The sequence below is a fragment of the Sycon ciliatum genome, chromosome 2 (genome assembly GCF_964019385.1).
Source record: "Sycon ciliatum chromosome 2, ocSycCili1.1, whole genome shotgun sequence".
Taxonomy (NCBI): Eukaryota; Metazoa; Porifera; class Calcarea; order Leucosolenida; family Sycettidae; genus Sycon; species Sycon ciliatum.
This window is the reverse complement of record NC_088644.1, coordinates 1,715,985-1,788,073: the sequence shown is the minus strand read 5'-3', so window position 1 is coordinate 1,788,073 and position 72,089 is coordinate 1,715,985. Positions and strand designations below refer to the sequence as shown.

At 47.3% G+C, this 72,089-nt stretch overlaps 3 protein-coding genes and 1 long non-coding RNA gene across 4 annotated transcripts; 3 read left to right on the top strand and 1 right to left on the bottom strand.

Annotated features, from left to right (window-relative positions):
• The first annotated feature begins 75 nt into the window (after positions 1 to 75).
• Positions 76 to 9,221, top strand: LOC135808210 (zinc finger protein GLIS1-like). Its single transcript, XM_065321367.1, has 2 exons — positions 76 to 487; positions 6,261 to 9,221. The coding sequence occupies exons 1-2, from the start codon at positions 358 to 360 to the stop codon at positions 8,432 to 8,434; spliced, it is 2,304 nt and encodes a 767-aa protein (XP_065177439.1). The 5' UTR covers positions 76 to 357; the 3' UTR covers positions 8,435 to 9,221.
• A 13,528-nt stretch (positions 9,222 to 22,749) lies between these two features.
• LOC135810698 (uncharacterized) lies at positions 22,750 to 34,709 on the bottom strand. The gene is made up of 4 exons (XR_010552331.1): positions 34,378 to 34,709; positions 32,259 to 32,484; positions 27,669 to 27,828; positions 22,750 to 22,902 (listed from the first exon to the last, which is right to left on the bottom strand). It is a non-coding gene; the product is annotated as an uncharacterized LOC135810698 (long non-coding RNA).
• A 10,669-nt stretch (positions 34,710 to 45,378) lies between these two features.
• Positions 45,379 to 54,249, top strand: LOC135808209 (zinc finger protein squeeze-like). The gene is made up of 2 exons (XM_065321366.1): positions 45,379 to 46,015; positions 51,285 to 54,249. Exons 1-2 carry the CDS (start codon positions 45,886 to 45,888, stop codon positions 53,429 to 53,431), a joined length of 2,277 nt encoding a protein of 758 aa, XP_065177438.1. The 5' UTR covers positions 45,379 to 45,885; the 3' UTR covers positions 53,432 to 54,249.
• Positions 54,250 to 56,724: 2,475 nt separating this feature from the next.
• LOC135808208 (Krueppel homolog 1-like) lies at positions 56,725 to 64,943 on the top strand. The gene is made up of 2 exons (XM_065321365.1): positions 56,725 to 57,306; positions 62,115 to 64,943. Exons 1-2 carry the CDS (start codon positions 57,177 to 57,179, stop codon positions 64,301 to 64,303), a joined length of 2,319 nt encoding a protein of 772 aa, XP_065177437.1. The 5' UTR covers positions 56,725 to 57,176; the 3' UTR covers positions 64,304 to 64,943.
• The last annotated feature ends 7,146 nt before the right edge of the window (positions 64,944 to 72,089 follow it).

Genomic DNA, 72,089 nt, shown 5'->3' with positions numbered 1-72,089 from the left:
CCGGCACTAGCGCATACGCGCTGCATAGGTAGATTCCGCACAACAATATAACCCTCTGACTAGCAGAAACGGCACCATTCGTCGAGTCACAGGCTACGAGTACGCTTCACAACGGGTCATCTCCTATTCTTCTTTACGTTGCGAGACTCCAGCAGTCACTCTCCTGTAATAGTGTGGATCAGGACTATCCCGTCGTTCCGTGGATTCTATCCGTATCTCCCGGACCAGAACTTGCTGCTGTTCTCTGGACAAGCCAGTCACCTCACTTGTTTTGGCTACCATTGTGGTCGAAAAAGTACAGCCAATTTCCAGAGACTCGGTTGGCTGTTTGACACTGCCCTAGTTGTCACGTTCGGAATGTCTTCCTCAAGGAACACGTCAGAAGCAGAAGGCCACCAAGGGATGACGGGAGCTCAACTACCCAGCTACACGATGCAGTATTTTCCGCCGTTGGACTCACAACGTCAAAAGATGCCTACTGTACAGGGTAAGGGACGAAAGTCGAACGTTTTGCAACCTAGTGTACATAATGTCTTGGGATTTTGCACCTGTATGCTCTGTACATAATGTCTTGGAGTTTTATGTGTTTCCAGTATCGGATAAAAACGTGAGAATATTATCCTGCTAGACATGGTTTCTGCCCCGATATATTATTTGCGTTGTAAATTGTCTAGTTTCTGCTCTCTAGCGTGGATGGGACTTCATGTGTGTGTGTGTGTGTGTGTTTGTGTGTGTGTGTGTGTGTGTGTGAAATGGGCTGTGAATCACGGCATGGAATTGTCTAAGTCAGTCAGTAGAAGCTGTCGAAAACAGACACTACATCTAATCCCCGTCTGGCCAAGACAGTGTAAATGGTTATCAAGCCTGTTAGAATGGACTGGGATGGAGAGCCCAATAGGATTGTATAAGGATTTAGTGAGCAATTCACCTCCCCTCCCATCACCTTCCCCTCCTATGTTGTCATAATTATAACTTAGGACCTTCCAATTTGGAAGGCTGTTGGAGTGCGCATCCGAGGCTTGCTAGAGCTGATAGCCAGTTAGTTGCAGAACGTCAGTACCGTCGGTCAGTGTCGTGCAAAGTTATGGCATGAGCTGATTGTTCAGTGACTGGTGGTGTTAGTGGACATAATAGCGTAACTTGTAGCTCCTTGGTAATTTTCCTTTCTAGAAAATTAAAAAAAAATTGTCAGTGAATTTTCTGTGTGTTCATTGCCGTGTATAACCAATCGAAAATTAAGATCTAATTTTCCTCGCAGTATGACTTTGAATTTGGAATTCAACTGATGTATACAGTCGTGCAGTAAGTTTGACTATAGGGTGGAAAGGTGGTAAAATATAGTTTTATACGATGAGAAGTTAGTTTGTCACTCATGGTAGGATTCTTAGGCTAAGCGAATCTTTGATGGAGAGACTGGGCTGGACAACGATATGCATGGTGATAAGTCCCTATCCGCCCTGCACTTTGATCTGATGTAGCAGTTAGCGGAATGTACATGTACATGTACATACTAAGGTGTCAGACCTCAGCAGCTTCGCATGGCCAGCTAATATTATCAGACCTTGACAGCCTAGCACGGCCAACCACTCTACTTGACCTCAGCAACCTGCCATGGATCAGGCTCTTGCACAACCTGCCAGTGGTCGGGAGAGCTAGAGAAGGAGAGCTCTTATTTCAAGCAGTTTATATCGAGGACATGTTTAAAAACATGTCCTCGTTATCACAAGTCAGCGAATCTCCTTTTCCTCACGCAGTTAGAATGTCATTTCCTAATTGCAGATCCGGCAATGTGTAGAAAGTAAGCGCACAACACTGACAGTAAAGGTCAAGCAAAAAACAGTAGCAACGAATCAGCTAACTACCCACAGAGACAGTCAGAATGCTCGGGCGAAATGAGTGCATTTTAGCCACTGGGTTTACTCACTGTCGCTTATCCTTTCTTGACCCAAAATGCACTAGTCAACGAGCCGCTTGAAACGAAAAGCAGACAGTACTAATTGCGTGGGAATTTGCGAAGAACTAGTATGATTGCGTGGCAATCGTGAAACTTCGGATCTACTGGTGCCGACAAGCAAATCATCGCCAATGGTATATTAACTGTGCTGCTATTGCTGGTTGAATGCACTAACTCCGGGATACTGACAAGTGCCGTGCGATCTTTGTAGACCGTTTCACTGCGTTTTGCAACCAATCAAGGCAAAGTCTTCTACTTCGAACTGAGGTTGAGGAAAGGCGGCGCTCAGGAGACATTGCACTGAAACGTTAGGGAGTTAATAGCTGAGCAGAGGATGGCAAATGTACGTTTCTGTGTCACACAACTGGGCCAATCACGTACTTCTTTGGAGGTAGTCAGGAAACTGTGTACTAGTACTTGGCAGATTCAGTGCTGTGGAGTGGTTCGGAGGATGGTTGCTAGAAGTCAAGACGGGAAGCTCGCTGTATGACTTTCATTCCTTCCATAGTGAAGCAGGATCCAGGAGAGAAGCCCCAGCAGAGAGTACGATGAGTGCATCACAGTTTCTACACTGTAGGTCGCTAAACGGCAGGGAGAACGGAGCCTGTTGTGCAGCTGCAGAGGGAGGTCGCTAAGGGTTCGGAAGGTTTACACCTGCTCCGGGTCTCCTGCATGAAATCAGAAACTGCAAAAGACCGTTCCTACTATCTGGGGAATCTCTGCCGCAAGCTGTGTGATAAAATGATGTTCTCTTCGTGTTGAAAATGATGTTCTCTTCGTGTTGAAATCCGGAACTACAATCATGTACATGTAATGAGTAGTCAGGGGGGGGGGGGGGATTGATACTGAAAAACATGTGTAGAGTGTAAAAAGAAGCCATCATGTACAGCTGCAAGTCGGTCATGTTTTGTTCACTATCAAGTAGTTAGTATCAAGGTGTTCAAGTCCAATAGTAGGCAATACATTGTACTGGTACTAGTACTAGTACTAGCTCATGACTGGGTGTAGACCACACTTGATCGAAAGAAGTGTTCAGGTTCAAGCTTATGCCTGTTTCTAGTATTGGGAGCAAAGGGCTTGGAAGGAACCTACTTGCTACTCCAGCGTGATGTCATGCTATTCTCTATGGGTAGATAGTAATGCTTGAAAAGTTGAAGTTCGTCACTACGTGTACTGTACTGTAGGCTAGTGTAGGTGTCACCGTGTCAGCACTAGCCATCATCATCATCATCATTGGAAGCGGCCTCTTGTACGGGTTTGAAACGGTGATAACCGAGATTATGTGCAAAAATCGAGATAGATATTCAGGTAAATATATGACATTTAACAGTTGAATGATTAGTACCAAGTAGATATTCAAATGCTGATTATTTTTTTTCCAGATAGATATTGAATGACAGATGATGTTACTTTACCAAATAGTTATTTAAAAAATGTGATGTTATCCATAGTGATATTGTTGAGAGGCATAGCATAAAAATTCACTATGCGGCCAAACGACACTGGGCCACAAAGGAATTCACCCGCCGTCTGTTATAAGACCCTCGGCAACCACGAAAGCACGTAATGGCCCACCTCAAGAGGCAAAACGACAGGCGGGTACGCAACATACCCATGACAACAGGATATTTGAGATCCTGGCTTCTCTCTACAAAGAGAGAGGCAAGAGACTTTAGGAATTGAGTTGTCTCAGGCCCGCTGAAACCATAAGTCGAGAACACCAGTGGGGTGAACGATCCTCGCTCGACATTCGCAACGCGGCTGACATATTGATTCTTTTTTGCATCATCATCATCATCATCATCATCATCATCATCATCATCATCATCATCATCATCATGTGACCAAGCCGCTTTTACGGGCAACAATATTATGAATATAAAACGCAAGGTATTGTAAGAGCAATTTTCTGAAAATAATGTTAAAACACGAAATAATTTATAGAAGTGCATTATCACACCGTAGCCACTTTCATGGGCAAATTCCAATACAAGGCAATAGGAAAACGAGGATGAAGTTAACCTTTTAACCCAAAGAAAAGACAAAAGATGTCAACAATAGAACTACAAATATAAAAAACAAACATCAGGTCATAAAAACTACTTTAAAACATAACCAAATGACAGCAAAGCGTGGAGAATGAGATTGACTTACAAAACAAAAGTAGTCCTACTATGCTTACAAAACAGAATCTACCTACACCACTAAGGAAGAAACATTAAATGATTGCAGTCTCACAAACACCGGCCTCTATCTAACGACCCATCAAACAATAACTCCTGAAATTCTTGACTGACTTTTTCTGGTAGGAGCTACGGCAGCCGCGAAAACATCATCATCATCATCATCATCATCATCATCATCATCATCATCATCATGGCCCTTCCGGACCTCACGACTCGACCACGGTTTGAGCACCAGGGCTCCAAGCAAGTGTCCGGACCTATGGTGAAGGAGGTTCTGGGCGATTTCGCTCAGGATAGCGATCCAATTTCTCTCGCTGGAGATGTGCCGGCTTCTGCAGATACTGCTGACCGTGGTGGAGCGTCTCCCACTCCCACGATGACGGCAACGGAGGTGCAGCCGCGGGAGGTCGCTGGCAACTCAAACCCTGGACCGGATGTGGCTGCTGATGTTGCTGGTGCTGGTACCCCCTTTCAGAGGATGATCGATGAAATGCGTCACAAAAAGCGTGTCGTCCACACCGAAAACCGGGAGCGCGCAAAGGCAGCCAGGAACAAAATAGTGGACACGAGCGATGAGATGACGAAGCGACGAATAGAAGAACACACGGAGAAAGGATCATCCTCATGGCTGAGCGTGCTGCCCCTGGCGGAGCATGGCTTTCGTCTCACCAAGCGTGACTTCCGGGATGCTCTGGCATTGAGATATGCATGGCCGCTAGCCAATACACCAGCAACCTGTGTGTGTGGTGAGCTGTTCTCAGTTGAGCATCAGCTATGTTGCGCCAGGGGCGGCTTCCCGACACTTCGTCATAACGAGATACGTGACCTGCTGGCGAGGAAATTGACTGAAGTCTGCACTGCCGTTTCGACAGAACCAGCGCTGCAACCTCTTTCTGGTGAGAGGTTTCCTCTTCGGTCAACGAACCGCCGAGAGGATGCGCGCCTGGACATAGCCGCTCGAGGGTTTTGGACCCGTGGGGAGGAAGCTTTTTTTGATGTAAGGGTATTTTGCCCAGATGCTCCTTCCTACGGGTCCAGAACCCTTCCTGCATTGTACCAGCAGCACGAGCGGCGTAAGTGGAACGAATATGGGCCAAGAGTCACAAATGTAGAAAGAGCCGCTTTCACACCTCTCGTGTTCTCTGTGCATGGTGGTTGTGGGAGGCTGTGCAATGTGTTCCTCAAGAGACTGTGCCAGATGCAGGCCGAGTCATCGGGATCTCACTATTCCCAGGTCATTGGTTTACTCCGCTGTCGGCTGTCTTTTGCTTTGCTGCGTGCTGCTGTGTTGTGCATACGTGGGGCTCGGTCACGGTACCACCATCCGGCGAGATGTTTTCATGATGTCTCGATTGCCTTGGCCGAGTCAGGTCTAGTTTGTTAAGTATCGTGCTGTGTCCTGACTGTGCATGCGGGATTGGTATGGCGCTTACCCTTTTGTTGCTGTTTTGTTGCTTTCATGCCTTTAAGCATGTAATTGTGTTCATTTGTTGTATTTCATGGAAAAACGATCTTTGCGTTGGATTCATTTAAACTATTATTTGTGTAGGGTTCCACTCCTTCATCTTGGGAAATTGTGTTTTGTTTGCCCAAAGAAGTGGCTTCATCATCGTAAAAAAAAAAAAAAAAAAAAAAAAAAAAAAAATCATCATCATCATCATCATCATCATCAGCCCTTTCGCGTTGGCATCGGCGTTAGCCTAGCCTTCGCTTGCCAGGCCAGGAGTAAAATACTACTCCCTGGTACTAGCCATGTAGAAAGAGGTCCTTGGCTACTTCTTAGAGAGCAGTGTGTACAGTCATGTACATGACTGCTTCAACGGTACCTGTATGACACGTGTGTGCGTGTATGTGCGGCGTGCATGTTGGTTTGTGCTTGCGTGCATAATTATGTTCATGTGTGTGCGCATGTGTATTTGTGTGCCCGTATGTGTGCATGATCTGTGTGTGTGTGTCTGTGTGCCAGCGCAGGGACCATTGATTTCATTAATGTGTGCTGAGGGACAACTCACTATTGTAAAACTAAGCACACTTCAGTCAGTGTTTTCAAGTATCTAACAATTGCGATCTTTAATATCTTATTTGCACATTGTCAATTTCTGCCTTGTTTTGTAACACAGCATTCGATGGGACACATCAACAGGCACAGACAGGGCTGCAAGCTGCAGGGACTAATGTCGGTCCAGTACAGCCTGATCCCAACAATAGCTTAACTCAGCCTATTGCAAACCAACCGCAGCCTGTTGGTCGGCAGCACAGCCTTATTGGACAACCTATCAACACTGGTGGCTTCAGAGGAGCTAGCAGTAGTATTGTGGGGCTTAGACCATCATTAGTGGAGTCAACACTGGGTCTCCCACCACAGCCTCAACCAACCATTGGTCTTATGTCATCACCAGCACAATTTGCGACTCCCTACAGCCAGCAAATGAGTCACCACTTCCATGCCACTGCTAGCAGCTATCTGCCGAGTAGTGTCCCAGCAATGCACGGCAGTATGGCCAGCTCTAACCATCCTGCGGAAATGCACGCCGGCTTTCCACAGACCCCACTGAACCATCTAGCACAAGGCGTCGAGTATCAACCGGACAACCCCTCTGCCTCTCCACTGTTTGGCGGACATCCCAGAAATCTGTGCGAATGGCGTGTAAACAACGGTCTACAATTGTGTGGGTTGGCTTTCTATAGTGTCACCGAACTAGCGCAGCACATAAGCAACGTTCATCTACAGCAACAGGACACTACCGAACAGGACGATGGCAACGTCCACATCTGCCACTGGGACCAGTGTTCACGCAAGAAAGGATTTAAAGCCAAGTACAAGCTTGTCAACCATATACGAGTTCATACAGGTGAAAAACCCTTTGTCTGCAAGCATCAAGACTGCACACTCAAAGCATTCGCAAGATCCGAAAACCTGAAGATACACTACAGAGTCCACACAAAGGAAAAGCCGTTTCCCTGCACCTTCCCGGACTGTAAGAAAAGATTCGCAAATTCCTCGGATCGAAAAAAGCACATGCACGTGCACACGAATGATAAACCCTACCGATGCAGGGCAGCAGGATGTACGAAGAGCTATACACACCCGAGCTCGCTTAGAAAGCACTCCAAGCAGCATGATGCTCGAAATGCAGCCAATGGCGGTAATGCTCTTTCCTACAGTAGCACGGACACCAGCGCAGAGAACAGTGACTTGCCGTCTGCGGATGGTTCTATTGCTGCGGACGGAGAAAGTGATCATGGCAGTTCGATTTCATCCGATGAGGTACTTGCAGACCAGCACCACCACCATCAACAACAGGAAGAACAGCAGCAGCAGCATCAACACCAACATCAACAACAAGGTTTTGCACTTGTGACTTGCATGGACCAGTGTCAGCCTGCACAGCCACAACACTTACCACTGGGAACGTCCTCAAGCATGCTGACTGTTAATTCAGCATCCACGTCATCTCTGCCTCAGTTACCTTATCATTTGCCCTCTGCCCAGGCTACTGCTGGTAGTGATTTGGTCAACAGTGCACTGCCAACACCACCTGGACAGCCGTCTGATAGCTATGCGGTGTTCAGTGAAGTATGCCATGCCAATGCTGGAAAGGGTGACCTAGTAGTGGCAAGCCTAGGCAGTAGAGCAACAAGAAATGATCCCTTGTCTACATGTTCCATACAGACATTCCCACAGCCGCCGCCACCACAGCCAGAAGCAGCAGCTGTGCCAGCAGCTGTGCCAGAACTGACTCAAAACAGACAGCTTGTTCAGCAGCAACATACTCACTTCCAATACCCGGCAGCACGTCAGCAGTTGCAGCAACAACCTCATCATCAACATCCAGAACAGCAGCTCCAGAAGCAGAATCATCAGCAGCAGCATCAGCAGCACCAGGCATCACATGACCAATGTCAGCAGTCGCAAATCTATCTAACTCACCACCATCAGCTGCCGACGCCCACGCACACACAGCAGCAACAGCTGTCGCTGGTGGCTCACACACCGCAGCACCAGTCATCACCTGTGTCTCAGAAGCACAACCATCAGGCACAGCAGCAGTCTACATCACAACAGGAACGGCCACAGGAACCCTTGCCTCAGCATCAGCAACAGCAGCACTCTCTCCCATCGCCGATGCAGCTGCACCACCAGCAGCTGCCGCTGCAGCAGCATTATGCACAGCATTCAACAACTGCTCAGCCAACACTATTTCATGCAGGACAATTGCTGCACCCCGTACTGCCCTCGCATGTCGCTCACTCTCTGTCAGCACAAAGACACCTCCCAAAAAGGCATTACTAAGCAAACACACCTTACACAGCTTGCAAACACTGTTGTCATGAGCTGAACAACAGCCTTTTCAAAATGGCACTGCAGCCAACTTCGTGAAAGGATATGCTAACAACTGTCAATAAGGTCTTTAAGGCACATCATAATTTTCAACCAAACAATTTTGTAATTATGATCAAAACTCCTTAGTTTTACGGAGTTAACAATTTTTTTATTATAATTATCTAATTCAAAGAAGGGGTATGAAGTGTACAGCTGCAAGTTTAATACTCGTTGTGCATAGCTTTTGTGATATTGAATTATCGTATCAACGCTGTCCAACGCTGAATGTTTTAAGGTTATTTCATTACAGATGGAGCTGGGCTATTGCTTGTTAGGCGGTGGAACTAGTCAATCAGACGACTGACACATTATTATTTTGTAGAAGTTCCTTTTTCAAATGTCTCGTCAATTTTATTTTCCGCATGTTGTCTTCACTAACACTACCCATGATGCTGGCTACATGTATATAGCGTCAGTAGAATTGCAGCTCAACATCCTAATCCGCACTGCCTTCAGTCTTGTTTCTACCCACTCACTGTCAGGATCGGGTATTTCCCCTCCAATTAGTAACCATAGTACCCGTTTCTTTTTAGTTCACTTTTTCGGCTGATCTGCTCATCCCGCAGAAATGTGTCAATACTAATGCTGGCCTAACAGATTCTACAAGGCTGCTGAAGAAAGTCTTGTCTTATTCGCTGAGTCTTCCACACTCATATCGTATCTGTTTTCAAAATAATGAGATGCAGTTTTCCTCTTATTCATATGGGAATTTGTGAGCCAGTACTCGAAGTACAGATATGTGCAAGCACATCATAGAAAACAATACTCGATAGCGAAGTATTCGTGAGCAAAAATCATAAGAAAGTAACTTGAGACGCTTCTTTTAAAGTTTTTGTGGCTAGACTGAGAAAGAACAAGACAGAGTTAGTGGTACTATGCCTTGCATGTTCCAGTACATCATGTATGCATGTTCTAGAGTAGCGAGAAGTTCATGTGAACAACTATCTAAGTAAAGTGCTAGAAATAACATTAGAGACATTACTGGCACATCTGGTGGGTTTTGAGTGGTAGCGAAGTTTGATAATGAACGAGCGGGCGAAACCACATCTCTCTGACTCACAGCTGTTAGCGAGCGTTTTCAAGATGACCTTCCTGTTCACCGTTGACACATTCACTAATTCTGTGGCATTTTCTGACAGTCTCCACTTCAGAACTTTCATACATTTTGTCATTTAAAATGCTAAAATCAGTAAAAACTGTATAGACTATAGGCAAGTGTTGCGTAGGATTGGTGTACATACATGTACATGTATAGTGTGACTACACTACTACTAGTACTAGTAGTAGTACTACTACTAGTACTACTACTAGTACAGTAGTAGTAGCTACGGCTCTTGTAGATCATGACGTGGTGAATGATTGCATGTGCATTCGTAGGTTAGTTATCCACACTCTAGACCACATTATTAAGCGATTATTAATACTAGCAACCATGGCAACCGAACGCAGGTGTCACATTATCTTCCTCAAAATGCACAGAGCACCCGAACGCCAGCACTGTGAGCACCTTTAACACATACATGTACATGTACATGTACATGTACCCGAATGCCAGCACTGTGAGCAGTGTGTGAGCAGTGTGTGAAGGTTGGAAATGAGTCAGTACAGTGTATGGGGGGGGGGGGCTCGAATGAGCTACATATACATGTACATCGCTGCATGTACGTGTATCACATGTACCATCAACACTGTTCCAGTATCCTCTCACTCTAGTCTCAGTATTGTTTCTGCAGAATTCTGTAGCCGTGACCATGGTGACGGTGGTCCATCCGTCTCCCGAACATCTATTGTGGGTTTTGTGGCAGGGAGTAGTATTGCAGTACTCCTTGGTTTGTGGTATGACTGGAGATAGCAATTTACTGGAATAAACTGTGCCATCAAATTGCACTTTATCTATATTTTATCGAGCAATAAAAGTTCTTATTCCACCACTTCGTGTTGTATACACATACTCAAGTACACTCTGTCATACTAATATCATGCTGCAACGTATGGACACACTGCGTACAGACTTGCAACTGTCCCCAGGCAATGGCCAGCTATCATTGCCCCTCATTTGCTACTTTACTTTAGTTTAGGAGGTTTGGAGGCCGATCTGCTTTGGAATGGACACATACATATTCTTGTACATGCACATGTAGCTCCTCGCCGCAAGCGTTGCCATCCAGGACCAGGACCAGGACCAGTACCAGGACCAGGATCAGGGCCAGGACCAGGGCCAGGACCAGGGCCAGGACCAGGGCCAGGACTAGGACCAGGACCAGGACCAGGACCAGGATCAGGACCAGGACCAGGGCCAGGACCAGGGCCAGGACCAGGACCAGGACCAGGGCCAGGACCAGGACCAGGACCAGGGCCAGGACCAGGACCAGGACCAGGACCAGGACCAGGACCAGGACCAGGGCCAGGGCCAGGACCAGGACCAGGACCAGGACCAGAACCAGGACCAGGGCCAGGACCAGGACCAGGACCAGGGCCAGGACCAGGACCAGGGCCAGGGCCAGGGCCAGGACCAGGGCCAGGGCCAGGACCAGGGCCAGGGCCGTGGTGTGGGTACATGCACTATGTACTCTATGGCTAGCACATCATCCATACAGCCGTGGCCCACTTTGCAAGCAACGCAGCATTGGCCAATCTCTCCTGTCAGATCCGTTTAGCTACAATGTAAGCAATAGTTACTAAGTTAGGAACCATTTACTTACACGATGGCTACCCTGAGAGTGAGGACAGGGGAATGAAAGATGCAAATTAGAAAGCGCCCGAGAAATTGGATGAGTACACTTTCATCACGTGATTCACTACGGACATGGGATTGGTAAGGGCTAGTGACTAGTGCCCGAAGAGTAGTACTGTACGCAGATTACAGTTCAAGTGGAGTTGGACTGCAGAAAATCGAATTAACCTTGGACCATCAAACGCATTGCTACCGGCGCAAAGGGAGGAAGTGCGAGAAAACATTGAGGCAGGCCCGAACAGTATTGGGGTGCGAAAACACTGTGCATATTGCTGTCCAGTGCTGGAACTGACAATTAGTCAAACACAGCGCTGCATCTCTGGAATGCATCGGCCATTGGTGCGAGACTTGCGCGAATTGCGGGAACTCATGTGCTAAAGCAGTGGCCGCGGCTCTGATTACTGACGCAGCCACTGACGTGCAAAGTGTTCCATACAATGTCCGAGAGACACTTAAGAGGCTTACCCTATTTGGCGCAAGCTCTCCTTGCCCTTGTCTGTCAGACAACCAGCTGTGCCAGCCACTTAGAACAATTCAATCGTTTCAACAGCTGCCTCTTTCCTCAGTCAAATTCCACGTCACGTGATGAGTACTGTACTAGCTGTACAGTACGTAGTAGTGTCGTTTATTTACTGCACGGTTGGAACCTGTGAACTAAGGGAATCGTTCGGACTTGTATCGTGTGTGTGTACCTTTATCATCCAAGTCGTGGCCAAACAAACGAACGAACTGCTGCTAGTACCACTAGAAATAATTATTATGTTCCTTGTGCCCGTTTGCTGAGAGATAAGAACTTGCTCAAGTCGCCTCTAGCATCATTAGCAGCAGAGCAGTGGTGTAGTAGTATTATGTTAGCAGCAGAGCAGTGGTGTAGTAGTATTATGACTCTGGTTGTGAGTGAATCTGGAAATCTGGAAGTGGAAGATACAGTGTACATGACGATACAGTGTACATGACCATTGCACATATAGCGTACTATGATAGTCAAACAGTGCGGGACAGAAGGGCTCTGCGGTTATAACACAGAGTGACATGCACAGCAAAAAGAACAGTGGACTACGAGGCACGGTTCTGATGATTGCACTGTTGTGCATGAAACTTTGAGTTAGAACCACTGAGCTAGCCTTTCTTTCCGGCACTGTTTCACTGTCCTACGCTCTGCCTCCACGTCATTCTGAACACTCTTTGCAGCCTACATGTAGGTGGTATAGCGTACTACTACTTCACGTATGAATATTGTATGCATGTGCAGCATGAGAGTTTGTTGATGCAAAATCTTCGCTTGTCCACCAAACACCACAGCAGCAATCATCAATTTTACTTTTTACTTTTAGCCAGTACATGTACACATGCATTCTTGGGACGGTGATACAGTCAGTCAGTAACCCTGGTAACCATGGATGCTTTCCAGGGCTAATCATACACAATGTAATACCTGTCAAGGTTACCGGTACGCCAGCGTTTGCATTTGCATGTACCGGTAGTAGCCAACTGAAATCACTCGTGCCAGGATATGCTTATGTACACATGCAGCTGAATTGTGAATTCGTGTCGGCTTTAAACAAGATTGGTTAATTGAGACCTCCGTGCGCCACTTTCCGACATGTAATTGAATTCGATCAGTGATTGATTCCAGAACTACATTCAGTACGTGCATGTACAAGTATGAGCGAAGGGAATCCTGAAGTACGGACCGAGACAATCTACTTGTACAGTCTCTTGAGTTTGTGACGAGTCCTTCCGTGCAGAGTCTTTTCCGAGTCGGTCGTCCCTCTAGCGACTATCTTTGCCAGTAAAGAGCTCGCACGGCTGATACTATTGGCCTTACAAAGTTACAGCTAGTGCTACCTTCCCACGACGAGTAACATGTGCTTACATACCTTGACATGTACATGCATTCACTTGTTTCGTTGGCTGCATGCGACGCTGAATACGGTTGGAGGGCTTATAGTTATAAAGCACGGAAAAGAATTTTGTCACGTGACATCAACAGTGTCGTTCGTTACAGTCAGCCGTTCGAGAATTTGCCATAAACCAAAGTGTGCATGTATACTATAACATCTGCGAACATAATACGACACACAACCTGGTCCCCTTCCTCCCATTGGCTTTGCCTATGCTTTAGATTGCATGCGACACTTACACCGGGCCGCGGGCCGGGTATACGCTCTCTAGAGCACTTGATGCATGATTAAGTGGTGTGGACAATACGCGTACAGAAGCAAAACATGGATCCGGATGTACCCGGTGGATTGAGTATTAGACCCGATAGAACCATGTCTTGTCCATCAAATGAAAATCAACTTAGGCACAATTCTTCACCTAATGTCCCTCACAGCGTGGTTGCTGACGCTTGCCGACTCGCTGCAATTCGATTTCCGACTAAACAGTTCAAGTATGACACCAGTCTAGAGCTATTCACTCAATCAATAGTCAATCTTGCAATGCAGTGCAGCGCATGGGTACGTGCATGCGTGCTTGCGATATGCACGCACGCACCTACCGACGTGAGAACTATCCGCTTCTCGGACAGGTGGTTGGTCTCTTCTGATCTCCCGGAGATCTGCATGACTGTAGTAAAGTCTAGTATTCTGTTCTGTTCCTCCTAATCCATACACTCATAGACCGAGTTCTTTGGAATGTAACATAATCAGCTAATGTGAATCCTCAATGCCAGGCTTATGACAACGGGCGTTCAGGCATCCCTGCTGTACTGTGACTATAACCAAGCGGGGTTATACTCTTGATGTAACTAATGTCCAGTGGTAGCCAGTAAACACGAGGTTAAACCCATAATGTGAGCGAAATCAGCACATGATTGGACTTGCGGCTGAAGTCATTTTCGTAAGTGAATGAATGCCATGATGTGTCTTGGCACTGTCCTGAGAGATAACCACACATTTCAGTGATCCGTGATGGCCTTCCTGGTCTCCTTGTTCTGCTTGTTGTAATTGTCAGCACACTCACCAGAATACATATATGCGTGCTGGCCATCACGAGTAGATATTACCATGGATACATGAACTGTTAGGGTAGATATTACCATGGATACATGAACTGTTAGGGGTAGTAGAATAGTAGAATCTTGTAGGACGCATCAAGCAGCTTCATAAAAAAACTTGTGAGCAACACTGCCTCACACTCAATCACTGTCTTTCGCAGATTCATTTCAGGAAGGAACTGTTAAGGTTAGGGTGCAAGAAAGGAAATAGAAATACCAACAAGATACGAAGGAGCAGACCCATAGCTTGGTCAGTCGCACCAAGTGTCACATGGCATCTAAATCACTGTACTTAGTTTAGTTTGAAGGAAAATACCATATTAACAAAAAAGGAAAATACCATATGAACAAGAAAAGGAAAATACCATATGAACAAGAATCTGGGGAGCAGCTCAGCTTCAGGTCTTGGTTCTTGCCGGAATGCTGTCACAGGCCATCTTCAAACAGCAGGCAGCATAGCTGACCATAGCTGTGTGGAGATTGAATAACGGCTTGATGTACACACAGTATGTGGTACGTACATGTAACTAAAAATCTGTTTGTTGGAGGAAAGTGTTAAAGGAGTCATGTGGTGGCTAACTTATCTTGATTCATACTCCCACCCACAGCGACTAACCGTGTAGAACGATGAACGCGGGATGCATATGAAGCGGGTGAGTTCCTGTCGGTACTAGTAATTGAATGTTTCATGCGTGAGATACATGTTGTGGCTTGGAAGTAGGATGCCTGCGTGTTTGGATTGCACCTGTGAGACGTTTAGTACATGTACATGTCTGTTTTGCCCTGTGCCAATACTCTGCCTTTGGGGTCCGCTGAGGGTGGACCCAATACCAAGCATTGTTGAGATGAAAATTAATCATGTCAGAATACTCTGTATCTTGGAAGGCAAGTTGGCGTCCTAATGAGGAGCTGATTCGATTACGAACAGGCATAGCTGGCACGGAACACGGCATAATAAGCCACTACTTCTGTCGTAGAGATACAATGTTCAAGTATGTCGACTATAGCAAGAGGCTGGCTAGCTAACTAGCCAAGTTACTCTACACGAAGCGATCAATTACACGAATATCTCTGACGCAAACGATGAAACCGATTGCCACGGGTACCTGGGTGGGGCACGATTTTGGAAAATCGTGATTTCATCATGCAGGTTAAAGTTAAGTATGAGATATTAAAAAAATCCAACATATGGAACACACGTTGAACAGGCCTTCAGTGTTGAGTATCTGCTTACATTGGCCTGAGAAAGCCAGGAGGGCTTCAGAAAGCCAGGAAGTAGCAGCTTGTTTGGGATTTCGGCCAATGACCTTGAAGGCTTTAATGAAGGTGACAAGGAGCGGGAAGAACTTCTCTTGCCGACGCACATGATACAGAGAGTGGAGAGTGTCGATCTGATTGGAGAGTTACATGGTACATGGTATGTGCATTCATGTTCACATCATCATGTAGTGTAATGCGTAATTACATGTATGTCCATAACCAACTGTGTCTGCATCATGGTGGGCAACGATGCAGCTTGTGATCGTGTGAATATTACTACATTGGAGAGCAATACAGCACATCAAAGTTGCCTCAAATTTAAGATGCTGGATTGTTGCTACATTTATAACTGGTAATGCCCACGACCTCACAACCTTATTGTAACTTTCTACAGTGGAATATGAATGACCCCATCCCAGCCCAGCCTAGCCTAGCCTAGCCTAGCCTAGCCCAGGGCTAAGGTCTACAATGTGCATGTAAGTGGTCAGTGCGCAAAAGCGCAGAGCTTTCTCACATACGTGTACATGTACATGTATGAAAGAGAGGGTCCACGTGGAATATGTATAACTTAACTTTAGCAACTCATCCCGTTGTGCTAGTTTGTACATGGACGTGAAGTGTGTGGGTGACAGTGAGGGCTTTGTCCTGCACGCCTATGTCGATTCACAGGAAGTGTGAGAAATGAAGTCTGAAGAAAATGTTGAACAGTCTCTGCTGGGATGACGACTACACAATAGCTCAGTGTTTAGAGCATCGCTGACCTCAAGCGAGGGTCCCTGGTTCGAGTCCTGGTGGTGACAGTCAATCGGTTTCCTTCAGACCTTTCCCGTTTGCGTCTTTCCCTCAAACCAGTGAACATCCTATTGTGATTTGTAGTTTTGATCCCATTGGCATTCACACCGGCATTGAACTGTCCATCGGCTCGCAACCGCTTTCCACTGGTTTCTACTTGTTTCCCTCCATTTCCCAATATTGCACCGATTACGTACACCGGCTGAAGCATGCGCATCCACCTTACATAATCCCGGAAAATTGGCTTAGCACGCCGGCAAGCAAAGCAGCCGCACTATACGCCTCCGGTCTGTAGGGACACAGGACATGTATAGAGAGTACAGAGTGCAGACCGTGATGCTAAGTTAGGTCATAGGCGAACGACAAGTGAAAACCTGGAGACAAATAAACTAGGAACCATATGGACCAGATACTGTACCCTTGGACAGAATGATTCTTATTTTAAAACCAGCCGGATTTGTGATGTATGCGTACATGTGCCAGATACACTCACTTCAAGAAGTATACAATCATGTAGTATTGTACATGTACATCGCGTACCAGCATAGTGTCCACATTCATGCACATCCATACAGGAGTCCATACAATACTGAATAGCCATTATAGTTATACATCCATGCTGCGACTTAGGAGTCACGTCGTATGCTGGTCTGTTGCTCAGCTCAGCAACAAAAAAACCTGTACTGGCTGTGAGACATGGCAGCCAAGGTGGTCGTGAGCTGATAAACTGAAACCATTATGCTAATCACAACCTGGTCTCGCGCAGCTCGTGAGTATGCCACGGTCATGATGGAATCCTCCCTTTCTCAAAGAGTAACAATGCATTGGGAATGCAGTTTGATGTACTCATGCAGCAAGCACTACCATTTATAAATTGTATAGCCTTAAGGTAGATCTCAGACGAATGCCCGCAGGCTGGCGGCCCGGAGTAGTATCAAATGCCAGAGGGTGGCAATCTGGGGCTCCTCTACGGACCCGGCAGTACCAGCTTGTCTTCTATCACTGCAGTACTGTAGTGCTCAGTGCTGTAGTGATGTGCAGGTAGACTGAATAGTACAGTTTAATATTGTCTAATCAGTAATCAAGAAAATCAGGTAGGATTATTTTACCTAAAAACAATACAGTGATTCTTGCAGCATGGATGCCAATATGCAATGCAATAATTATATCGAGATCCACCGTTGTGTTTCATGACAGTCATTGAGTGGAATAGCACCTTTGGCAACAATAGGCCAAGCCAAGGACAGTCAGTTTAGTCAATCTAAGATGGATAAAGTGGTAGCTAGTCGAACCTGTCAGCTCCGGAGCTCCAGGCTGATTTGTATTCAACCAGGACTTGAGAAATGTCAAGTGAGGCCCCAGATCTAAGCTGATCTAAACCAAGGGCCAAGGGGGTCAGGGAATAATAATAATAATAATAATAATAATAATAATAATAAGGATGAAGACAGGAGAAGGCTGTGCTCAGAATCCTGGATCAAAATCGCAGTGCCTATCCGTGCGTGTATACGTACATGTGTGTGTATTTGTGTTGATGTGCTTGTCGTTGCTTGTGTGTGTTTGTGAGCCTTGCTTAGCAAATTCATTGATTGCCGAGAAGGGTACTTGAAGTATGGTTTTGTCAATGGCTAAATTCGGCGCCTTGGCACAAGTGCTTGTTATAAGTGCCAGCAGCTGATCATGGACCTGAAGAGATGTGGGGAAGACACATTGTACACCATAGACCTAACATGCAGAGCGGAAAGCATGCAGTATGAGAGAGAGAGAGAGTGAGTGAGAGAGAGAGGGATAGAGAGAGAGGGATAGAGAGAGAGAGAGTTTAATGTTTGTTAAAAACGAACAGAGAGAAAGAAAGGACGTCCGCACATTAGTGACACTACTCAGGATCAATAAAACATTAACCCTACTCGTGCACGTAGAACTCAATCTCATAAAGTATATGCTGAGCCCTACATGTATACGTACGTCGGTACTCAATCTCTTCATTCGAATTAGACCAAAATACTTGCAAGCAATATGATCTGCATGTGCATTGGAAGATGCGGAGATCATTATATTCAATTAGGCCGTTGAGTGCAACTAATGAGGCGACATCTCCATCAGCACCCATTCAGACACTGGGCACGGTGTCGGTAAAAACGTCCATCACAAGTTTGCTATATGCCCTGCAGGCATTTCACCCACATGCAATACATATGTCATGTAGCTAACAAATCAAGCCCTCTCTCTGCAGCTAGCATGCAACGCTACTCGGGATAACCCTATTACCATCATTAGATACCCATAGCAGACCGTCGGCGCACATTTGTAACAATCCACACGGTGGTCGGTGAAGGCACACGCAGTTCTGGCCACAGAGATCCGACAGCATGAATAATAATAATTATTATTATCAAAGACAGTTTAAGGATCTTCAAAATCAGTGAAGTAGAACCAAAGTTATGTTGGAAATTGAGTGCGCATTTTCGTGTCTGCCACAAATTCTGAGCCGGTAGCAAAAAGGTTATGGACTCCAAAGGGTTAAGTAGCGTGGTGGTCTAGAGCACAGTGTGGTGTGGTGTGTGTGCGTGTGTGTGTGTGTGTGGTGCTACTGCTAGGGCCGCGTAGCTCCTTGGTGATAATGCTCCTGAGGTCGGATTTCTCTTGCCAGGACTCTACGTAACACACACCTTTGACCTTTGACGCCCATCGCCGGAGGCGATGATAGCAGTGCTACGGCAGAAGCCATAGCAACTTGTGCTGGGATTGCACCATTCAACAGCTTGCAAGGCGTAACACACACACACACACACGCACACACACACGCACACACACACACCATAACAAACTTGAAGTAGATTCGGTTACTGTCTTGTTGGCTTACAGTGGAACAGACACTGAGAGAGAGATAGAGATAGAGAGAGATAGAGATAGAGAGAGAGAGAGAGAGAGAGAGAGAGAGAGAGAGAGAGAGAGAGAGAGAGAGAGAGAGAGAGAGAGAGAGAGAGAGAGAGAGAGAGAGAGAGAGAGAGAGAGAGAGAGAGAGAGAGAGAGAGAGAGAGAGAGAGAGATAGAGAGAGAGAGAGAGAGAGAGAGAGAGAGAGAGAGAGAGAGAGAGAGAGAGAGACTACAATGTGTTTCTGTAGTCATTGAAAGCATAGTGTCACATGCACTGGCCATTATGACAAGGACTGGATATAATGACATAGAGAGTTTGATCCTTGCCGAATAGGACTGCAAGGCGAGAGATTCAACTGGACTGGTGAAACGCAGGTGCTACGTCTGGGAACCCGAACAACTAGGAATAGTCACAGAGATAAGATACAATGCAGAACATGATGAAGTATTGCACGTCACTTAGTCCTGCAAGCACTTGGACAGTTTTCCGCAATCCAAAGGCTATGGTCAAGTCGACGTTTCAGCTTTCAGGGCAGGCTAAAGTTTTCAAGTGTCACGGATAGTGGTTCTAATTCACAGTAACACCCCAAGGGCATGGACCATGCGGCCAAGTACTAGTGGTTGTGTGCACTCACACACAAATTCACAATCACTGACACTGCACTACAATCTAACATTGCAAATACATGTACATCGGGTTGTATGGGATTACATTGTATTACTGGGCTATCAACGCCATTGCTGCTATTGACGTTAAAAAACAGAGCGAGCTCAAGTATCAGCCTTAGAAGGATCTAGGAGTGCATCAGTTTACGTCAAGTGCAAGTCAACGTAATGATTACAGCAGTGGTTGAAAATCCAGTGCGTGATTAGTTACAATGAGTCCAGTCAGAAGGTCAGACAGTAGCCTACTTTACTTTACTGGTAAGACGGGTCTATTCAAATAATACGACATGGAAAGAAGTAGCCTATTTTACTACTACCAATGGTATTCAGTAGGAAACGCTGACACACACAGCGTCAGTTTCGCAGTGCTTCACAAGTGCTGGCATTGGTACAGTAGGCTCTGCAGTCATTCTGGCTTGAGCAATATCGGCATAATGCCATTCCAGGGTCCAAGATAATCATAACCGTCGAGTGGACCGTGTCACACAGTGTCAACAAAACATAGACTGCATGCCAAAGTGGTTTGAACAGCAGTACTGACTACAGGTCTACACATGTCACTATGGCCTGTATGGGAGTATGGTCATAAACACCTGGACAGTTCAGTACACATGGTACAGGCACTGGTAACGTCAATGTAGCCTAGTATAGTAGTAATAGAAAATTTAATACCAGCTCAAAGATTCATGCATTCTGTAGTAAACAACATTACATGTTACGATGTAGCCTAGCCAGCCAGGATGCAAGAAGCACACCGATAAGACTGTTGTGTGTGTTTGTTGGAATCAGGCGTGACCTTTGTAAAGCACCCTGCATAGCGAAACTACAATGTCATGTACTGGCCTTGTTCACAGTTCAGTAATGCCAGCTGTGCTGTGCATAACCAGGTACCTGAGACTAGTGAGAGGCAGTGACATCACCAAAGCAGGATGTTGTGACAGTTCATGCACTGTACCGGTGAGTCCAACAATTGAAGATATTTTAATTTTCTCAGTCTTTGTGGCCGGACATGCAGTAGCACAATGCAATTAGACTAGCTTTGCAAAAAGAAAGAAAGAAAAAGGGGTGTTTCCTGTACCACCGGCTGATCCCACTTTGGTTGCTAGCTTGCTGGCGAAGCCAGCCAGTGCATGGTGTACAGGGCCTAGGTGGATGTGCGGAATGCCTGTGTAAGACCACTACTAGTGTACTGCACTTGCAAGTCAGTTGCAGTATATCCACACACACATTACCACAGGGCCGGAGGCAGCTTCCGCCGAGCGGCCGAAGGGCAATCTTTAAGGGGGTGTGGGGTCCTCCCCAGAATGGTTTTGGAATTTAGACGGCAAATCCTGCACCCTGGGCGACTCCCTGTACAAAATCATACATCGAAACTTTTTCTCCTGGGTTTTGGACGTTCCACGTGGACCGACTTTTTGGGAAGTTGGTACGGCCATGCCGTACCGGCCACACCAGTGGCGCCGGCCCTGTACCACCTTGCACGAGCAGGGAAGCAACAGTGACAACAACGTTGGAACGTTCTATTAGCACTGGTTACAGCTTCACACCAACCCTTAAAGTACATCAATAGCATGTTTGTGCTGTGCACGATTTCCATGGTGACACTGCATGGACACAGTAAGAGCACTCCCTGGTGTAAACAGTTGCCATGGCTATATTTTAGTTTTTCTATTTCCGCTAGTATGGCCGCACAGTATACTTTGTCTCGGGAGTGAGACATGGGGAAGTTGCCATACTGGGGTGTGAGCCCGCCTTTCGGCACCGGGAATACAGCTCACTGGGCTGGACTCTACTGCCCTGAGTGACGGTGACCCATACCTCGATCTCCAGACCCGCGTCATGGGGATTTTGCAGTCAGATGTGCGTCCGCTGGGGCCTGGAACCAGCAACAAGGCTCTCAGTTCTCAGGCAAGAGCAGTGCAGAATGTACTAATGGGGAGAGCTATACATTCTTTCTCAGTGAACAAAGTCCAACCCAAAATAGTTTAAATTATTGTAGCATAAATTCACAACTAACTACATGTTACATGTGTAGTTCCCTGTTGTTCCCTGTTGTTCCCTGTGGGAGCCCAGGGCAATATCCTGCTGGGTCCTGCTAAGACACAGTTCATTTTGTAAAAGCTTGTGTATTGGAAAAGACTTGGTCAGGTTAACTCAGCATGTTGGCTATTGACATATCAAGCACAATCAAGTCCGGACATCAAGAACACAAAGGCAGCAACATTTGATTTCAGCGGGTTGTCCTCAACTTGCAATCTTGTATTTGGGCTTATATTTGAAACTAAGCATGGAGTGTCCTGGTCAACCTTGCGTGCCACCCAGATCAACCAGACCCCATGCAGACAAATTCAAGAACGCACTCCCGACTTGTTTCAAGGTGATTCAAGGCAAAGGTCTGTCCCCTTGCGTGTCCCGCTATACATTTACCTCTATACTGTCCCGCTATATCTCTGTATTCTAGTGTGCCTACTTAAGTGTCCATACCAAGCATCTACAGGTATGACGCCTGGCAACTGAGCCCAAAGACGCCTTGAGCCATAACTGTTGACAGTAGCAAAGCTTAAAGACATCATAATGATAGTCGACTAACTCAACACACTGTGACTGGGTGTGATGCAGCCTAACACGCTAGTATTCCTACTGTAGGCCGTGTAGGTACAATAGCCAGAATTCCACAAATCATGTGGGTATATTTCAGGTGTTTTTGGCCAGCACCAGATAAGCAACGTGTCATTGCTAGAGTAGTGGACATTTGCCAGCCACCCCGCCACCCAAACACACACACACATATACACAAGTATGCAGACACGCACACACATACACACGCATACACATACACATACACGCACACGCACGCACACGTACACACCTATGGATACGGTACACTACCATTTTTCCCGCAGACAGAGCGTGTGGTGGCACACGGAAGCGATCTCGAAATGAGCACTTCAGAATTGACTTTCTCAATCTCCCATTAGAAGCCAGTGTCAGTTCTTGACATCAGCTACTAGCAGCCAGTCCTGCTGGAGTAACACTGCAGGAGAACACCTGGACAAGGAATAACAAAGGATCGTGCATGGAGAACTTAGAGTCAGTTAGGTCACACTGTTCTAAAATGAGGATTTCTTCTGCGTTCTACCACAGCAGTATGGGCAGCAGAATGCTTATGCCCAACACACGTACACACATACACACTCGTGCACACAAACACATACATGTAGACAGGCAATGCAGAATGCTAAGCAAAACCGCGTACGTGCATGCGAAAGAAACCGGAAGGCCCAGTCCACCACGGCAGTAGGCCAAGCCACCTGTTCTGACAGACATATGTACTGACACGCGTCACAACAACCCGAGCACCCGTCACATTCGTGAACAGGAGATGAAGCGGTGGATAGAGAAGACAAGGACTATTTTCAGAGAAAGACAACAGCCCAATAAGAAGACGATAGCCGAGTTCGGTTAGAAGGACAACATTCAAACGACAGTCCAAGTGTGATAAGACGATGCGTTCACAGATTGCAAAAGTGTAGCGACATCAGCAGAATGTTGTCAGAATTCAAAACGTGAACATTGGAGACAGGCCCACGTTTGAAAAGTGAAAGCAGAGGAATAGCGCTGCAAAGCAAAGGAGTGCAGATTGAACATGCTGAATGTAAGCGTACAGTACGACAATAGTGCTCTGGTGGTGGTGAGATGAAACGACACACATTACCCAACAGAATCTGGGGAGGGGGACGGGGAGGGGATACTGCTGCGTCCCATCAATTACGTGTACCGGATTTTCCGGAGCATAAGCCGCACTGGAGTATCAGCCGCAATCAGACTTTCGCCACGAATACAGAAAACTACCCTATTCATAAAGAAGAAAGGAGGGCCCAGGAACTACAAGTTACACTATATTGTCCACTAACACCACCAGTTACTAAACAATCAGCTCATGCGATAGCATTGCATGACACTGACCAACGGAACTGACCTTCTACACCTAACTGGCAATCACCTACAGCAAGATGTAGAACGTTAGTATCGTTGGTCAGTGTTGTGCAATGTTATCGCATGAGCTGATTGAAAAGTAACTGGTGGTACTAGTGGACATTATAGCGTTAAGCGGGATTCACAGAAGCTTTTTTGCGATGCGACACGCGATGCGACGTGATCTGCGACGGACGCGTGAGATGCGAACTTGCGAAATACCATTCACAGAAGAAGTCAGCGATGCGACAACGCCTTGCTGATTTGGCGCAAAGTTCAATGCAGGTGGGTACGTCACCACGGTATCCGCGTGGTTTGGTACAACTTGTACAAATTTATAGGCAACTCTTGAACCTTTGTACAACTTTGCTGTAGAAAAGGTCAAAATCGTACGCCAAATCGCTTGTCGCATCGCAAAAGTTGAGCCAAGCTCAACTTCTGCGATGGCCCAGTTGCGTGGGGTGTGAGATGGCTGCGATTTGGGGATTTCCCGGTTTCTCGGCTGTTGTATCGCGTGTCGCATCGCAAAATAGCTTCTGTGAGTCCCGCTTAACTTGTAGTTCCCTCGTCCTGAATTCTTCTTATAAATAATTAATACTCGGCTTTCCACCTCAGTCTAATTAACCTATTCATCACCGTAGTAACGTGATCATTGTAGTAAAAGTCGTACCGTGTATCGACTTTTTTGGTATGACTTCTTGGCGTCTAGAGTGCGGCTTATACTCCGGAAATTCCGGTACTGGCCGCTCTAAGTCCAATACTCTTCCTCTTCCATTGATCAGCCACAAGCCTACTAGGTCATGAGTGCCATTGCAGTCAGTCACAGCGAGTTGTGCACTCTACCAACAACAGGCAAGCAACAGCAGTACCATGCCATTGGCACTTGTCGTTCTAAATTTTTTTAATAATATTATATTCTAATCCCAGAGCAAGCAGGCGACACTAACCGATGCGAATGTGACCAATACAACAATGTACTGGTAAGGACAACAGGATAAGGTGACATAACACATGGAGTCAAGACAAACTGAGAACTTTCCGTCCCTGTCTATAAAGAGTCATTATTATTAATTTTATTAAAGATGCGCAGCAACGTATGTGTCTTACATGTTGAGGGATGTTTCCCTCTGGCTAGATAACCAGCAAGTACACTCTAACACTACTACGGTCAGGAATACAGCACTGCCTGTAGTGTATTCTGTAGCATCACACTTTGTTTAGTTACCAGTACAGCCACTCCACAGAAACATGCATGCCCATAACACCAGCTGTCAGCAATTGCTAATACATAGACCCTAAGGCAAAACAACTTCATCTCCATCTGCTACTGGATCACATGACCAGCATAGAGACATTTCTCCCTTACGTCTAATTCAATTACAATAAGCCAATACGAGGCAGTGAGAGAAGGCCAAGATGCTGTGCAGTTTGCTCAAGTTCATAGGTGCTATTCTAGGCATACTTCTACCACTTGCCGGCTAATGACCATAACACGGCATACCTTATATACAGTGTGCATGTATGTACATAGACCATGCAGTCATGTTGATTATACACACTCCCAACTTGCAGTACAGGTACCTGGCATATGTGTGTGTTTGTTTGTGTCTGTGTGTGTGTCTGTGCGTGTGTTTGTGTCTGTGTGTGTGTGTGTGTCTGTGTGTGTGTGTGTTTGCATGTGTGTCTGTCTGTTTTCGCGTGTGCATATGTGTGTGTAAATGTGTAACTCTATCTCTATGGTACATGGAGAATATTCCGTGTTTTCCGGAGTAGGTGCCGCGCTTTGAACACTCACAATCCACCCCCAAAAAGGGGAGTTCAGCTTATGGATCAAAAATACCGATGATAATAGGATAGATGTATGTATTTCGTGGCAAAAAAGGGGACTACGGCTTCAGTTATACTCCGCAAAATACGGCACTGCCAGTCCAGCACGTGTACACATACATGTATGCACACAAAGTTACACAAAGTCACAAACACATACACACACATACACACACATACACACATACACACACACACACACACACACACACACATACACACATACACACATACACGTACACACACATACATGTACATGTACATGTACATGTGCACCCCCCCCCCCATGCATATACATGTACCTGCATATACATGTACACACACACAAAACGGACGGCAGCGAACCTGAAACTTTCTCAGCGACCACCACATATGGAGAACAGCAAGTACTAGCAGGAACTCTTCTCAGTACTGGTGAACCCCCCACACCCGCATCCCACTAGCCCATGTACCATCCCCTGTACACCACTCACTACGTACCATTAGTCTATTACAAATATAAAACATAAACAGAGGCACTAGCAAACCTAGACTAGAGTGGTTTGAAGGCATCCGCAGGTTTTATGGCCTCAGAAAGATAACTTGTGACTACATCAACAAACCCCAACACACACACACAACAGCTTGCACCCATGTACATTATACACATCAGAGAGAGCCATGGACTATGGCTAGGTCAAGACAGGGATTCCCAAACAGCACAAACACACACACACACACACACACACACACATGTACACATTCACACAGCAAAGGACTTCCATAGATAAGGTATCCTGCTGTGCTTCCAACAATCAGCAACAAGTGCTTGTGTAAAGGATTGATCAGATCCTCCCTGCAGGCCCCTCACTGAGTAACTGACACGAATCTCTTCCATAAGCCACTGAATGTAAAGAATGATAAAGACGATTTCTCACACCCTCTTCCAGACCAGACCACAAGCACCTGCTACTTGATGAGGATTCTTTTGCTTTGGTCAGCTTTCAAGTTTGTCAGTGGATAAGACAGAGGGGAACAATAGCCCAAACACCACACATCAACACACTGGCAGTGACTACTTTCATCCTCCTGTCCTTGATAACCCTGTGCCAGTCTATGCTTATTTATCACCGCTCAATCACCCTTCAGATTCCTGTATTACTGGATAGCGACCTAGCCAGGTGTGGAGTTGATAAATAATGTTGCCAGATTCCATCCTATCGACTCTGCCTGAATAGGAAGTAAGAATGTGAAATTCTGACTGCAAATGTCAAGAATTAGGTAGATTGTGTCATTATCACACCATCACATTCACGCACACGCACGCACGCACACACACACACAAACATACACTGGCACATACAAGGGGGAGTCAGCCGGCTAGAAAAAGCCTTGTTCGATGTGCCTTCCATAGCTGATGTCTGCTGGCTGGAGTGGTTGAAGAGCAATGCCAAACATATCTTCAAACACACACATACACACACTCTGTTCACTCACCCAGTGACAGGCCTGACTGATACCAATAAAGAAAGAAGAAAGCACTTGCCCAAGTTTCGACATCACGAGCAAAAGGCCAGAACACTGGAGGAAATCACCATTATTCTGTTTCCGGAGAAAATCGCGATTCCGCGGCTGCGCTTTTTCTGCAAATTCGGCAATTTTTTCAACACTGCGTTTCCGTTAATTTCCCCGGGATTCTTTTCGTTTCGCTACACACCAGTGTTGGGTTGTGAGCCGTTAACATCACATACTGGTACTCCCACGTATATGTAGGGCGCTCTATAGGCATAGCATACTGTTTAGACATGGCACACACTCTTCTTTGATTAAAGATACTAGATACAAAGCAGTTTTCTAGCAGGCAGACCAGTATACTTGCCAATCCACTTGCAAATTTACCAAAAACTGTCGCAAATTCTTCGCAATTTTGCCGCGAATTTTGCCTATATTGACCCCAAATTGTGCCGCAAATGTTGAGCTTTTCTTCCGCAGTTTTCCCCGGAAGAGATTATCATTGTGACCCCAACACGTACCTTTCTCCCGTAACCTCCAGATAAGGCCGAATAGCAGCTGGCATGTGCTATCACTACAGGTGTGTCGAACTCAGTGTCCAGACAGCTAGGCGTTTCCACCTTGTTAGGTCTCATCAAGAGAGCTCAGAGTGACAGGGGTTTGAACTGATCGCAGTGATATCTGGTGGACAACAAAACATAATGTATGTTAATCGCCTCAGAACAACAAAGGCGGATTACTCGAACCGTGATTAACACAGCGAGCTTTTCACGTGGACATGCAACTTGATGCCAACCAGAACGAAATATCTACCTATCACGCACACATATACACGCATACACTCACACATACACTCACATACACACACTCCCACAAACACGCACAAAAATACATACACCCATAACGTTCCTCACACATGCACACACTCACACACTCACACTCACACACACACACACACACACACACACACACACACACACACACACACACAAAACACGCATACACACAAGCAAAAGGAACTTTCCTTCTCTTTCAGGAGACAAGAGAATAAGACTACATTCCCGAACACAATCCCTAAATTGAAGGCAACAACACTGAACCAAAGTGAAATGCTCATGACACCGAGCCGTAAATTTCCCTTGGCAGCGGACCAGTCAAGAAACTGGGTGTGCCTGTAGAACCATACACAAGCCCCTTCTCCATTTTCTACATAACATTGCATTCCTGTGGGTTATCAGTTACAGTGTTTCCTACATCAAAGTGCCTCTTCCTTCTCTCTTTCTGAACGTATGTCACTTCGATACCCCCCCCCCCTTCCTCCTTGTAACTAACTTAACCTGACTGAACTAGACGTAATAATTATTATCGAAGAACATTCTCGAATACCTGGGTGATGCACGAATTTTGATTGTGCTCACTTCCGTTAATCGTTTTTCTTTGTAATTTTCCATTCATTTTTTTGCTTTAATTAATATTTGCTTTGTTTTCCTAGCTTACTATTGCCATGGCTGGCTCAACGCCCTTGTCTCAGGGATTCTGTCCCTGCATTAGCTATGCTTGTCACATGCTATGAGATTGTGTCTAATAATAATAACCTAACAAACCACTGGCGAAGAGATGCGAAGTACACAAAAGACCCACAACACATAGCACTTCAAAGAGAAGAACCAGTAACCATGGTAACCAATCACCATGGTCGGAGAATGAAATGTAATGGAGTACTGTAAGACAACAAAATACGGCATATACTGTATTTTAAGTTTCGGCTATTCTCACCCTGGGCAGTTTTGGCCAAAATATTGTTTTGCAAGGTTCAGTGTGACAGTGTATCGGCAGCAGCTGTAAGGCGAGACCAAAATAAAATCCAGATTCCCGGGCAGGACCCATGTGAAATTGGTGCGGGCGGGCGAATTTTATATTTTATATTTTTTTCCTATGTATGTATGCATGCCATTCTGAACTTTTTTTACAGTATTTTCTGGTAATTTTTATTCATTCTTTTCACAGAAAACAGGTACGCGGTTTACTCCTTCAGTTTTCTGTATTTCGGCCAACGGTGGCCCTAATCTGTACATCAGGGAGTCGTATAAGCCCGGGTTTGTGTGACTCCCCCCCCCCCCCCTCCACATGCTGGCGCAGTTCTCTGGAATTCCCTCCATGCGGATATCCGAGGCGCCACCAAACTGGCCGCCTTCAAGTCAAGCGCTTTGCAACACATTCTTGCCTGCTTTTAGCTTTACGCCCATGTTTCCGTAGCTGTGCTGGAACTGCTCTATTTCGCCGCCACTATTTTACCATTAGCCATGTCTCCCCCTCCTCCATCCTACACAGTGGGTCCATTGTTATCAGGCATCTTCCTGTTTTGGTTTTCTCCACTATAAATAAAAGAATACTCCATGTCACAGACCTACTCACACGATCAGTACTGTATATGGACATGTATATGAACTGTTATTTTTTTTTAAAGAAATTGGCTTTGGCCAGAATTTGGTGCGGGAGGGCCCGGGAATCTCTATTTTTTTGGTCCCGCCTAAAGGCTGAAATTATAATGCGGCCGAAATGTGTTTTAGCCCTGAGGAGCCACTTCTCCATTTTCTACATAACATTGCATTCCTGTGGGTTATCAGTTACAGTGTTTCCTACATCAAAGTGCGCTGGAGGCGCACGGGGATAACATCTGCATTCATGATGAACTCAACTCATGCATGTAGCTGCATGTCCACAGAGCTCTAGCCAAAAGAGGGTAGGGGGCGCAGCGCATCCCCCCCCCCCCCCACACACTCTGATTGAGCGCCCCCTGTGCAAAAGTGATTGCCGTCCGCCCCCCACCCCACCTACTCATTTGTTGATTTTCGTGTTACAATTTTGGAAAATGGAAAATGGGCTACAGGGTACCTGTTTCCCCTGCCCCCCTGTCCCCCCTCCCCTGCCCCCCCCCCCATGTCCCCCCTGCCCGCCCTCATGTTTTGACCTCGCAAGAAGCCTGGTGTACACTGCACGATACTTTCCGATTTCTGCCATTTCCAAATATTGTTCGATGATTCGTTCCCAGCACGAATATTCTAAGTGTTTCGATTGTTCGATTATTCCTTTCCACACTAGTATTCATACTTCGACAACAGAAGGTCCATTTACCTCACAATACCAAGGTAAAGGTGGGATACGCCGCCGAAGGCTGCGCACACACAGTTCCTATCTCCCGCACCCATATCTCTATCTTTGATTAGATGTACTGTTAATTGAATGCACTTTTTTTGATTCAATGTTTACATGCGGATACAGTCAACTCCTGATAAACCAAACACCAGTGGCCAGGAAAATAGCTCTTTATAACACAGAGAGAATAACGAGCAAATGACCAATAAGTTACTAGTTAAGATTAACAGTCCACCAAGACGAACTTAGACGAACTTAGTCCACCAAGGTAACGAGATAATATACAGTCAGATAGTGCGACAACGAGGCAAAAAAACTGACAAGGATGTTGAGACATTTGACTACCTGACACCTAGGTCCAACAACCTTCCAACTGGGAAGGCTCATGTGAGGAAAGTTCCAATGAGGAACATATTACTATTGGCTCAACATCCGAGTTTTTAGAATAACGAGCGGTTGCTTTCCATAACTCTGAGTTTCACGAACTGAGTCGATTATCAGACGAAAATTGAACATTTTTTTAGAACACGGAGGCTACAGAGCCAGTTTCATTTCATTATTATTTTACTCCCTGATGAAGCCCCAAGGGCGAAAATTTGGAGATTTCATTTCTTTTCAATAGAATTTGCAGCGTCAACGACCTTGGTGTGGTGGAGGTGGTGACTGATCGTGATACAAATTGAACAATGTTCCAAAATAAACTGAGCCCTCTACGGACGGTGAATGAACTTTACATGGTAGATCTTTATAACCAAAGTTCTTTATAACCAAAGTTCTTTATAACCAAAGTTCTTTATAATCTATAGAAAAGAAAAAGGACCAAGGCACTACAAGTTACGCTATAATGTCCACTAACACCACCAATTACTAAACAATCAGCTCATGCGATAACATTGCACGGCTGTTGGATTGCACATCCAAGATGTGCTAGAGCTGTTAGCCCATTAGTTGTAGAACATCAGTACCGTCGGTCAGTGTCGTGCAATGTTATCGCATGAGCTGATTGTTTAGTAACTGGTGGTGTTAGTGGACATTATAGCGTAACTTGTAGTTACTTGGTCTTTTTTTCTTTTCTATAAATTTATCCTTGGCTCTCCATCCGAGTCTATTCTTTATAACCAAGGTTCTTTTTTCACAGAGCGGCACCCACACCATGCAAGCAACATGTCATGGTGGCCCGTGGCTGCATGAGTTCACTTGGTATGGTCGACAGCAAACATGAGAACGACACTGGCACCAATGCTGCTGCTGCTGCTGCTGCTCCACAAACACTATCGCAACTAAAGCACTTAAAAAAGCAGTATAACAACAGCACTGACAAAAAACAGTGCCGAAAATGCGATAATAATGCAGACATCCATCCTGCGTGGAGAAAGTGTCTGCTCCGAAAGTCGGAGCTCGCGCTTCCTGCTGACTGACTTGACACTTGACTGACTCCCGACTGCCATCCAGAGCACACGAGAAGCCCGTCGAACCTCCACTTGGCAAACCTGCAAGAAAGCACCGCTCTCTGCTCAATACACAGTGTTTCGGGGAATTCACCAATCGTCAGTTGAGCTTGAGTAGGCTAATGAAATTTCTGCTCCGAGAGCACTGCATTATGTAGTGCTCTCTGAGCCAAAAACATCACCAGGGATACCAACTTACAGCGACGCTCCGCTTCCAGCGCAACAAACACCTCGTGAGCACCAGGCAGCAGCGCGAGTCAGTGTCGCACATCGAATGTCGCAACATCTTTCATTCAGCGTGGAGTTGTAAATACTTGACTCCCGCCTGGAATTCCCGATCCCAGCAGTGTTGTTCCGTACTGACTGGATCATCGAAATCCAAACGTGTACCCTTTTACTAATGGTCCCTGAGAGTAACGGGCTGGTACCCGGGTACCCTAAACATCCCCTTCACCCCTAAAAGACACAGCAAAAAAACACCACAAAATACAACACTGCTGTCCTTACCTTCAGTTATCCGCTCTCATCATCTACTTGCCGCTGTCCAGTGTGCTGTGTGTACGCTGACGGAAATGGATGTGCTTACAATGCGCTTCAACCTGTGTACGAACTGTTAATGGTCACACACAGTCAAGTGACGTACGTAGTAACACCAGGCAAGGTCCAGGCAATCCTCCACTAGAGGTTATCATCCTCTACTAGCTGTCTTGCACTAATGAAGACTGAAACTGGCCTGCAAAAAGAAGCAACACATAGATGAACCCAACGGAATTGAACAGTGATGACCCCGCTACCATGTTTAGTGGAGCTCGACACGTAAAAAAACATCACATCTACACATACACACGAACACACACCCGCGTGCGCTTGCAGGACCGACATACCGTCTATACTGACGACATCAGAATTTACACATCAAGCCACTGCCTTACCACCATGCAGAATAGACTTGCGGAAAGTCATGTTGCAGTACAAGGTGCCACAGAACCAGGTCTCTTGCTGAACCCTGATGAGATCCAGCGTCTAATTGTGCACTGCAAGACAGCCGACATCCCTCCCAACCTGACCGATCCTTGTACCACCTCTGTATCCCCTGGCCCCTACATGAGCTACCTGGGCATACTCGTTAATCAGCATCTTGGCTGTGAACAGCGTGCTAACAAAGTGTTCAAGGATGCAAACCGAATGCTCGCTATTTCAAGGTACGGTTTCTATGCTTTACCCTACCTGGCTGCAGACAGATGGTACTCTCTTCCACCTGAATATCACCAGGCAGCTTCCCTTGCAATATTTACCAGAATCTTACATGAACACCAAAGGACCTGGTAACTTGTTGCAAGATGATAAGACTGTGAGGACTGCCCTGTTACAACAATATAATACTGGACACAATATCTCTATTCCCGTAGCTATGCTAAATGGTTTCTAACAACCGAGATAGGTCACAACGAGTAGATCGACTCACCATATCTAAAAGATACAGTATGGCAACTTCAAGCACGCACAACTGACCAAACACGCCACCTGCAAACAGCAAACGGGTTCTCGGTTACGATGTTGTCAGGGCAAATGCAAAAGGGGTACAAATGTGGAGGTCCAGTGGATTCAATAGGGAGCTAACCAAGGCAAGTTGGCCTGACAACTTCAAATATCAGTTAGGCACAATTGATATAACACGGCACCCAGAAACATCAATACGGTACACTATTACAGGATTGCTATCGTTAATGGGCCACTGAGCATGCAATCTAGTGACCAGGCTGTGGCACCTGCTGTAGCACTAGCCAGATGTTCACACTGTAGCACTATAGCCAGGCTGTGGCACTATAGCCAGGCTGTGTCACTATAGCCAGGCTGTGGCACTATAGCCAGGCTGTGGCACTATAGCCAGGCTGTAGCACTATAGCCAGGCTGTGGCACTATACCCAGGCTGTAGCACTATAGCCAGGCTGTGGCACTATAGCCAGGCTGTAGCACTATAGCCAGACTGTAACACTATAGCCAGGCTGTGTCACTATAGCCAGGCTGTGGCACTATAGCCAGGCTCTGGCACTATAGCCAGGCTGTGGCACTATAGCCAGGCTGTGGCACTATAGCCAGGCTGTGGCACTATAGCCAGGCTGTGGCACTATGGCCAGGCTGCCAGAAAAAGTACCGAATTCTGCCAATTGTTCTGCCGGCAGAATCCGCAGGAGCCTATATCCCGTGCGTGGACTTTCAAACAACTACTTTACACGTCACCTATCAACATAACAGATCATAACAGATAACCCATGCTCACAAGCAAAGATCTACTGATGTGGAAACGGAAATCCGGTCGCACGTCTAGCGGCCCCAGGGCGCTGGCCATGCAGCCGTGGATAAGCGGTACACACACATGCAGTTATCATGTTAGCCCACATCCCACATGCACATGCAGATGATACACCGCTATGAAGTACACCAACACACAGGGCACAGAGTTTGGAGTTATACAGTCCAGTGATGTGGATGACATCAACCAACGCTGTACACTGCTGCTCAATGTAAGCGTCAGGCGTGTCATTGACTGGCTAGATCGAATTTCACTGAACAGGACTGACTGTACTTTCATGTATGTAAACCCGTCTATGATTGAAGGTCTTACCGGCAATATTATGAGGCAGAACAGGCGGCTTTTTCTTTGCATCCCAGGCCAGGGATCCCGTCAACAATCTTCATCATTCCTTGGTCGAGAAACTCCTGCGTCTTTCGCCCACCGGTTCCGGGTCGGTGGGTAAGGTCCCCGTCCGCACAGGCGTCTCCGCACCTCCCAGCCATCAGCTGGCATTGCCGCGGTGTGTGCTACTGCCTACAGGCTACTCTGGCGCTGGAGGGGTGGACCGATCGACCGTGGACGTGACTGCCATGGGTGTGCTCCTCTGACCAGTGCGGGCGCGGTCGCTGCTTCCGCTGCGGCAACGGCCGACCGTGACTGGATTGAGGTTGGCGACCAAGTCGTCTATAACAGTACCAGTACTGTACTTCGAAGTAACAGCTCTTGAGCAGTCCGCCAGAGCGCCTCCTGACGAGGGTCCAATGGCCTCTACCATGGCTTCGATAGCTCGTCAAAGATTACTGTTGCTTGGGGTAATGGCCATCTCGAAAGCGTCGAATATCGCTCCCTGTGGCAAAATCCTTGCCGGGAATTCGTCTGTCCAGCTAGCTAGCTGCTCTGTAAATGGCGTACCCCACCTGGACCATTTCCCCTCGTTTTGATGCTTCCTTTCCTAGCTCGGTAGAGTCACGGTGAAATATATTCTACATTTTGCAACGAGCGAACCACACTCAGCATGCACTCGACCTCTTTTCGTTCGTCCCTAGCCCTAGGGCCCTACTTTGTAGCCGCTCTACGTAGGCGCAGGGGGCCGCCGATTTTTTGGTTGATAGTTTAGGCCTCGAACGTGAGAAGAAGACGACTGCGTTCGAGCTAGCGAGAGTGTGGAGAGTTTACGCTGGATCATGGACGTAGATCTACTGCATTTACCTGTCCCCGGGGAAAATTGCGGAAAAAAATCGCAAAAAACGCGGGGAAAAACGCGGCATAATATGGCATAATTTGCGGTGAATTTGCGGTAAATATGCGGTAAATATGCGGTGAATGCGACAATTTTCAGTGAGTATGTAGTGAAATTAATCAGTTACAAGTCTCTGGTGTATAAAGCACCCATTATTTGAGTAAAAAGCCGCCACGATGAGACGTTGCTGACCGAAAAGTGCACTGTGTGTACGTGTAGTGCAACAAAAAGTTCAAAAAACGCGGGAAAATCGCGGAAAACGCGGTCTTTTAAAAAATCGCAAAAAAACGCGGAAAAAAACGCGGCCGCGGAATCGCAATTTTCCCCGGGGACAGATTTACGTGAGTTTTTAGGAGTAGATCTACGAGTATGTGTCAGAATGTTTGGCTCGCGATCAAACATTGACATGCTCACTCTTTGAGTCATTCGCTTTCATATCCTTGTACTAAAAAGAAAGAAAAGAATGACGTGTCAGGTAAATCTAATATTGACTTCGTACTAGGTCAATATAGGAAATACAAGCCGATAATAAGAGCGAGGTACTAGGTTGTAGGACTTTTACGAGGTTTTAGATTTAGAGTAGCCAAAGCATGTATTGAATCCCTAAAAAGTCTGGTGTCAAATATAAGCACTGAAAGTATACGTAATCAATCCAGCCCATGCCTAGTGAGATATGCAGGAATATTTGACTTCCATAGCGCAATCAGGAGTGCTAATTGTGCCGTAACCATGCTTTGTAACAATAGTAACGAACACGAGAGCGAAATGTGAATCTGAAATGTACATATAAAAGAAGAGAAAGTTTTCAGAACCGCTTTCTCGTTACGATCGTCATGTCAGTGAACGTACGTAACTATGGATGGAAAATAATAATTAAGTCAAACACATAAATTACAATTGTACAAGTGAGACTCGGATAGAGAGCCAAGGATTATACATGTATTTAAGAGACAATACCAAATTGTTACATGTTATCCGTGATAGAGCTTATCATCAGGTCGTTGAATGTCAGCATTATATCAGTCAGTATTGTGCTTGCTGTTGCTCCCCAGTCTGACGTCACAACATCTTGCTTACATGCATAACTGGTAGTGTTGGACACAAAACTACGAACAACGTGTAACACTTTGGTCCTTTCCTTTAACTAAACATACTTACTACAAGTATGTGAAGAAGAGGTTGGTGCGACTTCCACGATAGTTGGGGCAGTGTGTGTTATTGGAGGTCGCGGTTTTCCTGCCGACTTGAATTCTCACTTGACTGACTCACGACTGCCATCCAGAGCACACGAGAAGTCCATCGAACCGTCCACTGGGCAAACCTGCAAGCAAGCACCACTCCCTGCTCAATACACAGTGTTTCGGGGAATTCACACCTCATCAGTTGAGCCTGAGTAGGCTGAGGAAGATTGTGCCTGAAAAGCACCACTTACATTGTATAGTGCTCTCCAGTCACACACATCACCAGGGATACAAACTACTTACAGAGACGCTCCGTTTCCAGCGCGACAAACACACACCTCGTGTACACCAGATAGCAGTGTGAGTCAGTGTCGCTCATGGAGGTGCTGAACAAGCGCTGAGGACCGTTGGCCATTCACAACGTTGTTGCCTCCAAACCATATAATTCGCAAGCCCGCGCTGGGGACAACAATGTGAAGAAGAGGTTTGTTTGACTTCGGCGATAGTTGGGGAAGTGTGTTTTGCTCCCTAAATGGGAGCTCGCGGTTTTCCTGCTGACTTGAATTCTCACTTGACTGACCCACGACTGCCATCCAGAGCACACGAGAAGTCCATCGAACCGTCCACTGGGCAAACCTGCAAGCAAGCACCACTCCCTGCTCAATACCAGTGTTGGTACGACCAAGTCACCCCACAGATCTCCACTAGTAACTTGCTCAGTTTAGACCAAGACATGAATAACCTTGGGTAGTAGTAAACCTAGGTGCTGTTGTGCACATGTCTGTACTGTTTCCTGGCCCTCAGTTACCTCAGCCTGCTCATGACTACTGTATGTTGTGTCTTGTTGATGTCCCTATTCATAACTGCTGCATGCATTCATTGCTAGTTCCATGCATAGTTCTTTGTCCTACTGTGGCGGGAAGGTCGTCTCGTGCAGCCGCAATGATCAGCTGCGCTATGGAGGTTCAGTTCCGGCAAACATGCGTGTGGATTTGCATTTTGCTGCTTGATTTTGATGTATTTGGGGGCAGTGCAAGGAAAGAGCTTGCTGGTGCAGTTGTTGTGTGCTTTGTCTTTGGCTGTTTCTGTTACTACCAGGTAGTAGCTAGCCTTTTGAAGTATTGCAATCAGTTTGCAATGGATACAGTCTTCTCCTAGTGATAATATTCTATAAACCTCAGACTCTGTGTTGTGAGTGAGAATACCGGCGCAAACATTGGTCCTTCGAGCCGGATCGCGAATGGCGGAGGAACAAAGAACGAGTGCTCGTTCAACCAAGGGAGTTGCTCCCAGGCGACTGGGGTTTGAGGACGAAGAGAGTGCGACCAGTCCAAGAACCAGCTTCAACAGGCAGACACCGTCGCTCGCATCAAGCTGCACGTCAGGAAGTGCGCCATCAGTGATGGAAGCAAGGTGCGCCCTGCTAGAAGCGAGAAAGAGGGTCGCAGAGGCGGAGGCTGAACTGGCCAGCTTGAATCTCGAGAGGGCGTCCAGACGCTCTGGCACACCGAAGTCTTCATCGCCCGCGATGAGAGAGGAAGTGTTCGAGGAAGAGCGACGATCTGAAATGCAAGCGCCCACAGCTGCAAATGGCAGCGATGAGGTGAGCGTGTTGTACCCTGCTAAATCCGTACAGTCAGGGCAAACTAGTGACCCGGACTTGATAGACCTGAGTGCAGATAGTGTCTGCGACCCACGTACAGTCAAGTCCCGTTCTACAAGCGGTAGGACAGTAGAGCGACTTCAAGGAGTTGGCAAAAACTCAGTTTTAGTGTCAGACTCAGTACGTACCGGTACACCGCGCACGGAGCAGGTAGAGCAAGGTACTAGTGCCTCTTCACACATTCCGTACAGCATGGCAGAACGCGCAGATGCCACACCGCTAGCTCTAGCGCCATCAGCGCTCCAAGCACTGCAGGGTAGTCCTGAACCTGTGAATCTCCCTGAGCAGTCAGCTATAACCGCACACAATGCACAGTCACAGGCCAACGAAGACGCACTCAGTCACGCACACCGGATGATTGATTGCCTGCAGCAAAGTTTACAACAGTCCGCTGACGAAAGTCATGAGAAGGATCTTGTCGTGCAACACCTTCAGTCTGAATTGCGGCGAACACGTCGCGAGCTAGACCTCCACAAGAGCACAGCTCAAGCTGAGAACAGCGACCTGTATGATTGCAACACCGAACTGCGGGCTGAACTCGACAAGATGAAGCGCGTATCGGAGCAGCGCAAGGTAGAGTTCGAGGCGATGGCCTGCCAGAGACAGCGGTCACGCGAAGAACTCCAGGAGATCGAGGAGCAGGCTGCGCGCGCGGAGGGTGACAAGGATCACCTACGTGAGCTCCTGAGTCAAGCCAGGCAATCTGCGGAGCAGCAGCAAAGGAAAGCTGACCAGTGGCGCCAGCTGTTCCTAGAGGAATGCGCAGCGCGAGGTAGCCCTGCAGACCGGGCAGTCGAACAGAGACGTGATACCGTGACTGACACGAGTAGTCCTGGTAACGATGCTCGATTCCACGCCGTCCACGAGTACGAGCCTCGACCTGCAGAACTCAGGGGAGCGAGGTCTGTGGACAAGTCATCGTCATACCACCGCCGGACTCCAGCTGAGTACCACCAACCCGTCCCGAAAGATACTGAGGATGTGGAGTCCCTTGGCGACAAGGCTGAGCCGACACAACACCTGCCGCCCGCAGCACGCGCTAGGGACCAGCCAATCGCAGATGAAGAGCACACCCCGGCCCAGGCCGCTCAGACTTCAGTGGTGACAGCTGTCAGCCAGCTTGCGGAAGCCTTGGCCGGACACCTGACGACAGCCACGCAGAGACATGGCTCCCAAGATACTGGCAGCGACCTTCACAAGATAGTCGCCCGACAGTCCACCGCAAAGGACCTCCCAGAGTTTAACGGCGACCCGGCGTCCTGGCCGATGTTCCGCCATATGTTCACGTCATCGACGAGTGAATGCAAATTCTCCAATGCGGAGAATATGGCCAGGCTACAGAAAGCCCTCAAAGGGAAGGCTAAGGACACCGTCAAAGCCATGCTTATCGTACCTGATAACGTCGATCGTGTCATGCAGACTCTGGAAATGCGGTTCGGGCAGCCAGAGCAGGTGATACAGACCATAATTGACGGCGTCAAGAAACTGAAGCCAGCTGGAGAAGAGGACTTCGAGGCCCTCATCGACACGGCAAATGCGGTCGGCAACCTCGTCGCAACAATGCAGCTCATGAACGATACCGGACATCTCACAAATCCCACCCTGCGGCAGGAAGTGATCATGAAACTTCCCAACAGCCTGAAGCGGCAATGGGGGGAGTTCGTCCATACCCAACAGACCGGAGTGACCCTGGCAACACTCTCCGAATGGCTATCACAACGAGCGGACGCTATCAGCCACGTCAGAAGACTCACCGCCACTGACAGAGCTGAAAAGCCGCCATCTGGCAGGCGACCAGGCGGCCTCCGTGGGAACACCTTCACCGCACGAGAAGAACAATGCGGTTTCTGCAAGAAAGCCGGACACTCCGCTGCCAACTGCAACACCTTGAAGAAGGCCCTAGTCAAGGACAGGTGGAAGTGGATCAAGAATGAGAACCGCTGCTTCGTCTGTTTTGGCTGTGGACACCAAGTCAGGGACTGCCCGAAGAAAGCACGGTGCGGACGTGACGGGTGCGAAAGGCTACACCACCGACTCCTCCATCTGCCGCAACCGAGCACGCAGGAGAGGACGGGGGACCAGCCAGCGCCGTGCAACGCAACTCGACGACCTACCAGTGGGAGGGTGATGCTGCGCACAGTACCCATCAACGTCACAGGCACGAAGGGGACGGTACACACGTTCGCTCTGCTCGACGAAGCATCTACAGTCACGTTGCTTGACGCTAGCCTAGCCAAGGAGATCGGCGCCAAGGGGACGCACTGCCCGCTGACACTGACCTGGACGGACGACACCAGCCAGACTGACAACAACTCCAGGAAGGTGGAGGTTTCGGTGTTCGGAAGCGGGCAGGAGTTCTACCTGAACGATGTACGAACCGTTACACTGGATCTACCCAAGCAAGACCTCGACGTCAACAGCACCTGCCAGCACTGGAAACACCTCCGAGACGCTGATCTGACAGTGGAGGATATGCAGAAGCCCAGAATGCTCATCGGGCAGGACAATTGTGACCTGATCATGCCCCGAGAGTGGGTCGAGGGACCGCCCGGATCGCCGGTAGCCACGCGGTGCAAGCTAGGCTGGGCAATCCACGGCAGAGTCGATGATCTCAGCACCGAAAACGCACACAGCAGCCTGTCAGCGCAAATCAAAGATGGCTGCTTCGATAACGACCTACATCTGCTCGTCAAGTCTTTCTTCACCACAGACTCGTTTGGTGTCAAGGTCACCAGCACTAAGATCCGGTCCCGACAGGAAGCGCGAGCTGAGAGGATCATGGACTCGACCACCAGACGAGTCGAAGACCGCTGGGAAACCGGACTCCTGTGGAGAGAGAGTGGCATACTCCTACCAGAGAGCAAGCCCATGGCCCTCCGGCGGCTGTTCTCCATCGAGCGAAAGATGGACAGGGATCAAGTCTTCGCTGACGCGTACTGCAGTAAGATCGAACAGTACCTGGCTGCCGGTTATGCCTTCAAGCTGACACCAGAAGAGGAGACAGCATTCCACGAGCGCAAGTGGTACCAGCCGCACTTTGGTGTCACGAACCCGAACAAATCAGGGAAGCTGCGACTAGTCTTCGACGCGGCAGCCTCAAGCAACGGCGTGAGCCTAAACGACGCCCTGGTTCCGGGTCCGGATCTGCTGAATTCTCTCACCGGCGTTCTATTCAAGTTCAGGGAGCACCGTATTGCCTTCGGCGGCGATATACAGCAGATGTTCCACCAGGTACAGATTCGGGAAGAAGATCAACCATCCCAACGCTTCCTTTGGCGAGGCATGAAACGTGACAGAGAGCCGGACGCGTACCAAATGAAGGCGATGACGTTCGGAGCGGTATGCTCGCCTGCCTCGGCCCAGTTCGTGATGCGGAGGAATGCTGAGGAGTTCAGGGACAACCACGAAGAAGCTGTCTACGCAATCAACCGCAAGCACTACATGGACGACTACTTCGATTCAACGCCAACAGTGGAGACAGCTGTCGCCAGAGCGCTTCAAGTCGTCAAGATCCACAAAGCCGGCGGGTTCACCATTCGTAGCTGGGTAAGCAACTCGTCAGAGGTCCTAGCAAGCGTGCCACCCGAGCTCAGGTCCGACAGCGCTCTCACGATCGACAGCGGTGAAACGGCCACCCCGACCGAGAAGACCCTTGGCCTCAAATGGATGCCGCGGGAGGACATCTTCAGCTTCAAGCTAAGTGCACGACTGGTGACACAAGAAGCAGAAGTGACGCAGCCGACAAAGCGACATGTGCTACGCATGTGCATGTCAGTATTTGATCCGCTTGGCTACCTGGCATTTCACACGGTATCGGCAAAGGTACCTCTCCAGCGAATATGGCGCACCGGAGTCAGCTGGGACCAGCCGCTACCGGATGACCTCGTGACATGCTGGAAAGAGTGGTGGCAAATGCTACTCAAGCTGAGCGAGCTGTCTGTGCCACGCCCCTACAGTGAAGATATGACCAAGAGAGCCCAAGTTCAACTTCACGTCTTTGGAGACGCCAGCGAGTCGGCCTTTGCGGCTGCAGCCTACCTCAGAGTCACCTTCGCCGACGGGAGTGCCCAGGTCGCTTTCGTGCTGGGAAAAGGAGGAGGTGGCTGCGTGAATACCTGCCGCCGTTGACGAGAAGGACGAAGTGGCATCAGCGACAGCAGAAAGAGGTCAAGGTCAATGACATAGTCGTGATTGCCGACAGAGACCTACCCAGAGGCAGCTGGCCGAAAGGTACCATTACGGCCGTCTATCCCGGCACCGATGGACATGTCAGAGTGGCCGACGTCAAGACAGCGTCCGGGACATACCGCAGGCCGGTGTCAAAGATCTGTGTGCTGGACGTTCTGAATGAGGGTGACGCTTGAAGACGTCACCGGGGGGAGGATGTTGGTACGACCAAGTCACCCCACAGATCTCCACTAGTAACTTGCTCAGTTTAGACCAAGACATGAATAACCTTGGGTAGTAGTAAACCTAGGTGCTGTTGTGCACATGTCTGTACTGTTTCCTGGCCCTCAGTTACCTCAGCCTGCTCATGACTACTGTGTGTTGTGTCTTGTTGATGTCCCTATTCATAACTGCTGCATGCATTCATTGCTAGTTCCATGCATAGTTCTTTGTCCTACTGTGGCGGGAAGGTCGTCTCGTGCAGCCGCAATGATCAGCTGCGCTATGGAGGTTCAGTTCCGGCAAACATGCGTGTGGATTTGCATTTTGCTGCTTGATTTTGATGTATTTGGGGGCAGTGCAAGGAAAGAGCTTGCTGGTGCAGTTGTTGTGTGCTTTGTCTTTGGCTGTTTCTGTTACTACCAGGTAGTAGCTAGCCTTTTGAAGTATTGCAATCAGTTTGCAATGGATACAGTCTTCTCCTAGTGATAATATTCTATAAACCTCAGACTCTGTGTTGTGAGTGAGAATACCGGCGCAAACAACCAGGGCGTCGGAACCGCACCGGCCGCGGCGGCCATGGCCGCCCCACTTTTTCGGCCTTTTTTATTTTTTTAGCACACTGCAACAAAGCGCGATGATCTCAGCGCGAACGTGGCAAATCCTTGTCCCCTATCGTGGTTTGTTGCAGAATCAAAAGTCCATGTACACTGAAATGGCACCAAATGCCTGGGAATGCTTGCAATTGGCTTCAATTTTTGAATTTTTTTCCCGGGGGAGGGTAATGTTTGTCCCCGATCGTAGCATCTTCTTGGTTTTTTTGCAGAATCAAAAAGTCTTTCATTGTAGTTACCGTACACTGAAATGGCACCAGATGCCCGGAAATGCTTGCAATTGGCTTTAATTTTTGAAATTTTTTCCCGGGGGAGGACCCCATGGCCGCCCCACCTCCAAAGTCCTTCCGACGCGCCTGCACTACACAGTGTTTCGGGGAATTCACACCTCATCAGTTGAGATTGAGTAGGCTGAGGAAGATTGTGCCTGAAAAGCACCACTTACATTGTATATTGCTCTCCAGTCACACACATCACCAGGGATACAAACTACTTACAGAGACGCTCCGTTTCCAGCGCGACAAACACACACCTCGTGTACACCAGATAGCAGTGTGAGTCAGTGTCGCTCATGGAGGTGCTGAACAAGCGCTGAGGACCGTTGGCCATTCACAACGTTGTTGCCTCCAAACCATATAATTCGCAAGCCCGCGCTGGGGACAACAATGTGGAGAAGAGGTTTGTTCGACTTCGGCGATAGTTGGGGAAGTGTGTGTTGCTCCCTACATGGGAGCTCGCGGTTTTCCTACCGACTTGAATTCTCACTTGACTGGCTCACGAGTCGAGGGGTTCACCGCATAGAATGGTTGAGGTATGACAAAGGAAAGAGGCAACGATTGTGTGTGTGGGGGGGGGGGGGGGCGAGTTTCGAACTATGCACAGTGAAGGGATAATTGTATGTACATGACCAAGGATAGGGTGTACCGGACAAAGTTGCCATTTTTGGGAGCAATGGATTGGGAAGTATAACAGTTTTGTGGTAATGAGTGCAACATCATAAGAATTAGTTATAAAGGTTAAAAGGAAGCGATGACTGTTACAAGTACTTTTCTCAGTGTCAGTAGATGTTTTCTTCATACATGTAGTTCACTGACAAACCCAAGGTACGGGACGTAACCATGGTAATGAAGAAGACTCGCGAGCAAAGGCGACGGAGGTGTGAACCACGAAGGCGTCTTCTCCAGGAAAACGACCATCGCCGCGGCATCCAGTGTCATTAGAGAGGTTCCGCACTACGTAAAGTTGAGCAACTTTACGTTAGTGGGCGGGGAAAACCCGTGAATTCGCGAGTTTGCACTCCACTTACGGAAAGTTGTCTACGGAGAGTACGTAGATAGGGCTCTGATAACGTAGCTGGTCCGTAAGTGGATTGGGGTACAAATTTATGACTTTCTTCCCAGGTCGATCTGGTCGTACACTGCCGCGTTCGGAGTTGCCAAGGGCAGCTACGTGATTTGAAAACTCCGTATGGCGGAACACAGATGCGCATGCAGTTTACGTAAGACTTTCCGTAGATCGACTACGTTTTTTACTAACGTAATTACGTTAATTATGCGGAACCTCTCTAATGTTTTCGGGCAGTGCAAGTAGTTGTTGTGGCTGATGATGTATTCTCTGTTTTGTCACGTGGTAGGTCTATGTGTGGTCATGCAGTCGTATTTATTCAGCTTTTATTTCTTGTGTACTTGCATACTGGTATTCGTTTAGTCCCACAACCTGCGATAAAATGATCAGCTGTAGCACCTACTCCACTTTTATGTTTATGACATACTGTATTTTTGTATTGACTTATTTGAATTCGGAATCTCAACAGTACAATGTACAATTACTTGGGAAGATCCGAATGACATAGATACATTGTATCTATGTCATTCGGATCTTCCCAAGTAATTGTACATTGTACTGTTGAGATTCCGAATTCAAATAAGTCAATACAAAAATACAGTATGTTGCATCTTGCCGTGCTACAAATAGTACAAGCCTTTACATGCTTAGACGTAGATCTTCGCTGCATCCTGAACTTCAGCAGTACTTTGAGATCTGAAGAGTGAAGGAGAATGTGTTGTCTTTACAGCTGTTTGGCAGCCTCAGTACATGTATTGGTGGAGAAGGTGTGAAATAAATTCTTTGATCTCTTGATTTGATGCAATTTTATAACATTTTTGTCACCCTTTACTTTTCATGCTGTTTTGACTCTTCACCTAGACTTCTTTCTTCGTGTTATTTCTCCACTTCCCAGTGTTGAATCTTTCAATCCTAACTCTTAGAACCCTATATCTGTATAGTTGTAGTACTTATCATAAGTTTTGTTATTGCTGCTTACAATGTCCACTTCGATAATTCTGCTGATTCCCGAACATTCGTTTGACCCAGGACTCACTAGCTGCATACGCAGCTTCCGCGGAGCAATAAAAAAACCTTCCGATTCGGACCGGAAGGCGGAACGACACCATGGCACCAGTCGTCGAGTCATAGGCAACGAGTACGCTTCACAACGGTGCGTCACCTATTCTTCAATACGTTGCAGAACACCAACAGCCACTCTCCGGGGCTTGTAATAGCGTGGATTGGGACTATCTTGTCGTTGCGTTGACTCTATCCGTATCCCCCGGACCAGAACTCGTTGCTGTTCTCTGGACAAGCCAGTCAACCCATTTGTTTTGGCTACCATTGTGGACGAAAAGTACAGCCAAGTTCCAGAGAATAGGTCGGCTGGTTGACACTGCCTTAGTTGTCACCAACTCTCAGTTCGGAATGTCTTCCTCACGGAACACGTCAGAAGCAGAAGGCCACCAAGGGATGACGGGAGCTCAACTACCCAGCTACACGATGGAGTATTTTCCGCCGTTGGACTCACAAGGTCCACAGCCGGCTACTGTGCAGGGTAAGTGACGAAAGTCGAACGTTTTGCAACCTGTATGCTCTGTAAATAATGTCTTGGGATTTTATGTGTTTCCAGTATCGGATAAAAACTTGAGAATATTATCCTGCTAGACATGGCTACTGCACCGATATAATTATTTTGTTTGTAAATTGTCTAGTTCTGGCTCTCTAGCCTGCATGGGACTGCATGGTGTGTGTGTATGTGTATGTGGTTGTGTGTGTGTGTGTGTGTGTGTGTGTGTGTGTGTGTGTGTGTGTGTCCCATATGGTGCAGTGGTATGTGCAGCGATTTCCAATCGATAGGTTGCGGGTTCGATTCCCGACGATTATGGTCACACACGTCTTTCTTCTCTTTCTCAGACTCTTCCTGACTTTTCTTTCATTCTCCTGGGTGGTTACCAACAGCCAGTGTATGCCGGAGTATGTGGTGTGGTGTGTGTGTGTATAAAAAGAAAAAAGAAAGAAAAAAAAATGGAAAAATGAAAAATAGGGATTCACTGGCCAGAAAAAGTCACTTCAAACAGCTGTGTGGTGGATACCAGGCTAAAAATAGTGGCGGTCAATTCATCAGCCTTGCAAGCTGTTGAATGGTGTAATCCCAGCACAAGTTGCTATGTCTAACATAGCTGTTCGCTATCATCGCTCCCGCGATGGGCATGTCTGAGGTGAGGTCTGAGGTGTGTGTGTGTGTGTGTATGTGGTTGTGTGTGGTTGTGTGTGTGTGTGTGTGTGTGTGTGTGTGGTTGTGTGTGTGTGTGTGTGTGTGTGTGTGTGTGTGTGTGTGTGTGTGTGTGTATGTGTATGTGGTTGCGTGTGTGTGTGTGTGTGTATGTGGTTGTGTGTGGTTGTGTGTGTGTGTGGTTGTGTGGTTGTGTGTGTGTGTGTGTGTGTGTGTGTGTGTGTGTGTGTGTGTGTGTGTGTGTGTGTGTGTGTGTGTGTGAAATGGGCTGTGAATCACGGCATGGAATTGTCTAAGTCAGTGAGTAGAAGCTGTCGAAAACAGACACTACATCTAATCCCCGTCTGGCCAAGACAGTGTAAATGTTTATCTAGCCTGTTAGAATGGACTGGGATGGAGAGCCAAGGATCAATTTATATTATTTTATACCAAGGAAATGGACCAAGGAACTACAAGTTAAATTAGCATGTTGTAGCTCAACATATGATATGTTAGATTAACGGTCGTAATATTATGGTCTCAGGTATGTGGTTTGACTACAGTCAAACCTCGTTAGGGCGAACACTGATAAGACAAACTTTCCATTAGTACGAACTAGGGCCAATCCTATGGTTGGCCAGGCATCATATCCAGTCAAAATTATCCGTTTACGACGAACTCCTGTATGGCGAACTTTCGCGAAGACGAACTATTTTCAAGTGTGATTTGGATAAAATCAGCGCGTAGTACGAACTTTGGGTGTGTGCGCGTGCGCTGGCTGTCTTTTTTTCTTTCTTTTTTCGATAGCCGGGTCCATACATTGATTGTACGTACATGTACATAGATCTACGTAGTGAATCGTAGTAGACGCACTGACATGCGTGCTTTCTAGGCCAAGCTTCAGCGTACACTGTTCGCGTCGTTGATCGAGTTCTGAAGTGTTTTGTGAAGCAAAGAGCGTTGATCCGTAGAGGCAAGAGTACATAAACCAGAGTGTGCAACTCGGGATGGTTCCTGTGGGAGCGTAATTCGTGCACTACGTCATTTCTGACAGCATGGTAAGCCACAGGTAAGGTGAAAAGTTGCGTAACCAGTCGCGGTGATGCAGGTCACTGAGTTTGTCCTGATTTCGGTTTTTTGATATGGCTAGCCTGGTGACTTTACTTGTCGGTGGATGTACGCAGCGTACACAGTCACACAAAACACCGAAATACTGAAACTGGACGTCTAAAATCAAGCCAACTTGGCTGATTTCCGGGCTATGAAACATGAAAATTTGAGCTGTACGCAAGTCGTGGCTTGGCTGACCTCATCAGGGTGACGTAGTGCACGAACTGCGCTGTTTCAGATCTGATATGCATAGTTGCACACTCTGGTTTATGTACTCTTGGTAGAGGGTAGTGGTGTTCTTGCGGATGCGGAAAACTCAGCCTCCACTGGCTCCGACCGAGTCTCACACGAACCGTGAACTGTGTTTGTAAAGTATGGATATGCATATCGATTTTTTTGTCACATCTGGATAAGAAGAACTCCCGATAAGACAAACAAATTTGTTCAGCCCCTTGAAGTTCGTCCTAACGAGGTTTGACTGTACTTTGTGGTGGGTGTGATCTAGACACCTCCCACCGCTTTAGGAGCTGCATCTGTGCCTTGATCCTAGAGGGTGGTGGGCGTTCCTGCGGATGCCGAGAACTCGACCTCCAGCCGAGGGTCAGAGAAACGGAAATATTTATATGAAATTTTACACACACTTGAGAGGGACGAAAAGCGTTCCTTCTGTAACTCTGAGTTTCACCGTTTTAACCGATCATATGAAATTTTATATGTTTTATGTGGTGCTGCTTGAGTGGTGGAGGCGTGTGTGCAGTTAGCGAATGCTAGTTGCACTACTGATGCCTGTACAACGTAATCCATTTCAAGGTTGGTCAATATTGCATGAAACTAAATCAGCAGGAAAGCCCAACCATTGCGCGAAATCACGCGACACCTGTACATTTTCGATCTGCGGGATGAAGATGACGACGTCCATGCATCAGGTATCAGGGGGTAGTAAGATACTGGTATATTACTACTCCACGCCTCAAATTGTGCTGTCAAGCGTATGCGGGGGAGTGTAGCATGCCATCCCTTACACTTTCCAGCTCAGGGTTACCCTCGCTACCAATGGACGAAATTTCAGGGTCACAGCTTGCGCAACGGCTTTGTCCTGTTCGAATGGCCACTCGACATACTCAGCACAAATTTTCTATTGCATGCATGCACAAAATGTTCAACTTTCGTATTTTTGGCGACTTTACCACCGTCGTGGAGGCTGGTTGGTGAGGAGCAGGTAGCCATCCCTTGTGGAATCAAACACATGGTTCCACAGTGTGGCTGATTCCGCAAGAGCCAGGTCCATACGAGAAACATTCGCTTTGTCTTTTGCCATCGAAGTAAGTCACTTTCCTTGTTCTCAGTGTTTTTTACGTTCAACGTTTCTGAGATTTTTGAATTACAGTCAAATCTGTCGTAAGCGACCGCCCCTTGGTGCAAGAAAAAGCGGTCGCTTACGGCAGATGGTCTCTTACGGCAGATGTATGGTAAATCCGGCATACCAGGTATATGCTTCCATGTACTCAAATCGACGAGAATAATGTGATTTTTTATATCATTTTATTGGATATTCAACGACGACCATACCCGTATAGTACGCGTATGCGACACGGCAGTAGATCGACACTGCCTGGACTTGAGAGCTACAGCACAGCCTCAGTACAGGCCAGGCGCCAGTCGATCGCACTTGCAAGACAGCGCATTTTCACACTTTGCAGTTGACAGCGCACTGGCAAGTACAGTTTCGCACCTTACTGAACCTGGGTCGCGGTCGCTTACAGCAGATTCGAATGCAGCCACCGTGCATGAAATCGCGGTCGCTGGTCGCGCACAGCAGATGGTCGCTCTGGACAGATCAGTTTGTATGTGAAACCGTCGGTGCACGGAAAATCGGTCGCTAACGGTAGATGGTCGCCTACAGCAGAGGTCGCTAACGGCAGATTTGACTGTATTCACTTTTCATTCTTTCATACTTTATTTCTTCATGTTCACTGCCTCACTTGCCTTCTGATCTGGAGAATGTGATGGAGGTGACTGTTGGTTACTGCCTGGTATAACGGTTGTCGTGCTGTTGCTGTATTTCCGTCCTGGTCGCGACGTTGTAGATCACAAACAATTTGAAATCACATGAATTGTACTTACCGTCGTGCGTGCGGTATTAGGAAACACTGTGCAGATTAGATCGTCGCAATGTATCTATATGTGTGTCTGGTCATCCTGTACCACGCAAGAACTCCAACCAGACGCATTCGTCCTCGGCCCTGTTGATCGATTGTCCACTCGTCTTTCCTTGAAGAACGATCGATCAAAAAAATCGAGCTCGAGGACTTTTTGCAAAAAAACGGCTGAAAAAAGGAAGAAAAAAGGGTGCTCAGAATGAGATTCGAGTACACAACCATGGTCCCAGCAGTTTATGTGGATGTCGCTCATAGATGCGCGATTTCGCGCAATGCAGCCTTGTATAAGGATTTAGTGAGCAGTTCCCCTTCCCAATCTATGTTTTCATATAACTTAGAACCTTCCAATTTGGAAGGCTGTTGGAATGCGCATCCGAGGCGTGCTAGAGCTGATAACCAGGTAGTTGTAGAACGTCAGTACCATCGGTCATTGTCGTGCAAAGTTATCGCAGGAGCGCATTGTTTAGTAACTGGTGGTGTTAGTGGACAATATAGTGTAACTAAGTTCCTTGGTACTTTTTCCTTTCTATAAAATTAAAAAAAGAATTTGTCAGTGAATTTTTGGTATGTTCTTGGCTGTGTATAACCGATCGAAAATGAAGATCTAGTTTTCCTCGCAGTATGACTTTGAATTTGTAATTCAGCTTTATGTATACAGTCGGGCAGTAAGTTTGACTATAGGGTGGAATATAGGTGTATATGATGAGAAGTACAGTTAGTTTGTCACTCATGGTAGGATTCTTAGGCTTAGCGAATCTTTGATGGGGAAACTGGGCTGAACAACGATAGGCATGGTAAAATGTCCACTATCCGACCTACACTTTAATCTGATGTAGCAGCTAGCGGAATGTACATGTACATACTAGGGTGTCAGACCTCAGCAACTTCGCATGGCCAGTTACTATATCGGACCTTGACAGCCATTTAGAAAGAGGTCCTTGGCTACTTCAGAGAGCAGTGTGTACATGTACATTGTACATTCTGCTTCAACGGTATCTGTATGACACGTGTGTGCGTGCGTGCATGCATGTTGGTGTGTGCTTGCATGTATGTGTGTATATGTTCACGTGTGTGCGCGTGCGTGTGTGTGTGTGTGTGTGTGTGTGTGTGTGTGTGTGTGTGTGGTTTGCCCGTGTGTGTGCATGATATGTGTGTGTGTGTGTCTGTGTGCGAGTGCAGGTACCATTAATTTGATAAGTCTGTGCTGAGGGACAACTTACTATTGTAAACTTAACACACATTTACGGGGCAGGACCACTTCAGTCAGTGTTTTCAAGTATCAAACAATTGCTATCATTATCTTATTTACATATTGTCAATTTCTGCTTTGTTCTGAAACACAGCATTCGATGGGACACATCAACAGGTACAGACAGGGCTGCAAGCTGCAGGGACATATGTCACTCCAGTACAGCCTCATCCCAACAATAGCTTAACTCAGCCTATTGCGAACCAACCGCAGCCTGTTGATCAGCAGCACAGCCATATTGGACAACCGGTCAACACGGGTGGCTTCAGAGAGACTAGCAGTAGTATTGAGGGACTTCAACGATCATCAATAGTGGAGTCAGCAATGAGTCTCCCACCACATCCTCAACCAACCATTGGTCTTATGTCATCACCAGCCCAAATTGCGAGTCCTGACAGCCAGCAAATGAATCACCACGTCCATGCCACTGCTACCAGTGGTAATCAGACATTAGCAGCATACCTGCCATATAGTGTCCCAGCAATGCACGGCAGTATGGCCAGCTCTAACAATCCTGTGGAAATGCACGCCGGCTTTCCACAGACCCCACTGAACAATCTATCACAAGGCGTCGAGTATCAATCGGACAACCCCTCTGCCCCTCCACTGTTTGGCGGACATCCCAGAAATCTGTGCGAATGGCGTGTAAACAACGGTCTACAATTGTGTGGGTTGGCTTTCTATAGTGTCACCGAACTAGCGCAGCACATAACAAACGTTCATCTCCAGCAACAGGGCACTACCGAACATCCCACACAGGAGGGTAGCAATGTCTACATCTGCCACTGGGACCAGTGTACACGCACCAAAGGATTCAAATTCAAATATAAGCTTGTTAACCATATACGAGTTCATACAGGTGAAAAACCCTTTGTCTGCAATCATCAAGACTGCACACGCAAAGCATTCGCAAGACCTGACAACCTGAAGATACACTACAGAGTCCACACAAAGGAAAAGCCGTTTCCCTGCACCTTCCCGGACTGTAAGAAAAGATTCGGAAATTCCTCGGATCGAAAGCAGCACATGGTCGTGCACACGAATGATAAACCCTACCGATGCAGGGCAGCAGGATGTACGAAGAGATATACACAACGGAGCTCGCTTAAAAAGCACTCCAAGATGCATAATGCTCGAAATGCAGCCAATGGCGGTAATGCTCTTTCCTACAGTACCACGAACACCAGCGCAGAGAACAGTGGCTTGACGTCTGCGGATGGTTCTATTGCTGCGGACGGAGAAAGTGATCATGGCACTTCGATTTCATCTGATGAGGTACTTGCAGACCAGCACCACCACCATCAACAACAACAGGAAGAACAGCAGCAGCAGCACCAACATCAACAACACCATTTTGCACTTGTGACTTGCACGGACCAGTGTCAGCCTGCACAGCCGCAACACTTACCGCTGGGAACGTCCTCAAGCATGCGGACTGTGAATTCAGCATCCACCTCATCTTTGCCTCAGTTACCTTATCATTTGCCCTCTGCCCAGGCAACTGCTAGTAGTGATCTGGTCAACAGTGTACTGCCAACACCACCTGGACAGCCGTCTGGTAGCTATGCCGTGTTCAGTGGAGTATGCCATGACAATGCCGGAAAGGGTGACCTAGTAGTGGCAAGCCTAGGCAGTGGAGCAACAAGAAATGATCCCTTGTCTACATGTTCCATACAGACATTCCCACAGCCGCCGCCGCCACCACAGCCAGAAGCAGCAGCTGTGCCAGAACTGACTCAAAACAAACAGCTTGTTCAGCAGCAACATACTCACTTCCAATACCCGGCAGCACGTCAGCAGTTGCAGCAACAACTTCATCATCAACATCTAGAACAGCACCTCCAGAAGCAGGATCATCATCAGCATCAGTATCAGCATCAGCAGCAGCAGCATCAGCAGCACCAGGAATCACATGACCAATGTCAGCAGTCGCAAATCTATCCAACTCACCACCATCAGCTGCCGACGCCCACACACACAGAGCAGCAACAGCTATCGCTGGTGGCTCACACACCGCAGCACCAGTCATCACCTGTGTCTCAGAAGCACAACCATCAGGCACAGCAGCAGTCTACATCACAACAGGAACGTGCACAGGAACCCTTGCCTCAGCATCAGCAACAGCAGCGCACTCCCATCGCATATGCAGCTGCACCAGCATTTTCCACAGCATTCGACAACTGCTCAGCCAACACTGTTTCATGCAGGACATTTGCTGCACTCTGTACTACCCTCGCATGACGCTCACTCTCTGTCAGCACAAAGACACCTCCCAAAAAGGCAATTTTTAGCAAACACACCTTACACGGCTTGAAAACACTGTTCTCATGAGCTGAACAACAGCCTTTTCAACATGGCACTGCAGCCAGCTTCGTGAATGGATGTGTTAAAAACTGTCTATAAGGTCTTTAATGCACATCATCACTGTCACCCAAACAATTTTGTTATTATTATCAAGATCCAGCTAACTCCTTAGTTTTACGGAGTTGACGATTTTTTTATTATATCTAATTCAAAAAGAGGTATAAAGTGTACAGCTGCAAGTTTAATACTCGCTGTGCATAGCTTTTGTGATATTGAATGATCGTATCAACGCTGAATGTTTTTAAGGTTATTTCATTATAGATGGAGCTGGGATGTTGCTCATTAGGCTGTGGAACTAGTCAATCAGACGACTGTCACATTTGTAGAAGTTCCTTTTTCAAATGTCTCGTCAATTTCATTTTCCGCATGTTGTCTCCACTAACATTACCCATGATGCTGGCCACATGTATGTAGCGTCAGTAGAATTGCAGCTCAACATCCTAATCCGCACTTCAGTCTTGTTTCTACCCACTCACTGTCAGGATCGGGTATTTCCCCTCCAATTAGTAACCATAGTACCCGTTTCTTTTTAGTTCACTTTTTCGGCTGATCTGCTCATCCCGCAGAAATGTGTCAATACTAATGCTGGCCTAACAGATTCTACAACTGCTGAAGGAAGTCGTGTCTTAGGCACTGAGTCTTCAACACTCATATCTTATCTGTTTTCAAAATAATGAGAAGGTGTCTTCCTCTTATTCGAATGGTAATTTGTGTGGGAATACTTGAAGTACACACGTGCAAACAAAGCACAGAAAACAATACTCGATAATGACGTATTCGTCGGCAAAATCGTAAGAAAGTAACTAGTAGCAGTGCTGCCAAACTGTCCGATTTTTCGGACAGTATCCGATTTTTGAAGGCTCTTCCGAAAACCGGTCCGAAAAGGGAAAGGTCCGAAAAGCAGCCAAAATGTCCGAGATCATTACTTTCCTATGCAGAAGTCCTGTACTTTCACTTTTCAGCGCAACTGAAGGCACACATCACTGTACATTTGCTTCTAAAAAGGCTAGCGCTTGGCTGTGGAAGTGCAAAGTAACATGCCTGGATCAGGCTGAATGGCATGTACACTGACAATCTGTACAGAGTCAGTGTGCGACCACACTCATCATTACAAAATTCATGACAAATCTGGGGTTACCATGGCAACGGAGCGATTTTTCATGGTGTGCCGAGGAGAAAAATTCGCACCATGTGGCCACTGGCCAGCCTTGGCGGTGAAGGGTGTCCGATTTTGGGCGAAAATTATTTGGCAGCACTGAACTAGAGACGTTTCTTTTGAAGTCTTTCTTGGCTAGACTGATAAAGCACGAGAGAGAATGTTAGTGGTACTATGCCTTGCATATTCCAGTACATCATGTATGCATGTTCCATTTGTAGTTATAATTACAAGATGGTGGAAAAAGCTAGGTGTCTGGAGATTTAGTAGTTTATAACTACAATCATGTTGTCATGCTCCTACCTCCGAAAGGATGTTTAATTGTGCTTCAAATTTTCAACCACCAAATTATGCCAATAATTATGCCGGCATAATCCGCCTGTGCCTATCCATGGTCACCGATCTGGGCGAGACTGGTGTGTACGTCGTGGTGGGAAGTAAGTACAGTACAAGTGTGCTGTGTTGATAAGCGAGTAACGCCAGTGCGACCGGACGTCTCACATTGATAACTGCGGAAATTCCTCAACTGGTGGCAAAAGCTGCATTGAGCCCTGGGCTTCTTTCAGTGCGACGACGTGATCAGGGTTCCAGTTCCAGCGCCAAGTTTCAACGTGTTGCTAGGGTGTTAGTGCTTGTGGTGGGTATGAAAAGTAAGTTTGCTGAAATTGCATCCATTTGTTTCAGAAAAAGCTCAAAAGTTCCTAATACATGTACCGCAACCCAAAATGAGCGAGTTCTGGTGCATAATGATGCCAAAAATAACCACAAATGGAGCGGAAATAGACAACACTGTGGCACAGCACAACTGCGTGAGTTATAGGGAAATGAACAGACTTGGAATGAGTCATTGTCCATATTGCTAAACCTTAGCACAGCATTCATGACATAGCGGCATGCTCAGGGCTGCCACATACATGTACATGATTGTACATGTGCATGTACAGTAAGATCAGGCGTAGAAGTCACTTCGGCAAAGAACACTTTTTTTAACTGAATACCACAGAACCATCAGACTTACATGACTTAGGCTGGAAAATGGGCAAATACAGGCTAGATATTTTGCAGATTTTTGTAAGAACGCACGTACCATTTTCTGCATGTTTTCCAAGTCGTGTAATCGCATTGTATGGTGCTCTCCATGATCGTGGAATACGAACAAAACGACTAACGCTGTTCAACATTTTAGAAAAATTCTAGGCTGTGCCTTGAGCTCATGAGTTCTTTGGGGGCCCGATCTTACTGTTCTTCGTGAAGTACACTTGTCATGATGATTTGATGCTTAGCGATTCTTGTTGAAGCGGAGCACACTACTGAAGAATATTTTTCTTATTGTCCGCAAACATCCAACGCAGCCACTTACACATTTCTGAAACGTCACTGCTCAACTTCAATAACTCACATATTCACACCACTATGACTGTTACCTTTCTCATCAGTGTCATTAGATGTTTTCGTCATACATGTAGTTCACTGACAAACCCAAGGTACGGGGACGTAACCATGGTAATGAAGAAGACTCGCGAGCAAAGGTGACTGAGGTGTGAACCACGAATGGGGTCTTCTTCAGGAGACCGATCATCGTCCCGACATCCTATCCGGTGTCATTTTTCGGGCAGTGCTAGTTGTTGTGACTGACGATGTATTCTCCGTTTTGTCACGTAGTAGGTCTATGTTGCATCTTGCCGTGCTAGAACTTAGAAGCTTTTTACATTCTTAGACGTAGATCTACGCTGGATCCTGAACTAATACTTTGTGTTCTGAAGAGTGAAGGAGAATGTGTTGTCTTTACAGCTGTTTGCCAGCCTTAGTACATGTATTGGTGACGAAGGTGTGAAATAAATTCTTTGATCTCTTGATTTGATGCAATTTTACAACATTTTTGCCACCCTTTAGTTTTCATGCTGTTTTGACTCTTCACCTAGACTTCTTTCTTCGTGTTATTTCTACACTTTATTGTAGTGTTGAATCTTTCAATCCTAACTCTTTGAATCCTATATCTTTATGGTGGTAGAACTTATATTATATCATAAGTTTTGATATTGCTGTTTACAATGTCCGCTTCGATAATTCTGCTGATTCCCGAACATTCGTTTGACCCAGGACACACTAGCTGCATACGTAGCTTCCTCGGAGCAATAAAAAAATCTTCTGACTCGGACCGGAAGGAGGAACGACACGATGGTACCAGTCATCGAGTCATAGGCCACGAGTACGCTTCACAGCGGTGCGTCTCCTATTCTTCTTTACGTTGCAGGACACCAGCAGTCATCCTCCTGTATTGGCGTGGATCAGGACTATCTTGTCGTTGCGTTGTCTCAATCCGTATTCCCCGGACCAGAACTTGCTGCTGTTCTCTGTCAACCCATTTGTTTTGGCTACCATTGTGGGGGAAAAAGTACAGCCAAGTTCCAGAGACTCCGTTGGCTGTTTGACACTGCCCTAGTTGTCACCAACTCTCTGTTCGGAATGTCTTCCTCACGGACCACGTCAGAAGCAGAAGGCTACCGGCGGATGACGGGAGCTGAACTACCCAGCTACACGATGCAGTATTTTCCGCCCTTGGACTCACAAGGTCTACAGCCGGCTACTGTACAGGGTAAGTGACGAAAGTCAAACGTTTTCCAACCTGTATGCTCTGTACATAATGCCTTGGGATTATGTGTTTCCCGTAGGCCTTGACAGATTATGCTGGCATAATTTTTCGCATAATTCCTACCAAAATCGAATAATCGCATAATTCGAGGTAAATACCATACAAATCGCATAAAATTGGAATATTATTATTATTAACTGGTTTGAGGGAAAGAGACAAACGGGAAAAGTCTGAAGAAAAAATTGACTGTCACCACCAGGACTCGAACCAGGGACCTTCGCTTGTAGCCAGCGATGCTCTAACCACTGAGCTATGGTGTAGTCGTCATCCCAGCAGAGGCCGTTCAACATTTTCTCCAGACTTCGTAACTCACACTTCCTATGAATCCACACAGGCGGGTGGGACGCAGCCCTCACTGTAACCCACACACTTCACGTACAAACTAGCACGCGGGGAGCCCCAAGTCATAAAATATTAACTGGTTTGAGGGAAAGATTATTATTATTATTAAAATGGCAATAAATAAGATAAATTGTGCACTCATAACAACAGCAAAAATGAAGAAAGTCAAGTTCCATAACGTTTTCTTGTGACTGTCATCAGTGGAACGCCGTCACATAAAAAACTGATGACAGTCACAAGAAAACGTTATGGAACTTGACTTTCTTCATTTTTGCTGTTGTTATGAGTGCACAATTTATCTTATTTATTGCCATTTTACGACTATTGTCACCTCGTCGATTGTTTAAATTATTATTATTATTATAGACAACACCTCATGGCATGAGAAGAAAATCAGCCAGTACGGGAGATGTGGGTGTTAACCAACCATGGTGAATAAAAGAAGAAAAGTAATGGTCAAGACGGAGAAGCATGGGAGGGACAGGTGATGTTGAATCTAGTGAGCAGATTTAAATGCGTCCAGGGTACTGGCATTGCGCGTAGTAGCGGGCAGCGCAAGCCAAGCAGAGTAAGCAACAAAGAGTGGAGAGCGTACAAGGGAGGACGTTTAGCCAAGGGGAGGGCAATAACCCGTCTGTTCGCATCAAATTCCATACAGTTGTATATGTTCTACAAGTACAAGTAGATGCACCAGGAAGGCGTAGGTTTACGACTCCCTTGATAACATGTCCAGTCCACTACAATCAGTGACCAGGGTGACGGTCGTAGCTAGGTCGGACGGTGCGTTGACCCCGTTGAATCTTTGCTACTACAGTACAACGCCCTGTACAAAAAAATCACCTGTTGTTTTGCACAGAACCATCATATACATTAGCAGCATATGTGAGCATAATGCGGCATAATATGATACCGTATTTTCCGGGGTATAAGCCGCACCCCCCTTTTTGAGGCAAAATAATGACTAAAAGTTGGTATCCGGAGTATAAGCCACACCCACAAACCAAGATTTTTCACACTCATTGACAAATTGCCTTTCTACAAATCTATTATTATGGTTATGGAGCTAAATACCATGTTAGATCAGATTATGAAAAATAGAGTCCCCGTATACGCGTACCGTATGGTGTAGCCCGCGCACTAAAACTAGTAAAATTGCCAGGATAGCAACACAGGCGCGAAGCTGAGTCGAATGACATGTCACATGGCGTCAGCATGCATACTGATGTATGCCAAGCATTCATTCGCGCAAGCATATTCGGTGTATAAGCCGCAGGGGCGATTTTGGTCCGATTTTTAGCGAAAAAAAGTGCGGCTTATACCCCGGAAAATACGGTAACTTTTAGCATAAAATGGCATAATTCTGCAATTTTCTCAGCAATACGAAAAACATAATTTCACGAAAATATTAGCTAAATCTGTCAAGGCCTAGTTTCCGGTATCGGATAACAACTTGAGAATATTATCCTGCTAGACATGGTTACTGCACCGATATATTATTTGCTTTGTAAATCTAGTTCTGGTAGTCTAGACTGTATGGGACTCCATATGTGTGTTGTGTGTGTGTGTGTGTGTGTGTGTGTGTGTGTTGTGTGTGTGTGTGTCGTGTGTATGTGTGTGTTTGTTTGTGTGTGTGTGTGTGCTAGTTCGGTTGGTGGGTACACTTATGCCAGATAGTGTTGGGCCTGTTGCCAACGGGCTCGGCTGCTTGAAGGTGTATTGTTGTACCTACCACCTTTGTTGGTTTCAGGGTTCATATACTTTCTATTTGAAGTATACATACCTGTTAACCATGGACTGCTTCTGGCTAGATTAACTCTTGTGTAATCAATGGTGCTAGTGAAGCTTATATCAGATCCACTCTGATTTAGCCACCCACACTAGTACCAAGTATTACCTTCACTGGGGGCAGGGGTACCTGCAGTTGGATCCCGGGACGGATACTCTGATGCCGTCAATCCTTTTTCTGCACCTTGTCCTCACCCACTTACTGAGGTGTGGTGAGCCCATAAGTGGGATCATTTCAAGTCCACCCTAGTTTGGGGATTTCAGGGGGTGTCGGCCGTTGGGTGGTTCAATGGCCAATTGAGTCATCTTTCCAAGATTCCTTTTGAGTCTCTCTCCCCTCTCCCGGGGAGACCCACGTGACCAGTTTTGGCAGTGAGCAAGTACAAGTACAAGTATATAATTATGTGTGTGTATGTATGTGTATGTGTATGTGTGTGTGTGTGTGTGTGTGTGAAATAGGCTGTGAATCACGGCATGGAATTGTCTAAGTCAGTCAGTAGAAGCTGTCGAACACAGTCACTACATCTAATCCCCGTCTGGCCAAGCCAGGGTAAATGTTTATCTAGTCTGTTAGAATGGACTGGGATGGAGAGCCAAGGATCAATTTATATCATTTTATAGCAAGGAAATGGACCAAGGAACTACAAGTTAAATTAGTATGTTGTAGCACAACATATGATATGTTAGATTGATGGTCGTAATATGGTCTCAGGAATGTGGCTTGACTACTTTGTGGTGGGTGTGATCTAGACACCTCCCAAAGCTTTAGGAGCTGCATCTGTGCCTTGATGCTAGAGGGTGGTGGGCGTTCCTGCGGATGCCGAGAACTCGACCTCCAGCCGAGGGTCAGGCGAACCGAAAATATTTATATGAAAGTTTACACACACTTGAGAGGGACGAAAAGCGTTTCTTCTGTAACTCTGAGTTTCACAGTTTTAACCGATCATATGAAATTTTATATGTTTTATGTGATGCTGCTCGAGTGGTGGAGGTGTGTGTGCAGTTAGAGAATGCTAGTTGCACTACTGATGCCTGTACAACGTAATCCATTTCAAGGTTGGTCAATATTGCATGAAACTAAATCAGCAGGAAAGCCCAACAGCCTTGTATAAGGATTTAGTGAGCAGTTCCCCTTCCCAATCTATGTTGTCATATAACTTAGAACCTTCCAATTTGGAAGGCTGTTGGAATGCGCATCTGAGGCGTGCTAGAGCTGATAGCCAGTTAGTTGTAGAACGTCAATACCATTGGTCATTGTCGTGCAAAGTTATCGCATGAGTGCATGGTGGTGTTAGTGGACATTATAGTGTAACTAAGTTCCTTGGTACTTTTTCCTTTCTATAAAATTAAAAAAAGAATTTGTCAGTGAATTTTTGGTATGTTCATGGCTGTGTATAACCAATCGAAAATGAAGATCTAATTTTCGTCGCAGTAGGCCTTGATGGATTAAGCTTTTCGCACTGCTGAAAAAATTGCAGAATTATGCTATTTTTATGCTAAAAGTTATCATATTATGCCGCATTATGCTCACATATGCTGCTAATGTATATGATGGTTCTGTGCAAAATACCAGGGGATTTTTTAATAGGGCGTTGTACTGTAGTGGCAAAAGTTCAACGGGGTCAACGCACCGTCCGACCTACAATTGTAACTACGACCATCACTGATTGTAATGGACTGGACATGTTATCAAGGGAGTCGTAAACCTACGACTTCCTGGTGTATCTACTTGTACTTGTAGAACATGTACAACTCTATGGAATTCGGTGCGAACAGGCGGATTATTCCATTATGCATGCGATTCGTATGCAATTTGCCTCGAATTATCCGATTATTCGATTTTGGTAGGAATTATGCGAAAAATTATGCTAGCATAATCCGTCAAGGCCTACCTCGCAGTATGACTTTGAATTTGTAATTCAGCCTTATGTATACAGTCGTGCAGTAAGTTTGACTATAGGGTGGAATATAGTTGTATATAATGAGAAGTACAGTTAGTTTGTCACTCATGGTAGGATTTTAGTCTTAGCGAATCTTTGATGGGAAGACTGGGCTGAACAACGATAGACATGGTACAAAGTCCACAATCCGACCTGCACTTTAATCTGATGTAGCAGCTAGCGGAATGTACATGCACATACTAGGGTGTCAGACCTCAGCAGCTTAGCATGGCCAGTTACTATATCGGACCTTGACAGCCATGTAGAAAGAGGTCCTTGGCTACTTCAGAGAGCAGTGTGTACATGTACATTGTACATTCTGCTTCAACGGTACCTGTATGACACGTGTGTGCGTGTGTGCGTGCATGTTGGTGTGTGCTTGCATGCATGTGTGTATATGTTCACGTGTGTGCGTGTGTGTGTGTGTGTGTGTGTGTGGTTTGCATGTGTGTTTGTGTGCCCGTGTGTGTACATGATATGTGTGTGTGTGTGTGTGTGTGTCTGTGTGCGAGTGCAGGTACCATTAATTTGATAAGTCTGTGCTGAGGGACAACTTACTATTGTAAACTAAACACACATCTACGGGGCAGGACCACTTCAGTCAGTGTTTTCAAGTATCAAACAATCGCTATCTTTAATATCTTATTTGCACATTGTCAATTTCTGCTTTGCTATGTAACACAGCATTCGATGGGACACATCAACAGGTGCAGGCAGGGCTGCAAGCTGCAGGGACATATGTCGGTCCAGTACAGCCTGATTCCAACATTAGCTTGACACAGCCTATTGCGAACCAACCGCAGCCTGTTGATCAGCAGTACAGCCATATTGGACAACCGGTCAACACGGGTGGCTTCAGAGAGACTAGAAGTAGTATTGAGGGACTTCAAAGATCATCAATAGTGGAGTCAGCAATGAGTCTCCCACCACATCCTCAACCAACCATTGGTCTTATGTCATCACCAGCCCAGGTTTCCAGTCCCTTTGGCCAGCAAATGAATCACAACGTCCATGCCACTGCTACCTGTGGTAATCAGACATTAGCAGCATACCTGCCATATAGTGTCCCAGCAATGCACGGCAGTATGGCCAGCTCTAACAATCCTGTGGAAATGCACGCCGGCTTTCCACAGACCCCACTGAACAATCTATCACAAGGCGACGAGTATCAATCGGACAACCCCTCTGCCTCTCCAATATTTGTCGGACAACTCAGAAGTCTGTGCGAATGGCGTGTGAACAACGGTCTACACTTGTGTGGTTTGGCTTTCTATAGTGTCACCGAACTAGCGCAGCACATAACAAACGTTCATCTCCAGCAACAGGGCACTACCGAACATCCCACACAGGAGGGTAGCAATGTCTACATCTGCCACTGGGACCAGTGTACACGCACCAAAGGATTCAAAGCCAAATATAAGCTTGTTAACCATATACGAGTTCATACAGGTGAAAAACCCTTTGTCTGCGATCATCAAGACTGCTCACGCAAAGCATTCGCAAGATCCGAAAGCCTGAAGATACACTACAGAGTCCACACAAAGGAAAAGCCGGTTCCCTGCACCTTCCCGGACTGTAAGAAAAGATTCTCAAGTTGCTCGGATCGAAATAAGCACATGCACGCGCACACGAATGATAAACCCTACCAATGCAAGGCAGCAGGATGTACGAGGAGCTATACACACCCAAGCTCGCTTAGAAAGCACTCCAAGCAGCATGATGCTCGAAATGCAGCCAATGGCGGTAATGCTCTTTCCTACAGTAACACGGACACCAGCGCAGAGAACAGTGGCTTGACGTCTGCGGCTGGTTCTATTGCTGCAGACGGAGAAAGTGATCATGGCAGTTCGATTTCATCCGATGAGGTACTTGCAGACCAGCACCACCACTATCAACAAGAACAGGAAGAACAGCAGCAGCACCAACATCAACAACAAGGTTTTGCACTTGTGACTTGCACGGACCAGTGTCAGCCTGCACAGCCGCAACACTTACCACTGGGAACGTCCTCAAGCATGCTGACTGTGAATTCAGCATCCACGTCATCTCTGCCTCAGTTACCTTATCATTTGCACTCTGCCCAGGCAACTGCTAGTAGTGACCTGGTCAACAGTGCACAACCAACACCACCTGGACAGCCGTCTGATAGCTATGCGGTGTTCAGTGAAGTATGCCATGACAATGCCAGAAAGGGTGACCTAGTAGTGGCAAGCCTAGGCAGTAGAGCAACAAGAAATGATCCTTTGTCTACATGTTCCATACAGACATTCCCACAGCCGCCGCCACCACCACAGCCAGAAGCAGCAGCAGCAACAGAAGCAGCAGCTGTGCAAGAACTGACTCAAAACAAACAGCTTGTTCAGCGGCAACATACTCACTTCCAATACCCGGCAGCACGTCAGCAGTTGCAGCAACAACCTCATCATCAACATCTAGAACAGCAGCTCCAGAAGCAGGATCATCATCAGCATCAGCATCAGCAGCACCAGGAATCACGTGACCAATGTCAGCAGTCCCAAATCTATCCAACTCACCAACATCAGCTGCCGACGCCCACACACACACAGCAGCAACACCTATCGCTGGTGGCTCACACACCGCAGCACCAGTCATCACCTGTGTCTCAGAAGCACAACCATAAGGCACAGGAACCCTTGCCTCAGCATCAGCAGCACTCTCTCCCATCGCCGATGCAGCTGCACCAGCAGCAGCTGCCGCTGCAGCAGCTGCCGCTGCAGCAGCATTTTGCACAGCATTCGACAACTGCTCAGCCACCACTATTTCATGCAGAACAATTGCTGCACCCTGTACTGCCCTCGCATGACGCTCACTCTCTGTCAGCACCAAGACGCCTCCCAAAAAGGCAATACTAAGCAAACACACCTTAAACGGCTTGAAAACACTGTTCTCATGAGTTGAACAACAGCCTTTTCAAAATGGCACTTATTCAAAAAAGAGGTATGAAATGTACAGCTGCAAACTTACTACTCGCTGTGCATAGCTTTTATGATATTGAATTATTGTATCAACGCTGTCCAACACTCAATGTTTTTAAGGTTATTTCATTAGAGATGGAGCTGGGATGTTGCTTTTTAAGCTGTGGAAATAGTCAATCAGACGACTGTCACATTTGTAGAAGTTCCTTTTTCAAATGTCTCGTCAATTTCATTTTCCGCATGTTGTCTTCACTAACATTACCCATGATGCTGGCTACATGTATATAGCGTCAGTAGAATTGCAGCTCAACATCCTAATCCGCACTGCCTTCAGTCTTGTTTCTACCCATTCACTGTCAGGATAGGGTATTTCCCCTCCAATTAGTAACCATAGTAACCGTTTCTTTTTAGTTCACTTTTTCGGCTGATCTGCTCATCCCCCAGAAATGTGTTAATACTAATGCTGGCCTAACAGATTCTACAACTGCTGAACGTATTCTTGTCTTATGCGCTGAGTTTTCAACACTCATAATTATCGTATCTGTTTTCAAAATAATGAGAAGGTGTCTTCCTCTTATTCGAGTGGGAATTTGTGTTGGAGTACTTGAAGTACACACGTGCAAACACAGCACAGAAAACAATACTCGATAATGACGTATTCGTCGGCAAAATCGTGAGAAAGTAGCTAGAGACGCTTCTTTTGAAGTCATTCTTGGCTAGACTGGTAAAGCACGAGACAGAAAGTTAGTGGTACTATGCCTTGCATATTCCAGTACATCATGTATGCATGTTCCATTTTGTAGTTATAATTACAAGATCAGGCCCGTAGCAGCCCCATTTTGGTTGGTCCGGCAAGATCCGACTTCGATGCCCCCCCCCCCCCCCCGAGCCCACACTCATACATATGCCAGTACATCCCCCCTCTCTCTCTCTCTCTCTCTCTCTCTCTCTCTCTCTCTCTCTCTCTCTCTCTCTCTCTCTCTCTCTCTCTCTCTCTCTCTCTCTCTCTCTCTCTCTCTCTCTCTCTCTCTCTCTCTCTCTCTCTCTCTCTCTCTCTCTCTCTCTCTCTCTCTCTCTCTCTCTCTCTCTCTCTCTCTCTCTCTCTCTCTCTCTCTCTCTCTCTCTCTCTCTCTCTCTCTCTCTCTCTCTCTCTCTCTCTCTCTCTCTCTCTCTCTCTCTCTCTCTCTCTCTCTCTCTCTCTCTCTCTCTCTCTCTCTCTCTCTCTCTCTCTCTCTCTCTCTCTCTCTCTCTCTCTCTCTCTCTCTCTCTCTCTCTCTCTCTCTCTCTCTCTCTCTCTCTCTCTCTCTCTCTCTCTCTCTCTCTCTCTCTCTCTCTCTCTCTCTCTCTCTCTCTCTCTCTCTCTCTCTCTCTCTCTCTCTCTCTCTCTCTCTCTCTCTCTCTCTCTCGCTCTCCCTCCCCACCCACTCTTGGTGCGTCTAGGTAGCTATGAAGTCGAGACCCTAGGTCGGCGGAGCTCCCTAAACCTCACCACCACTGCCACGATTCAGGTTGTGCGTGCTTCCCCTAGCTGCATCTCATGTTTGGCATTAAGTGGTCTTTGTAAAAAAAAAAAAAAAAAAAAAAAAAAAAAAAAAAAAAAACATGTACAAAATGTACATGATTGTACTTCGAAGCAGAGAGCCCTACACATACACAACGCTGAGCCTGGGAAACATTGGCCGCCATCCTACTTGCGTCAATGACCACTCAGAGCCATATTGAAGTGTCACAGCATGCCAGCATTATGATAAGATGACTCTCACAAACGATATTCAGCATCGATTAACTCTTTTCATCAATATCTCAATCAATATCTGTACTGATGTGTGATGAGAACTCTCAGCTACTTTTTTTTTGAATGAGTCAAACGTCATGCACAATTTCTGTGCCCGTGTCACCTCCCGGTATGTGTAGGGCTCCCTGCTTCGAAGTACATACATTGTATCAAGAGTACATAACCCCCCGTGTACTCTTGATTGTACATGTACATGCATGTAATCGTGACCATGCAGAGTGACATAGGGCGAGAAAAGGAAGAAGGACGTTCGGCACGAGTCAGGAGAAAGGGCATCAGCATGTTGTGTCCGTCCAAACAGAACTTGTTGAAGCCTATGAAGGCATAGCAACCGTATTTAAATGCATGTGATAAAAGAACCAGAATGGACCTTTGGAGGAGGAGAAAGGATATTGCAATGGAAAATCTTTGGTGCAAACTCTATCTAGAAAGAATTGGAGGAAGAAAATAATCAATACAATCATTTCAGGAAGTACAGTACAGTACAGAGTACAGAGTAGGAACATTCACGGGCATGACTGTCCACATGACCTTCAGCAGGCTCATACTCCTGATGACATGTAGCCTTTGTATACTGTAGGTCTACTACCGGTATACCGGCACTACTATGTACTATCTCTATGCTACTTATTACACACATCCTCATCAATGGTCGAATATTGGTCCGGCAGCTGCCGGACCTGCCGGATAGGGTCCAGCGGATAATGCTCCTAAAATGTTCGTATAATGCTAACCATAATGCTCCAAAAACTGCCTTATAATGCTGATTATAATGCTTCAGCAAGGGATATAATGCTCTTGGTTTGGGACAAAAATGGAAGAAAGTCTGCACATTGTCAAACTTCGAGGAAATTATGCATATCGTCGATCTGCATCTGAAGCTGCCACCTTATCTCCCGAGCTCCACCACTTCTTAGCACTATAAGACATGATCGCTTCTCCATTGACTGCTCTCCATTCCAACTTTGATGCAGGGTTGTGGCAGAATAGTCGGTGTATCAAATCTTTCCCCTAATTATCCATGTAGTGAGAGATGAAACCATTATTGCAGGTAGTGATTCATTGTTGGGATGAAGTTAATCTTGGCAAATAGTATTCCTGCCTGCAGACAAGCTGTCACTGCGTCCACTCTGTGAATACTGTCTTCATCTGAAACACCAGAGGTGAGGCCAGCTCCTGAGATCCGATCTCAGATGAAGAGCCCTCCCATTTGCGGATATCTTGAAAACAAGTGGTCAGAACTTCTTTTGCCACTCTACATCCTTTGCTTGTGCTCTCATCTTCTCCTTGAGATGGTGTGTAGACGTATGGCTTGCCACAATACTCTTCCTTTCTGATAGCATTTGACTGTAGGCCTAGCGTTACAACCGTCCACAACTAACTGTACGTGCTTCATAAGGAAAGTAAGACATGTGCTGCTGAGCAATCGACTTGGTACTGAGTCCATGAGAAATTCTAGTTCTTTTCGAGCCTCCTGAGCTGACTCGGCAAAGGCAGCTCTTTTGGAACGAGCCCTTTCTGTTTATAGCCGCTCCTTCATCCTGGTCCAATTTTAGCAATGCATAAGTCTCTACTTCAGTATCGCTAGAGATGCTATCGCCAGAGCCTCTGGCACAACGAGACACTCTTCTTCGTCTGTTCCATAGCTCTCCATTATTCTGAAAGTAAAAGAAACCTCGTAAATAATTTCTCCGGATTTGTGTCACTTGAACTGCCCTGTGCCTCGGCCTCGGTTGGGCATGCTTCACAAAATGGCTTGTTTACATTTACCTGACCACATCGCTACAATCATAGTGTTTATATGTGGCAATAGTTATGTAGCGTTAGTGTTAAAGGTGTTACGTGTCTACACAATCACAAAATCATGCACCGGTACAATGCATAGTGCTCGAATGCCCGGAAATTGGCAGCCATACCGAAGGGCAATGCCGTCCCGGAAATCACCCTTGGTCAGAGCGAATCCGTCGCGATTCATCGGCCGGCAAGTCAGCCAACTGGACGCTCCTGGCTGGGAGGCCAATTGGCCAGAATAGGAAAGTTCTGCCGGCGCCGCCGCTAGGAAATCAAGCACGGGAAGTCACGGGAAGCAAATTTTTGAGCTCCGCAGTTTTTCAGTCTCTGGCAGCCCGTCGGCGTGGCCAAGAGGACCACTAGCAGTATTAGTTAGTTAGTATCGTGTAGTAGGGCTGACCCACCTCTGGCGGCCATGCCCCCAGCTACAAAGGCCGCCCTCAAGGGGCTCTCAGAGGTCGAGACGAAACTGCTGTGCTCCCTCCCGGGTATCGAGTCGTCTGTGATTGAGGTTATCAAGACCCTGGCGAACTTAGCGTCCGAGTCGGCCGATCGCGAGGATCGCCTCAACAAAAGAATCAATGACCTGTCGCGGCAAGTGTCAGGCCTGACTCAGGAAGTTGTCTCCCTCAAGGAAGCCGCCATTGCCAAGGCAAGTGTTCTCCCAAATGTTCAAGCTTCTCAGCAGAGCCAGCGTACGAAGCGTAGATCTACGAAATCGTCAATAAATCGTACCGGCAGTACCCGCACAGGCCAGGCTGCCGCGTGCACTGCTAGTACGGGTGATCCCCGTAGCGTGGGTGACACTGGCAGTGACCCTGAGCCTGAGGCGTCCAGTGAGGAAGACAGTAATTCTGAGATCATTGGCATTGAGGGCCCCTACAGCAGGAGAGCTAAACATCGCTCCAAGCCAGTCCTGGAGGTCTTAGACGACGACAGCTGGCAACTGGTGTCAGGAGAGCCTCCCAGGTCCAGGAGGGCAGTTTAGTATGTAGGCAATTTAAGCTCAAGCTGCACTGAGGACGGTGCACACTTGCAGCCTCCAGACCACGGAGGCAGGAAGAGTGTCTGCCCACCTAACTGTGGACGCTAAGGACCTCACCCTAGTCACAACTGAGAATTTCTGGCCAAGGCCCCTGTACGCGAGGCCATGGCGATTTTTAGGAACGCACTGAGCTGCAATCCAAATGATGCCCCCCAGCCTAACGCTCCTGCTCACAAATGCCTTAGGACTGCAATCCAAACTTGGTGAGTTCCAGCACACCCTAGACCAAGTCCAACCTGATATCGCCATCATCACAGAAACCAAGCTCACCCCAGAAAGTACTACGCAAGCAGAGCTGACGGTCCCTGGCTATTACTCACTCTTGCGGCGTGACAGGACTCGCCATGGCGGTGGTGTGGCAGTCTGGGTTAAGACTTCCCTAGCTATGCGGGAGCTGGAAACAATCGACGTGCTTGATCAGGAGCTCATCTGGCTAAGCGTCAAGCTGTGCAACGGCCAGTCTGTGGTCATATGTGCAGCTTACCGCCCTGGAACGTGCTCAGACACGGACATCACCATCTTTGACGCCATATCTGCGGGCCTCGAGTCGACAGCGCGCCGAAATTCGCCTGTGATTCTAGCTGGTGACTTTAATGTGCACAACCAAGACTGGCTCCACAGCAGTCGAACGACACGTGCAGGCGAATATGCAGAGGACATGTGCCACATGTATGGTCTTGAGCAGCTCGTCCAGGAGCCAACCCGTGGTCGCAACACCTTGGACCTCGTAATGTCAGATTTACCAGGCAGAATCGTCACGCCTCTGCATCCACCCCTTGGCAAATCCGATCATGTAGTGATAGTTGCACATTTTGATGTGGCACCAACCCCAGACCGTCCGACCAAGCGCACAGTATGGCGGTACCAGCAAGCCGACTGGCCCCGCCTACGCGCCTTCCTGCGCGACTCAGACTGGTCCTTCCTTGCTACTGATGACGTTGACACCTCATGTGACAAACTCACCAGGAAAGTCACAGAGGCAATGAAACGATTCATACCATCCAAAGTATTGAAGCAGCGAGCCAGCAACCCAATCTGGTGGTCTCCTGAATGCCAAGCATGTGTTGACAGAAAACAACAGGCGTGGAGGCGCCATCGGGCGTCCCCAGATGATGCTGCACTTCTTTCAATCTTCAAGGAGGCAGCAACTGCCGCAGTCGCCACTCTGCATCGAGTAAAGATGGCCCACATTGCGACAGTAAGGCGCAAGATCAGCGCTGGAGGTCTCTCCAGCCGAGAGTGGTGGACTACGATCAAACGTGCTGGTGGCCAGCCGTTCCTCGGAGATCCCGACCTTGACCCAGGCCAACAGTGTCGAAGTCAGGCAGAGCGCAGCGAAAGCTGAGGCTTTTGGAAAGTTCTTCTCGTCAAAGTGCAGTTTGGGTACGGATGACTTGCAGGCAGACGCGCTCCCACCAGTTCGTCGCCGCTCAGATGCGCAGCTCCACACAGTGCACTTCCGACCTTGTGCGGTCGAGCGCGAGCTCAGGAAGGTCTCCGCTGCAAAAGCCACAGGACCAGATGGCCTGCCTGGCCGAGTCTTGCAGGAGTGCAGCAAGGAACGTTCAGTCCCTGTGTCGAAACTGTTCGCCAAGTCCTTTCGGGCAGGACGCCAGCCTACCCTATGGAAGACTGCCATGGTTGTACCCGTCCACAAGAAGAAATCGAAATCTGATGTGAGCAACTACAGACCTATCTCACTCCTCCCCATCTTGTCCAAGGTGATGGAGGCTATCGTCAACCGTGCCCTCAGGAAATTCCTTGAGTCAAACAATATCCTCTCCCAGAGCCAGTATGGGTTCCGCAGCAGACTTGGCACCCAGGATATCCTCACCCTATTGAATTCGCAGTGGGGCAGGGTGGCCGCAAGCGGTGGTGCAGTAAGGGTGATCGCAGTGGATGTGGCTGGTGCGTTTGACCGTGTCTCGCACACCGGAGTGCTCCACAAGGCAGAGTGCTATGGCGTAGCTGGTCACCTGCTTGGCTGGCTCCGCGACTACTTGAGCAACCGGAACCTAACCGCAGCTGTTGGTGGGGAGCTATCTCAGCCCTACCCGGTGAGAGCTGGTGTCCCCCAGGGCAGCATCCTGGGACCGACACTGTTCATCCTGTACACAAATGACGCCGAGGACCATCTCCCTCCTGGAATGGACCTCGCAGCATATGCCGATGACACTACGCTCTTCAACTTCATCACCTCAAGAGTGTCCATACCTGGCAGCTCTGCTATCATGCAACAGGGTGTGGATGCACTGTCTCGCTGGGGCGTGGAGTGGAAGATCAAGTTTGAGCCCTCCAAGACCCAAGCCATGACAATCGCACATCATCGCCAGCCTTGGCAGCTCCCGGGAGCCACTTTCGACGCTACGCCAGTCAGCGAGGCAGGCCACCTGAAGCTCCTGGGCGTCACCTTTGACTCCCAGCTGACATATGCGCAGCACATCCGCACGATCCGCTCCAGAGCACAGCAACGCCTAGGCTTCCTGCGGAAGGCCTCTGCTATCCTAGAGCCCCCTGGCCGACTCCGAGCCTACAATGGGTTTGTCCGACCTGTGCTGGAGTACTGTCCCCTGGTCTGGCTTGGTGCGCCACCCTCACACTTGGCCAAGCTAGACCAGATCCAGCGACGAGCCATCCACATCATCGGATCGGGCTCCTGGCTCCCTAGTCTATCTCTGCGGCGGACAGTGGCCTCGCTTGCATACTTGTACAAGCTATTCTGCCTAGATGCGGACAGCCCGCTAAAGAAGATCCTCCCCCCTGGTGCCCAACGTCGACCTCAGGACATACAGCCCACCCGCGTGTCTGCTCAGCCTACGCACCCACACCAGCTATCGACTAACCTGCCAGCACGCACCCGAAACAGCTGTCTTCGCGCATTTCCTGCCAGCGCTGTGCAGACATGGAATGCTCTGCCCCAAAGCATACTGCTGAGACCCCCACACCTGGAGGGCCTGCAAGCCTCTAAGTGCCGTGTCCACCGTCACCTCCAGCTGCACCACTGGAGCTGGGCGACTGAGAGCCTCTAGCAGACCTCCCACACCCACCTCAGCCGTAGTGCACACACCGCGTCTGAGACAGTGTCTTTATTG

What these genes read in the sequence shown, in the direction of transcription:
- LOC135808210 (XM_065321367.1), top strand. Translation starts at nt 358, where the DNA reads ATGTCTTCCTCAAGGAACACGTCAGAAGCAGAAGGCCACCAAGGGATG. An exon ending in AAAGATGCCTACTGTACAGG is followed by an intron (nt 488 to 6,260) that starts GTAAGGGACGAA and finishes TTTGTAACACAG; the next exon opens with CATTCGATGGGACACATCAA.
- LOC135808209 (XM_065321366.1), top strand. Translation starts at nt 45,886, where the DNA reads ATGTCTTCCTCACGGAACACGTCAGAAGCAGAAGGCCACCAAGGGATG. An exon ending in ACAGCCGGCTACTGTGCAGG is followed by an intron (nt 46,016 to 51,284) that starts GTAAGTGACGAA and finishes TCTGAAACACAG; the next exon opens with CATTCGATGGGACACATCAA.
- LOC135808208 (XM_065321365.1), top strand. Translation starts at nt 57,177, where the DNA reads ATGTCTTCCTCACGGACCACGTCAGAAGCAGAAGGCTACCGGCGGATG. An exon ending in ACAGCCGGCTACTGTACAGG is followed by an intron (nt 57,307 to 62,114) that starts GTAAGTGACGAA and finishes TATGTAACACAG; the next exon opens with CATTCGATGGGACACATCAA.